The sequence below is a fragment of the Saccostrea echinata genome, unplaced genomic scaffold (genome assembly GCF_033153115.1).
Source record: "Saccostrea echinata isolate AGI-Se365-2 ecotype Australia unplaced genomic scaffold, CSIRO_AGI_Sech_v1 ptg000022l, whole genome shotgun sequence".
NCBI lineage: Eukaryota > Metazoa > Mollusca > Bivalvia > Ostreida > Ostreidae > Saccostrea > Saccostrea echinata.
In genome coordinates, this window is record NW_026889771.1 from 1,908,797 (window position 1) to 1,980,885 (window position 72,089).

The following is a 72,089-nucleotide window of genomic DNA, read 5'->3' on the forward strand; positions in this document are numbered from 1 at the left end:
ACGCTGGTTTTCCTATTGAATAATATTTAAAGTGTAGCATGTCCTTGAGTATAGGCGAAAATGTTATATAAAGTAAAAATTAATCAACAGATTGGATACCTATTGCTGTGATTTTTATGCCCCTGTAATTTAAGATTCGGGATATATAGTTTCTGCTCTGTCCATCCATCTGTCTATCTATCTGTTCGTCTACAAAAACTTTAACCTTGCCTATAACTTTTGATTGGTTGGAACTATAACTTTCATATTTCACAAGTGTATTCTTTGTGACGAGACCTTTCCTTTGGAACCAACATTTTGACCTCTTGAGCTTGACCTCTGAGTTTTACCAATTCTTAAAAAAATTTTAAATTACCAAACTTTAATTTTGAACGGTTGGTGGTATGGCTTAAATACTTCACATGTGCATTCCTTGTGAAAAGTACTTCCTTTGTGTAGTACCAATTATGGCCTTTTGACCTTGACCTTGGAGTATGACTTATTTTTGAAAAAAAGATGTGTTTGTGAAACACTGATGCCCCCGTATGGCAACTCATATTAAAGGTTAAACTTTCTCAAATACAAATCAAATATGTTAGTACCCAAAGTAAGGTCTTATCTCGAGGAATATACCTTTGAAATATGAAAACCCTAGCAGCAAGCATTGAATTGATATGGAAAAGGTTAAAGTTTTTCAAAAGTAAGTCAAACATCAAGGTCAAGTTCAAATGGTCATAATTAATAGGGCTCAAGGAAAGGCCTTCCAACAAGAAATACACATATGAAATATGACAGCCCTAGTACCAACCACTCAAAAGTTATGACCAAAGTTAAAGTCTTTCAAAAGTAGGTCAAACTCCAAGGTGAAAGGGTCAAAGTTGTTGGTATCCAAAGGAAGGTCTTGTCACAACGATTATGTGAAGTATGAAAGCCCTAGCACCAACCGTTCAAAAATTATGGCCAAGGTTAAAATTTTGCAAAAGTAGGTCAAATTCCAAGGTCAAAGTCAAAGGGTCAAAGTTGTTGGTATTCAAAGGAAGATCTTGTCATAACGATTACATATGTGAAGTGAGAAAGCCCTAGCACCAATCGTTCAAAAGTTATGGCCAAGGTTAAAGTCATTCAAAAGTAGGTCAAACTCCAAGATGAAAGGGTCAAAGTTGTTGGTATCCAAAGGAAGGTCTTGTCATTAGGTATACACATGTGAAGTATGAAAGCCCTAGCACCAACCTTTCAAAAGTTATGGCCAAGGTTAAAGTTATTCAAAACAGGGACAAACTTCAAGGTCAAGGTCAAAAGGGTAAAAAATTTGAGGTATTCAAAGGAAGGTCTTGTCACAAGGTATACACATGTGAAGTATGAAAGCCGTAGCACCGACCGTTCAAAAGTTATGGCCAAGGTTAACGTATTTTTTAAAGGTATGTCAAAATCAAATGTCAAGGTAAAAGGGTCAAAGTTGTTGGTATCTGAAGGAAGGTCCTGTCACAAGGTATACATATGTGAAGTTTGAAAGCCCTAGCACCAAAAATTTAAAAGTTATAGCCTAGGTTATAGTATTACTATTAAATATTTCAAAAGTGGGTCAAACTCCAAGGTCAAGGTCAAAAGGTCAAATTTTATGGCACCCAAAGAACGGTCCTGTCACAAGGAATACACGTGTGAAATATGAAAGCCATAGCTCAAACCAATCAAAAGTTATTGGCAAGGTTAAAGTTTTGTGGACAAACAGACAGACAGACAGACGGACGGACAGGGCAAAAACTATATGCCCCCGAATCTTCTTTACGAGGGCATCAAAATCATGGACATAACTTTGGACAGTTGATGATAGAACTTTCATATTTCAAGTGTATATCGAAGGTCTTGTCATAAGAATTATTAAGCCATAGCACCAACCGTTCAAAGTTAAAGTTTGGTAATTTAAAAAAAATTGCGAAAATTGGTCAAACTCAAAAGTCAAGCTCAAGAGGTCAAAATGTTGATTCCGAAGGAAAGGTCTCGTCACAAAGAATACACTTGTGAAATATGAAAGTTATAGTTCCAACCAATCAAAAGCTATAGGAAAGGTTAAAGTTTTTGTAGACGAACAGATAGATAGACAGATGGATGGGCAGAGCAAAAACTATATATCCCGAATCTTCAATTACAGGGGCATATTTTATTTCAAACAAACTTTTGATCGCCTGGAAGAACCGAGGAATCATGAAACCTACTCTGAAATCATTCTGTGTACGATGACAATGGCAATGCTAGGCTACTTGTAGATCCATGGTAAGTTATATAGTCTAATGTAAGAGTGGCTAGACTTTCCTGCATAGTCAAATGAATCTTGCACCAACAAATTCAATACTTGACCTAACGATTTCTATGAAACGATTGGGGTGGGGTGGGGGTGGGGGGTGGGGGTAACATCCGTTATCGCAGTAGCCAGCAAAAAAGACATTTTTTTAAGTAAAACGAGTCTTTTCTTTGTTTTTACAAACATTTTTGCTAATTAGCATTCATTTAATATCGCAAGAACTTTCACAAATAGAAGTTTCGATAAATTTACATTTTGAAGTGAGGGGTTGTGTCAAAATCGGAAATGCTATTGATAAAGCACACCCGTGGATAAAGTATAGGTTTATCTTATGGGTAGTATCCACCACACGTATAACAGTTATCTATATAAATGGTTCATAGGTTATATTCGACTTCATAACTTTAAGTTAGAAATCCTTATACAGTAATACTCGGTTATAGCGAAGTTCTGGGGTTATGCGAATTTACTTCACTATATCCGTATTACGAATTCGTTGAAGTATACATACCGAATTCGCAATATAGATTTTTTTTCCTTTCAGTATGACTACCAAATTATTTAGAGAAGTATAAAATGCTAAATTTACATTTGGGGTTCAAAAGTGTTCCGCCGAATTGAGGTTCAAATATAAATACTTACAAAATTAATGTCAGTTCAAAATTTTGGAATTAAAATCTATGAGAATTCGTAATAAAAGATGTAAATTTTGTTTTTTTTCAAATTCTAGGGGACACAAAATCAGTTCGCTATGACCGTAAATTCGCTATATCCGAGTTCGTTATATCCGTAAAATTTTTACTAAGAATTGTTAAGAATTTTGCTGGGAATTGCAGAAAATATCGCTATATCCGTAAATTCGCTGTATCCGTGTTCGTACTAAACGAGTTTTAGTGTTTAAAATTTTGAAATTTAAACGGATGTGTTCGAAAAAAAACACATCCATTTTGTTGTCATAACTTCTGTTGATTATTGCTGTTATTGTCATTTTGTGTTGTGTCCCGAAAGTTGTATTTTTGAATCTTATACATGTATATATTCTTGCTAGTTGTTCATGGTTTTGCGTGGTCAGGGAATCCCGGTCTAGACGACCCTTGTCCTGTTGGTGAAAATGATCTTCCATTAAGCGGTTGTGGTATTTAGTATTACACAAAGGTAACAAGCATGCTCCACAAAACCGTGCATTATTTTCTTGCTTTGGAATCTTCTTTTAATAATGCATTTAAAAGCATGACATTTCCTTTTTTACGAGTTTTGTTAATATTGTAAGATGTACAAATTTTAAGTTGCTCTGTAGAGATGTGTGAAGTGTGTTAAGTGAATACTCAAAAATGTTTTTTCGTTATGGCAATCCCAAAACCGTTCATAAGTGCTTGTTGCTTACTTTCGAGATACTAGTGGTTACTACTAGTGGTTTTTTTTTTTAATTCAGTCTATATTTTAGTGTTCCAGAATTTTATACTAGTATTTCTTAAAATGAAAATGCTGAAGAAAACGAACAGTTATCAATCTCATGAAATCTGTAAGCAATAATATTCATGAATAAGGGATAAATCAAAATCCCTGGAAACACGAGAGGCGGGATCAGGAACCTAGGAGGAGTAATCATCCCCTGTAGACGGGTCACACCCGCTATAAAACCCTCTGTATTCATCAGGTAAACCGAGTAATCTGTAGTCAAAATTAGTAAAAACAACGACCTGACAGATGTCAGTCAAAATACGACCTAGAGATAGGATTTAATTGCAAACAAGGTCATTACATGTATAACGACCATAAAATTGGCTAAGTACTGACTGTTGAAAGCTCTGTGATAGCAACATATTTTTCAAAAGCTTGCTTTCATTTCGAAGTACGAAGGAGTAATGTGCAACAATATATTCGAGAAGTGATGTAAATCAGATGTGGATACTTAAAAATTCCAAGGAACTTTTGGAAAATTTTAAATCACAAAATTTTACCAAAATCAACAACATAAAAACTTATGACTTTTCAACTTTATATACAACCAATCCACACGATAAATTAAAGTCCAGGCTTTTTAAACAATGCAAATTTTTTAGCAGAGCAAACATGGACCTCTAAAACATCAGAGGTGGGATCGGGTGTCATGAAGGAGTGAGCAATCCCTGCCGGTCACATCCGCCGTGTGCTCCTTGTCATGATCGGGAAATAACGGGAAAATCTGTCGACAATTCAGTGTGTAATTAATGGCCTAACAATTAGTATGAAAAACGTCAATCAGCATTTGACTTAATGATAAATTGTTTTTGCTGACAAGATCATTGTATCGACCATAGAACTTACAAAATGACGACTTTAAACGAGACTATTATCAAGGTACGAGCTCTATTATTGTTAATGTTTACGTTTTACCAGGTGTGTTCAGTTTGTTTAGTCTGCACACATCACTGAGCAATTCACCTACTTTGTTGCACTAAAAAAAGTTTGAAATTTTGATTAAATTGATCCTGATTAAAAAATATTAAAAAAAAACCTTGACTAATTGTTTAAGAAAAATAAATACTCAAAGATAGTATTAATTGTTTTGGTCCAAAAATTAGTTGATTTAACTTTGAATTTTAAAAATATGAATTGCGACAATTTCCACTTTAAAAAAATATAAAAATTTAACATAGGAAGTATGTTTCTAAAATTCAGTGAAGGAGTAATCCCATGTTAGAATAAATTGCATGAAAATAATCGTCAATTTTTTTTGTCGTAAACAAAAACATGAGATCACGTTTCCTTTTTTCAAGTTATAAACATATTATATATATATATATATATATATATATATATATATATATATATATATATATATATATATATATATATATATATATATATATATATATATATATATATATGAGGGTGGGTGTGTGTGGGTGGGTGTGTGGGTGTGTGTGAGAGGGTGTGTGTGTGGGTGTATATATATATATAATAATAATAATAATAATTCAAATAAAGCCTTATGTATTAGAATAAAACATCAAATGGTTTATTTTTAAAACTCTAAAAATTAGGTTTAATCTCTACAATTTGTCTCATATCTGAAAAATCAGTTTCAGTTTTGTAATGTTTAAAAACTATTATAAAATTAAGATCAGCAAATTTTTGTGCATTTCTTATTTGAAATCTTTCCACTCGAACAAAATAGTTCCCATGCAAGAAAACTCCTTTAGAAGCATTTTATTTGCATTTGACTTCCTCTTTTTCAATAACATTATAGTAGGTTGTATACATACAAAATTTAATGAATATTAAGATTAATATTAAATACATATGTAGTACATTATTTTAATTATTACGTAAATACTAGTACATAGAAATATGTTGTATGTGACGGTAGCTTGATTTTTCAATATTGTACAAACAGTCTGCAAACGACATAATCATCAATGAAAGTCTTCGATTAATCAACTAGCTTTCCGAGAGAAATTGATTTCCATAGTAAATACGGAGGTGTACCTTCTAAATTTGATATATGGATGAGATATATAGAATAAGACAACAGTCAACAATCACGAGAAAAGAATAGGCAACAATAGTGGTTTGCGGTTAAAAATAAAGTGCAAATGTGTTCAGTAGTGAAGAACCATCTAACAGAGGCACAGTTGGAAGTTTATGCACAAATTTTCGATTTTCAGATATGAAAAATCTGCTTTTTGTTAGAATAATTTACAATGCTAAAATCTGTCGCAAACTAAATATAGTTACACAATTCAGTGTATGACAAAAACAATATAAATGTACCTACATGCAACCTCTGTTTCAGAAGAAACGATACGTCTGATCTTATCGAACGCATTTTGAGGTAAGCTCTTTCTTTTCTGTGAAAACTTTTCACATTTTCATTTTTTTCTCCTTAAGAACCATTGGGCTAAAATCAACGAAATTGGTCTCAAGGCAACATTTCTTATATATGTACAATATATGTAGTTTGTAAGTACAGATAAATAATCATGCCATTTCAAGAAAAGAGTAGAAGTAAAAAAAGAGTAGTTCTTCTCAAGAACTTTAAGGCCAAAGAAGACAACATTTGAAGAGGAAATAGTATAAAAGCATATTTCTTCAAATCATGACCAATTGGCCTGGGTATTGCGATGGACAAACAATAACATATTTGTTTCAAGAATATATGGGTTGATACTTTAGATCGTCTTCTTTAGAATAGATGAAAAAGAAAAACCCGAAGCATTCGTTTGTAATACAGATCAGATTTGTCCAATCCTGGATCCACAAATAAGGTTAGGCGAAAATATGTTTAAGTTTTACATAGAAATATGTTAGACCATAATCTTCTGGTTGGCTCTCAGAATAAGATTTTGGCTTCAATAATGATGCATTTTCTTTAAGAAGGATATATCATGCGCCCAAAAGAGCACAGAGTGAGGTTACAATGGGAGTCAAAGTATTACAACGGGAAAATATTTAACACTCGCCATTATGGGCAAAATCTTACTAAGGAAAAATTGTTTTGTTTTTTTAAATAACTATACCTTTCTACATTATATGAGGATGGTTGCATGTTATAGTGACTAACTGTGGCCATGATATGCTAGAGCAGAATGATTTTTATTTTTTAATTATTTCCGTGTGTACGAGGGTTGTTAGAAAAGTTCGCGGACACATTGATTTACGGAAAATCTATTGTGTACTGTGTATGACCTATATCTGATTAAATTCCTATCTTTTGTTTATTGGTATGTAAAAAAGCAGGTCCATTTACTAAAACTTTGAAAATTTACAACGATTTTTACTATGCGGTCATAGGATTCACGGAGCAACCACTTGACGTTAAGTGACGAGACAACCAGATTTTCAAACCCGTTAAGCTTTTTATTAGTTCTAAATATCTTTCATTTCTTTAGACTTTTCTTTTCTTTTTTCTACTTAAAAATTAAATATCTATATCAAGACATGTTACTTTTCTTCTATCATGTCTTTTGTGTTGTTTCGGATATTAGTAAGATCTTAAAATAAATGTCGACGCAGTTAAGCGATCAGATATTGAAACAATGCAAAATCCATAGGCGCAACTTCCATGCGTGAGGTATCGCAGGCGTTGATCATTAAAAGTGTTAATCCTTCCATTCTTATAAAGCTACTACCATTTGAATACTTTTGTCCTTTGTACATGTAGGCAATTTCCAGCAGCATCTTGAAGCATTTTAGTCTATTTTTAGATATTTTCCTGTCTGCACACATAAATTTTAGTAGCTCGGTGCTCCATGACGTTCAATGACGTTCCCATTCTTGGCTTTGCTTTTACGCGTTGATTATTTATAAATGGCTATAAAACAGTCATACACCCTCTAATTTAATTCAAAATTTCGCCAAGTGACGTTTCATGAATACTGTAGCGCTAGGTAAAATATTATAATTCTTTTTGCGCTACAACTGTGCAATTTTTAATTTCATTAAAAAGGCTATGTAATGTAAACGTGCGAAAAAGTAGCATGCTCCTTGAAGCATGTTTTATCAAAATAATATAGCTGTATATTTTTTAAGGATCACCGGAAAACACTAAATCTTTGTATATTTATTGGAAAATAAGTAAAGGTTTTAACTGGAGAGTTTAACCGGTTTCATAGAAATAGCGCGCTCACAATAGAACTTGTCCGTGAACTTTTCTAACAACCCTCGTATATGCGGATTTTGAGAAGAGAACTTCATAAAATAAAAATGATTATAGTTAACTTATAGTAAAGTAAATACTTTGATACATATATATACTGTGGAGCTTTACTTTAGACTGTGAAAGATGTATTAAAAGCAAATAGATAATAAGAATTTAATGACTTCTTTTTTACTACCTTGACTATGCGAGAGTGTAAATACATTTTATTTTTTTTTTAAATAGATTTACAATCTCATTTTATTCAAATGGTTTTTAATGATAAGCAAATATACAATATATAGATTTTATAGTTATAGGTTACATTTAACCTTAAAAATTTTAATACATTTTAAATCCATCTGAATATAAGAAAAAAATGATTAAATAATAGTTCATAAATTTTCAAGAATCGTCCTGAATGTGATGAAAATAATGATAAAGAAAGGAAAAGTCAAGAGAAAAATACTCTTAAACGAATAAAAAAAAATCTTAACATTCCCACAATATCTTCAAAAACCTCAAAAAAAGGCTTGAAAAATTTAAATTCTACCTTAGATAAAGATTTATGTAAAATAAAATTCTCAATTGGATTCCAATAAACGTAATAAACGTAGAAGCAAATAATCAAAATGTTAAAGCTTACTGTCTAAATTCAGTGAAGTTGTGCCAATCATAATGTTTTTTTCAAAATGCTTTATATGCTAAAAGAATAAAGATATGAAGACACCTTACTGTCACATAAGCTCTTCTTGTCTCTAACCAGTAGAGCTAAAAACTAAAAATTCCAATATTGTCTATAGAATTCAAAATTTCCAATTTTTTTGGGTGTCATAAGTTATTATATTTGTCTACCTTTAATACAACACATATACGAAATTTAAATCATTCATTTGGAAATGCAATCCTGCCGTTAGTTTTATTTACCCAAAGTCTTTCAAAATGCTGTGATTTTTTAAAGGGCAAAAGAATCATCTGTTTTGTAAATTACTAACAATGATTTATGGTTCATCTGTTCCTTGTTATATTGTGTCTAGGGCCAAATTTTTCTGGAAGCGATTAATAGTTAATAATATATTACATCCAAATATTTTTTCTTTATCAAAAGTTGACTTACAGAAAACTACCGAAAATATTCTCTTTATTAACGGATATGAAATATAGTGGACATTTTTAAAATGACCATTGGCACAACTTAACTGAATTTGGGCGTTACACAGTTTTAAAAAATTATATGTACTGAGACCTTTATTATTCATCACATGTAAGATATTGCTGATTGAAATTTAACATAATTTTCCTCGACAAAACATTGAAACATACAGTACGATCATTTAAATCTGCCTCAAGGCTTTCCTGCTAATGATTACAGATATCACAGCTGTTTCAATTTTAGAGAGGACAAAGATGACATATCTCCCATGTGTTTGCATTTTACTTCTTGTGGCCATGACGACAAAGGTGAAGGCGTCAAGTACTCAGAAATGTATTTTGCAAATATAACTTCACTTTTTGTCGTAGTTAAGTTTTTTAATTTCAAATATTTAACTAATCATCTCAGACCAGTCGTTTGCTTTGTGTGATAGTCAAAAGGGCTTCATACACTGTTCGCGAGGAACCAAGATTCAGATTTTGTCTGCCAACTAAGGACGAACAGATACACAGGTTTGTCCTGGAAATAAATCTGGTACTCATACTTGTCGTTCAAAGACCTCAGAACTCAAGGTGAAATGGAACTGTAATGGATACAGGACCTGTCACCTTCGTGCTGCTGATCAATACTTTGGAGACCCGTGTCCTAAATACACTAAATATCTGGAGGTCAAATACCGGTGTATGAAGAGTCCAAATCCACTAACTAATGGTATGAAATAATATTTATGTGTCAATAGTCCTTAACAATAAAATATAATGAAAATACATTAAATATTTATTTGAAGTAAGAAACGGTAGAAAATGTGAATTCAGAAGGACACAAAGTTTTCGATAATAAAAGGTAAAATTCTTTTACGTCCACATTAACCTATAACTAAGCTAAAAAAACTTAAACAGTTTATTTTGACAGAAAATGAACTTTTGATGTAAAATAGTGCTAGAAAACATTTACAAATATGAAATCAATAATGAAATCAGTCCGAATCCAGAAACAGATGATACGAAATAAATTTTGCACATACAGTGCATGTATATGTATTTCATTTCAATGTATTGCTGAAAAAATAATATCAATTTTGTGTCTATTGTATGTTTCGTTTTCTTTGTTCTTGAGGAACTATTTCTTCTAATTTATTTGTATGTCAAAGAGATAAAGAATTAATCTGAAGAGAACATATAACGCGATATCATAAGCATATCTTGTCAGGAAAATATTGACTGGTGTGAAAATACAATTACATGTATGACAGTAATACAATTTAAAGATATAAGCGAAATAGAACATCTTAATTATATAAAAGATCTTTTCACACGATATCTAAAGCATTCTTTCCATGTAAAATATGAAACTAAACATCATGATAAATCGTATTAAAAATACAGGAATCCACTTCTGAATGTATATAAAGCGGATTATGTTCTGAGAACGTGAATCTCTTTTATTATAATAAATTAGTTTACACCATTTTTTTTAATTTCTTCTCTTATAGCAAAATTTTAAACTTGAAGAAAAGTGTACTTTTACGGAAGCCTATTTAGGACCAATCAAAATATATTTTTGAATTCGATATAATGAATTGTCGAATTTGTTAAAACAAATTGAATTCGTTATAACATTTTTTTGAATTCGTTATAACGAATTAAATCTGTAAACACAGATTTCTTAAATTCGTTATAACAAATTCAAAATATTGCAATAACGAATTAAATACGTTTAGACGGATTCTAAAATTTGTTATAATTCGTTTTAACAATTTTTTTTATTCGTTATAACGAATTAAATTTGTTATAACAAATTTGTTGAATTCGTCATAACGAATTCACAAACACTTTTCTATAGGTCCCAGTTGTCGAATTTGATTAAACGACTATAATTCGCTATAACAAATTTCAGAATTTGTTTAAACGAATTTAATTCGTTATTACAAATTTTTGTTCGTTTAAACGAATTAAGTTTGTTATAACAAATTTTTGAATTCGTTATAACGAATTCATCAAATTTGTTATAACAGATTTAATTCGTTATAATTAAAAAAAATGTTATAACGAATTAAATTCGTTCTAACAAAGCTGGAGACAAAGTGAACATTCGTACGACAACTGCAAATAACTTGCTATAAAACTGGTCTAGTTTTAAAGGATGGGAAGTAAAATAAAGAATGCATGAAAACTCCATCATTGTTTGTTTTTGATTCCAAGTGATTACAATATTTTATAAAAACCTCTTGAGATTAAGAAGTCAGGAAATCAGTGTTCAGTATCTGAATGGAATTGATATCCTGTGTGATATTTAGTTACTATCATTTGATACTGTAATTTCATTCTATTGAAACTCACTATAATAGATATTTTTGTTCTATATTACATAATTCTAGCTTTTTCTTCAGTGAAACATCGCAAAATCAGATAATATTGATAAATTGCTTAGAAAGGAGGCAAATTCCGTGTTGAAAATGCTGTGTTTTCTGGTTTATAAAATTGACGGATTTTTAATCATTTCAAAAATAAAAAAAATTTGAAGGAGGGTATCTAGCTGAGGAGATCGTAATATAACATTTTTGTATTACTATTATGCGGGTCGGGCACCTTGCAAAAGCGGAAACAAATGTGAAGATTACTTTTACAAAATAAGTCATATGTTAAGAGCGGAAAAATTGTGTAGAGTTTTCTAAAATAACCTCGGATAATACGTGACGCCAGGCATAACGTTTGATTCAAAACTCACTATTCTGAAAGCCCTTAGAATCGCATTCAGGATTTTGTAAGCAGAACTAAACTTCCGATTTTGTTCACTGGCATTAATTTAGCTTGATTGCAGAGGAAACAATATGTTTCCTGACCAATTTTTTTTATTGTAACATTATTTTCTCAATTCAGTAATTTCAAATATTACATTCACAGTTTTTCATATTATTCCCTTCAAATAAGAAAACAGATTGCTTTCTGCGAGTGTTGATCCAAAAGTAATGTCACACCGCTATAAAATCTATAATAATCAAAAGTTATCAGCAACATTTGACATACTAATACCCCTATCTATTTTGACTTTTGCCTTAAATTTCATTCAATTATATAAAGTACCTTTTGAAATATTTAGTTAAATTCAACTCTAGGATTAGAATATCGCTGCACGGCAGAAATGTTACCGACGTCGTTATGCCTTTCCTTTTTTTGCACTCATTGTCAGTTCATCCGCTTATTTTTTGAACATCTCACTTGCTACTTCTTACTGCCATTTTCCTACAAACTGTCTTGATTTGAGTTATAGAATTAAAATTATTTGAACTTTGTACAATTGTTATTTCTAACGTCTTTCCTTTTTTGCGTAGATTTTATGCATCATCAGTCTCAAAATGGGTGTCGAAGAGAAACGTCATAAAACATCGGTAAATTGTTGCCGTGCAGCGATAGACGAGATTCAGCATTGTGTTTATTTCAATATTTTTTTTTTAATGTACTGCATATATCTATATAAAATTTTAGGGCAAAGGTCAAAATAGATTAAGGAATTAATAGATAAGGTTTTGTTAAAAACTTTTGACTATTAAAGATTTTATAGAAGTAGTGATATTATACACTTTTGGATCAACCTTCGTATGTTTACATAAGAGTCAATTATATCGGTATCTACAAAAAAGAGTCACGTGCAATGTTGAGTTAATCAAATCTTAAATTTTGTCTAAAATTGTATATCGAGTGGAGGCTCAAATGCTTTTCTGAAAGTTAATTTCAGTGAAAAAAAGTGTGAAACTACACAGGAGTAAAATGCTTTGATGAAAAAATACATGTGAACATCTAAGCTTTAATTTATCTTCAAGCATGTGCATTTTATATAGATTTAAGCTTACATTAAATCATCCCGAAATTGGGAAGAAGAAAAGTTTTCACCTTTCTCTTGGTACCTATCCATTTTATATGATGAGACAGGTGTAAGAAATGTATCTATATTTTGAAATTTTCCCATCAAATCAAATTTTCCCATAAAGTTGTATTAATTACAATTACAATATATAAGAACAGCAGGTTCATGATTAATCGAATTCATGTGCTAAATAACTATCTACAATAGAATAAGTTTTTTTTTTAAATCCGTCCATGCATGCATATGGGAGCACACAATATACAGGTATATCCTTCTTCAAAGCTACTATCTGTAAATTTGACATCGAGTCTCAGTAAAATTTAAGATGGTTGCTGTAGTATAGATTCGTTTTTATACCCCCCCCCCCCGACCTGAAAAGTGGGGATATATAGAGATTTGTTGTCCGTTTGTAGCAACTATTATAATGATGGTACCCATCTTATATCTGCAACTCCTCTTGATATACAACTAAATAAAATTTAATGAGACGTTTACAAAATCTTTATAAGATAGTGTCATTATGTATCTTCTATTTTACATATCAATCAGACAGATGTTTGGGGTTTCTTATAGCAAAATATGGGCACTGCCATTCTTTCTATAATATAAGGGGTACCCAACCCTTATCCACAACTCCTCCTATACCGCCGAATAAAGTTTAATAAGACTTTCACATTATCTTTGTTAATTAGAACTATTATGTTCTGATCAGATCTGACAAATATTTGGACTTTTCCATAGCAGAAAATGGACTTTGCCAATGTACTCATGTGGGAGCTCAGTACTCACAGTACCTCTAATTGTTGATGTACATGTCTCTAACCTAATGACCATAATAAGAGGTTTCATTTATCAACATATTTTACCAAAAATGTGTGCCCAGAGATTTGTTCATGGAAACACAATGAAAGATTCGCTGTTTTTAAATGTTAAATCATTTTATTTATTATAACCATGAAACACAAAATAAAACATTAAAAGAATATCTCTTAAGAACATACAACACTCCCACCCCCAAAACTCCTGTCTTTAAATTTTCATTATTTCTGTGTATTTCATACAACACTATATCTACTTTATGCATGCATATTTTGGACAAAATCTTTCGACTTATATGTATTTGGACAGGAAGTTCCAAAATTTACCACTCGTTGCATTTCACGAGAAGAAATGATTTCTCATTTCTCATAAACTATATATAAAATACTCGATTTTCAAAAAAAAGTCAGATTAGTCAAACTGTCAAATCTCATTGACTCATTCGTTTAACCACACAAATAAAGTAATTTTGAAGAGGTACATATTGACAATTTTTTTTTTTGAAGAACTTTAACAGAACAAGAGCGTTCTAAGGAATGCATGTGCCGCCTACTGAATAGCATCATTAAAGATTTATATAAATCTAAGGGTATTAATCCAACTATATATTCTACAAAAGATATTTCAGTCTATCTTTCACACTTGTCACAATCAGAACAGCACTCGGATTTTTTCGTCAAGTCAAGAGTTTTTTCTCGACAGGACAGAAAAAGTCGAGTGATCACTTGACCTTTCCCTTCTGGTCTCGAGTCTTTTTCTCGACATGACGTCGTCGGAAAAGGCCGAGTGATGTTCCGATTTCAATAATGTCAGTATACAAAGATCCTTTTGGTATACCGATCCCCATTTATTTTCCTAGTATTTAATTTTCTTTTTTTTTTGTGGTTACAGTATAGCAAACAGTTTCAAAGTAAAGAGTCATGAGCTCATATCATATGATATAAATGCCCATAATCAAAACCATGCCTCTCAAATTCAAAAGACGCATGAGAAATAAACTATCCGGAGTATTTTTTGCAAAGTAGGTCATGGGTCAAAGTCAAATGAACTGTAAAGCTGGTATTTTTTACAGTGTTTAATGTGAGAGAGTACTCGTGTTAAATAGCATAGACTCTCCTCTTAAATGTCAAAAATTTGCTGTATATCTGCACAATGGACTTTTTTAAAAGTAGGTCAAAGATCATGTTCAAAGGTCAGTAACCATGGTATATTTCAAAAGCCAAAGTGCAAAATATCAAATGCATACGTCTCATAGTTCTAGAGATATAGAGGTGACAGACAGACAAACGGACGGATAGACAGACGCCGGGTTAAGTGATCCCTGCTCTGCAGCTAGGCGACACAAAACTATGGTTCATCTAAGCTTTGAAAATTGTGTGTTTTTCAATTTAAATATTTTTTTTATGAAAAAATTTATCGTTTCATTTTGGAAAAATACTTTTTCGTGTTCCTGGTTGCCAAAATAATCTTGATATTTTTTTTGTAATTTTTTTAATCGACCCTTTTTGAATTTATAGCGGAAAATAACCCACCCCTTTCTCCCCAAGGCACGTTTCTCACAGCGTCTTTCAGACTTGTGACGAAAATAATTAGGGGGGGTGGCAGATTATTTATTTTCTTGCCCGTCGAAGACAGAATATTTACTTTCAACTTTTTCAAGGACAGATTATTTGTTTTTAAAATCTCCCAGCCCCCCCCCCCTTCCCAAATCAAATGGTCGTCCCTTATTTAGTCGCTTTTACCAATAACTACCTAAACTTAGGGCACAATATCGGCATGTTTCGACATTAGGCCCTATGTAGTCTGATTCATCCAAAATTTTTGCCACAATACTTTCCAGTGCCTTTTGTAAGCAAAAAATTGCACGAATTAGGGAAATGTCAGCATGCATGGGTACAAACAGAACAATTACAATCTCAGAGCTATATACTCTGGACAACCCTAATCCCGTTATCGCATACTATCCATATTTAATTTACGTTTTGCTTAAGTAAGGAGAAAAGTCGTAGTCTGTTTACATTTTCATGCTTTTCTCCTGTAAGACAATATATTGGCATGTTTCGACATTGGGGTGATTCCTGCACGTTTTTGATCGCAAAAGTGCCTTTTGTACGCAAAAATTACATGAATTAGCCCATAGGCAGGAAGTTTTAAGAGTGGGATTATGAAACGGTTCCAATATTACATGTAAAACTACATGTATAATCTCTAAACCTCGTTAATTGTCGAAGTGAGAATACGCATAGGAACATGAGTTTACTCATTAAGGAATACGAATTATAGAAGGAGTGTTCCAAGAATTAGGAACGAAAATGTACTCATAAATAAAGTAAATCGCCTAATTTTTATGTTAAGATAATTGAATATTTCATGCCTATGTAGAAACAAATAAAAAACAAAATAAAAGAGGTAATTAAAAAATGCTAGCTTTATGGTACATGTATATCGTATTTATGTATGTATACCAATTGATCTTTTGGAATATGATAGGCAGCGTCCTGTAGATGTACAATAAGGTTTTGGAATTTTTCAATTTTACCCTGGCTGCAAATCGGGGGTAAAAAAAAAATCACGATTTTTTTTCTTTAAAAAAGAAAAAAAAGCTGGTTCCCAGAATTTCCTCTTGCATTTAATGCAGTACCCAATTAATCTTTTGGAAGATGATTGGAGGTGTCCTATAGATATGCAACAAGGTTTTAGAATTTATTTTCACCCGCGGGGTTAAATGGGGGTTGAAAATGACGTTTTGTATACAAAAAACCCGATTCCCAGAACTCCTGTCCACAACAATACAGTGTCTCACTTGCATGTTTGTGAGGCGTTTTTTCATTGGCATTCAACATACATGTTTTTTACATGTTGTTATGATTGTCCCAGAAATCCAGTGAGATTTTTACAACTTTTCCCGACTTTTTCACAAAAGAGCCCACTAACAACTTTAACTCTTCCCTGTGGAAATATAAAGTATTAGGATTTAACATAATTTTTTTTTTACCTTTTTTGACGTTGACCTTTGGACCTTTAAAAAAAATTGGTTTAAGGTTCCTGCACACCCTTTACATGGGTGAAGTTTGGGCCACGTAGGGTCAAAGGGAGAGAAAATATACACAAGACAACAATTTTATAATCGAGATTTTCAAAGATGGGTGGGGCTGATCCCAACGCTTACGTCGGATACCTATACGGGGAATCTCGTCTTTACCCATCACCCGTCACTTTTAGTAAAGGACGTGATAATCCTTGGGCATCTTTCGATGACGTACATACAACTAAATTGTTTGTGATAAAAATGCGAGAATATATTATGTTTTAATGACCATTTCTAGAATTCTAATTCCATGATACTTTTTTGCAGTTAGAGAGATCTGTCCTTTGATGTGAAAACTGCAGTTCTACAGTGTATGACAATATTTGTTTATCAATTAAAGTACCAGGGTATTTTAAAAAATTAAAAATAGTTGGAAAATTTATTTGAATATATTTTCCCCCATTGATGTAAGAAAAAAAGAAGGTAATTTGTATTAATCAAGATAACCTTCAGGGGTCATGACCTATATTACTCTTTTAATGCGTCATGACACAAACAAGATTGTGATATGGTATTTGTAATTCGTTTTGTGTAAAGCTTTCAACTGTTTTTTTTTTCTTTTCTTTTCTTTTTTTTTTTTTTTTTAGATATTTGTTTGACCACTTCCAGTTTCAGTGGGTGGGAATGACCTCCAGGGGTCATGAGATACCAATATACCATTTTATGTGTCATGACACAAGGATAGGTATCTGATTTAGGGCAAAGCTTTCATTTGAGATACCTATACCTGTGTTCAGTCTCTCTTGCAGAGTTATAGTTCTTTCCTCTCTCAGACATACAGTGAATGTATGACCTGATGGTACAGAGTGACTTTCTATGTCAGCTAGTCTGAAAATCCATTTAAAAATGATACAAGTTCCTGCTTAACATCACAAAATAGATTGTATATGAAATAAAGCATCGTGTTAATAACACAAACACCATGTGCAAATCAAAGAACATGGTAAAACTAGTACTACAGTAACTATTCGGGAAGGGTGATTGTAACTTCTGGGGTCGCAAAAAATATCATCTAGAAATTTTCCAAAGAGGGGGTAGTTGGGGCAAATATGACAGGAAAACAAATGAATTTAAGATGTGTATGTTGGGCGAAGTCAATCAGGGTCACCCTGGTGGGTTTGGACCCCCCCCCCCCCCAAAAAAAATAATCTGATATGGTTTGTTTGTTGTTGTTTTTTTTTTGGCTTTGTTTTGTTTTTGTTTTTGGTTTTGTTTTTCTTTTTTAAAAATATTGTTTTGGCATCTAATTTTCGATTTCAGCAGAATTGCCACACACTAAAAAAAGATCATTTGCTGTTTTGCAACAACATGAGCAGATTCGTCAACTTCCAAAAAATCTTTCTTAAAGAGAATTTCAGACAGGTATTAAATAATTTTACTAGTGAAATACTAACACGAGGCCTATTGGCCACAAACTCACCTGTGCATTTTTAATCCATGAATATATTTTATGTAGATTATGGAATAACTATTGTGGGTTCTTCATCACCAAGGTAGAAGGGAGAGTATATTTATGTGCGGGTATTACTGTCTGATGACAGACTCAGCATCTAGTTTACTTTTGTTTACAAAATTTTCTTTCATCTATGCTTGAATGGAAATTACGTTAATTACACTGAGTAATCAATTTAAAGTTTTATTGTAGATATTATAAGGGAAAAAAATAGTATTTCCGGGAACTAGAAATTTGATTACTTTCTCAGTTATATATTTCAGTTAAGAAAAGATTCATTTCTGTGTTCACATCACTTCATATCATTTCACTTAAAAAGTATCAAAAGTAATGAAAAGCAATTGTACGTACATTTTGTTTATATAGTTCTGAAGCTATATACATAAAGGTTACGATTAAAAAATAATAAATGACTTTAAAGACTATGCAGCCTGTCTTCCAATTTCAATAATGTATAAATACTAATAATAAATACGTGTACTTAAAAAATAAATCGGTATGAATTACATTGTGTAAGCCTACTTCTCTTCAAATTCAAAATAATCTCCTATGTTTAATAATGTTATAAAAACAGAGTAATGTATATACACGCCTTTTCACATTTAAAATGTTCAAAAATTAAGAATGTTTACCTGTAAATCTTAAGTTAAAATTTTGTTTTAAATAATTTGTAAAATTTAATTTTCATCGTTTGAAATTATTTATTGCTGGTAATCAAATAATTAGAAAAACGGAAATAAATCATTCTAATAGTCGTTAATAGCAGAACTCCGACCTAAAAATAAAAATATTTTCCTACAAAATATCGATTACAAAATTCAAATGAAATATATGATAATATTATTGAGATTGCAAATTGTTGTATGAGTGAGAGATTAATTATTATCTGAACATCTACTCGAACTTCGACCTGGAAATTTTCGACGAAATCTGTTCAAATCTCGAGATGTTTCATTTGAAATGCAATCTTTAAGGACTTAGCTGCAGCAGTCTGATGTTAAGGAGGAAGACTGTTTGGAGTATTGGACCTATATCAGTCATGGATTCAAAGTACAAAATTAAAGTTGTGTTTTGGAATAACATACATCTACATTTTATAGTATTAATACGTAAATTAAATTTGGTCTTTAATGAATGATATGTGAAGATACCAAACAGTAATCATCAAAATTCCAATTAAACAATACACATAGATAACATTCCATTCTGATTTTTTTTAAAGGATACTTAATAAATTCTTTTTGGAGTTAAAAAACAATAAGCTACTAGTTTAGTGGGCAACTATTGATTTTTCCGTTTTTCCTGATCATGACAAGGAGCACAAGGCTGGTGTGACCGGTCGGCAGGGGATGCTCACTCCTCCATGATACCTGATCCCACCTCTGATGTTTAGAGCCAGGTCCGTGTTTGCTCTGCTCGACAGCTCCTGGTTTGTGTTGTTTGAATGGACATTTGAGCTTGAATACTGTTCATTATCTCCAAATTTCAATGAAAACACCATAGGTATTTCGTATTCGCTGTACATAACGGTTCGAGGTATGACCAAACGTCGAGGTCAAATGGACAGTAAGGATAATATCTTGAACGTGTTTCGTAAAAAGAGTGCACTTGCCAAACAGCACAAACCTACCTCTCAAAGGTAAAAAAAAATATGTTTATTGTCGCTATAGTACATTTTTAAAAGTGGGTCAAAGGTCAAGTTCAATAGTCACGAGGTCGGTAAGCCTTTGTATTTTACAAAAAGCCATTTCTCCAAGCAAAACATGAGCAAAATCCCATAATCAAATTCCTACTTTCAACAGTTCTTAGGATGTAAGGTGTGGCAGACGGACATACAGATGGATGGACAGCTAGACAGATCTAGACAGACGCAAAGTGATCTCTTACAGTCATTCTATTAGTATTCTGCAGGCGACACAAAAATGAAGCCTTTAATATATCAATAAAAATGTCCTAAAAACATTGGAGATTTTCCCACATTGCAAAAAAAAAATTGCATTACTTGGAAGATGATTCTTTGAAAAATTATTGTTGATACATTTTGTACTTTCTAAATTACACTTACATATCAAATATACTATCTTACAGGAAGAAAAACATAACTCTGTCATTATGATTTGAATATGTTTACAACAGAATGCTTTAACTTACTTAAAATTCCCTAGTCTTGGTAAGCAATTCCTGAATAAAAAATAATGCACCAAAAATAGAATTCTGTTATTGATTAATACTTATTGATGTCTGAAAAATATCAAACATGCACATCAAAGTCTTTCTTGAACTTCACATAATGAAGCCAATTCGATCAAATTATTATGTTAGGTTTTAAGGAACCAATATTGTCAAGGCCTGTCACATTGTTAGAAGATTAGGCAAAATACTAACAACAGATGACAAGAACAACAAGAAATCATAAAAAATAAGATTAACCAATGATATTTATATAGACAAGGGGTTTTATATTTATTACCAATGTCTATATCACATGAATACTTTTCATGACAGAATGTTGATTTCAAACACGAAAGTAACATTTGCTGCACGTATTTTAAAGATATATAAATATACACACAGAGATCTATACGTATTGAATTTTTTTTTCTAATTACGATTATAGTAAATGTTTTAAAAAGAACAGCTGAGGTGAATTTTCCCCCACTATTTCCTTGATGATAAAGTTTTACACATACAGTGCATGGTCGTATACATGTACCAGGTAGTGTGTTCCAAATCTTTCTGTGTCCGATTGTAGAAATTTTTTTTACTTTTATTTTTAGCAAGACAAAGATGACATATTACCCGTGCCTCTGCATTTTACTTATAGTAGCATCGTTAGGAGAGGTGAAGGCGTCAGGTAACTCAGAAATGTGTTTTATAGCTTTAACATCAGTTTTCAAGTAAGTTTTTTTTTCATACATAAACTTGTCAAATTAGATCAGTCATTTGCCTTGTGTGGTGGTCAGAAGGGCTTCATCCGCTGTTGGAGAGGAACCAAGATTCAGATCAAGTCCGCCAACTACGGACGAACAGATAAACAGGTTTGCCCTGGAAGTAAATCTGACATAAATACCTGTCGTTCAAAGACAACAGAACTCAAGGTGAAATGGAACTGTAAAGGATATAGGACCTGTCACCTTCATGCTGCTGATCAGTACTTTGGAGACCCCTGTCCTGATTATTCCAAATATCTGGAAGTTAAATACCGGTGTGTGAAGAGTCCAAATCCCCAAATTAAAGGTATGAAATAAAAATAATATGTCGAAAGCCTTTAAATTATATTATATTAAAAATTAGGTGATAAATTGTACAAAAGAAAGGATAATGGAAATGCAAATTCAAATAGATCCTAAAACGGATTTTGATATGAAAATGTAAAAATAATCATTTGAAATGAAATATGTTTACATTAATCCATAAATATGGACTCTTGTAACAAAATTCTAAAGTCGAAGATAAGTGTAGATATCATTGTGATTCATATGAAGTTATCAGGAAAAAAGAGCTAGAAAGAAATTCTTTGGACAGCTCTTTACGTTTTTGTGATGATTGCTGATTCATGAAAATTCTTGCAAAAGTATATTTACTATGTAATAAATCTACTTCGAGTGAGTTTTTGTATTGTCTATACTAACTTGTAATTAACATTCACCCATTGAATTGAGATTTAGAAATATAACTGTCTTTGTGTTTTATGCAGAGAAATCAATGATTGCCTTCAATGCGTACATAACCAAAAGATTACATCTTCATAGAGACACCCCAGTTAATATTGTATATGATGGTGTTTATTACAACTTTGGAAATGCGTACAATCCTCACAGTGGATTTTTCACAGCGCCATCTAACGGACTCTATGTGTTTACTTGGACAAGTTTCATTGATGTGAAAAAAATTTTGGTGCTCAAATTCTTGTAAATGGAGTCAATAAAGGATACGGAAACTGTAATAATGAACACAGCTCAGGTTACGAAAATTGTGCAAATACTGTACCCTTGGTTCTGAAAGCTGGAGACAAAGTGAACATTAGGACTACAAATGCAAACAATTTGGTAGAAAAATGGTCTAGTTTTAAGGGATGGAAAGTAAAATAAAGAAATGTTTGGAAACTCTATCCTTGTTTTAATGTTCCATGCTGTATAATATTCCATTATATTATAATGTTTAAAAATGACTTCTAGAGATTGAACAAAATGACTTCTAGAGAATGAACAGGCAAGAAATAAATATTCAATGTCTGAGTGGACAAGATGTCCTCTTTATAGGGAAATATCATTTTTCACATTCAGTTATATAACACTATAGTTTTTTTTCATTCATATTTCTTGCATTATAGTAGAAAAAGGATATGTTTGATTTTTTTGGTTCTGTATTACTTATCTACTTTTATGAAAGTGGTCCATTTACACATTTTTACTTTACTGTTCATTGAAGAATTGAATAGCAGATCAAAAACAAACCCAAAAAAAAAGACAATAAACAAAAACAAGCAAGCAAACAAACAAACTAAAAACAAAATAAAAAAAAACCCTGATATTTGTAGATGAGATTAAACAAATACAGTATATAATAAAAAGAAAATGGAATTCTGTTACTGATTGATACTTATTGATGTATGAAAATTATAAAACATGCACATCAAAGTCTTTCTTGAACTTTAGATTATGAAGCCAATTCGATCAAATTATCATGTTTGGTTTTAAGGAACCAATATTGTCAAGACCTGTCACATTGTTAGAAGATTAGGCAAAATACTGACAACAGATGACAAGAACAACAAGAAATCATAAAAAATAAGATTAACCAATGATACATGTATTTATATAGACAAGGAGTATTGTATTTATAACCAATGTCTATATCACATGAATACTTTTCACGACAAAATGTTGATTTCAAACACGAAAGTAACATTTGCTGCATGTATTTTAAAGATATTTAAGGAATGAAGCTTATTTTATCCTAAGTTTATTATCCCCGCGTTTTACTGAAGAAAATGCAGCTTAAACAATCCGTTTTTTCCTTAAACTTCAATATGCCAACAAAGGAATTGACGCGGTTAATATAAGTAATATTCTTAATCACAAAAGTGTCCAGTCTTGTATTCCACCATATTTCAAGTTAAAGACTACACCTTGTATTTCCTACAAATATACATCGACTATTGCTTCCAAACTTTTTAATTACAAGAAAATTTTACAGGGCCTGGATATCGAATATCTGAAACATAATCCTCCATCGTGTTCATGTTCTTCTTCGCCCTATAACTATAGTCCTGCTGGACACGTTATTACTGGTGACGTAAATATAGTTAATAATGAGGACCTTAGATCACTAATTTTAAAAGGTCCTAAATTTAGGGAACCCAGATCCTTCAACTGGCGTAAGAATTTCATAAATATTATGGATTCTGTAGAGGACTACGCCAGGCGATGGGCCAGACATGAAAAAGAAGACCTTGACACTTTGTCAGAATGGATTAAATGTATCAGATGTATGCTAAAATCGCGCATTAAAAGATTGAGAGGCAATATGAAAACCATCTTTCCTTCTGTATTCAATAATCCAGAAGTGAAAAAAGAATTAGATAGATTACATGATCAGTACGTACTGGTCCCTGCTGACAAAGCAGGTAACAACATTGTCTTTGTTTGTAAGACTCATTATATTAAATGTATTTTAGAGGAACTTGGATTTAATTCTACAAGTGGTAATCCAACTTATACTCATAGTTCCCTTTCTAAGGAAGAAATTCTTCAAAATCATATGTCAGTTTTGAATATTTTTAATATTCCAAACAACCAAAATAAATTCGAATTACCATATTTATATTGGATTCCGAAACTTCATAAAAATCCTTACAAACAAAGATACATAGCGGGTTCCAGTAAATGTTCAACCAAGCCTCTATCTTTACTCCTCACTAAGATATTAACAGTGGTGAAGAAGAAACTTCAAGAGTACTGTGCAACAATATATTCGAGAAGTGGTGTAAATCAGATGTGGATACTTAAAAACTCCAAGGAACTTTTGGAAAATTTGAAATCACAAGATTTTACCAAAATCAACAACTTAAAAACTTACGACTTTTCAACTTTATACACAACCATTCCCCACGATAAATTAAAGTCCAGGCTTTTTGATATCATTGACAGCTGCTTTTTCAATAAAAATGGAACTCGTAAATATACTTACCTTGTCATTGGTCATTTGCAAAATTATTTTGTTAAAAAACATTCTGATTGTACACACAAGTACTCTGAAGTTGACATTAAAAAGATGCTTGAGTTTCTGATTGACAATATCTATGTGGTTTTTGGAGACCAGGTCTTCCAACAATCTATTGGAATTCCTATGGGTACCAATTGCGCCCCGTTGTTAGCAGACCTTTTTTGTATTCATATGAAGCAGAATTTGTCCAAAATCTTGTACGTGAAAAGAAGAAAACACTTGCTGTGGCGTTCAACTCGACATTTAGATATATCGACGACGTATTGTCAATTAACAATGGCTATTTTCATTCTTATGTCGATACGATATATCCTGGTGAACTTGAGATAAAAGATACCACAGAGTCTGACACATCTGTTTCATATTTGGATATTTTACTTGAAAAAGACGTTAATGGTAATCTAACAACCAAGCTTTATGATAAACGTGATGACTTTAACTTTTCAATCGTCAACTTCCCTTACTTATGCAGCAATATACCTTCATCATCTGCATACGGGGTATATATCTCTCAGTTGATTCGATACGCAAGAGCATGCTCTACGTATGTGTTTTAAAAAGAACTGCTGAGGTAAGTTTTCCCCCACTATTTCCTTGATAATAAAGTTTTACACATACAGTGCATGGTCGTATACATGTACCAGGTAGTGTGTTCCAAATCTTTCTGTGTCCGATTGTAGAAATTTTTTTTACTTTTATTTTTAGCAAGACAAAGATGACATATTACCCGTGCCTCTGCATTTTACTTATAGTAGCATCGTTAGGAGAGGTGAAGGCGTCAGGTAACTCAGAAATATGTTTTATAGCTTAGACATCAGTTTTCAAGTATCAAGTGTTTTTCTCATACACAAACCTGTCAAATTAGTTCAGTCATTTGACTTGTGTGGTGGTCAGAAGGGCTTTCCGCTGTTGGAGAGGAACCAAGATTCAGATCAAGTCCGCCAACTACGGACGAACAGATAAACAGGTTTGTCCTGGCAGTAAATTTGATATAAATACCTGTCGTTCAAAGACAACAGAACTCAAGGTGAAATGGAACTGTAATGGGTACAAAACATGTCACCTTCATGCTGCTGATCAGTACTTTGGAGACCCCTGTCCTGATTATTCCAAATATCTGGAAGTTAAATACCGGTGTGTGAAGAGTCCAAGTCCACAAATTAAAAGTATGAAATAAAATTAATATGTCGAAAGCCTTTAAATAACATTATATCTAAATAAGGTGAAAAATCGTACAAAAGAAAGGATAATGAAAATGCACATTCAAATAGAACCTAAAACAGATTTTGATATGAAATGAAAAAATTATCATAAATGAAATATGTTTACATTAATCCATATATATGGCCTCCTGTAGCAAAATTCTAAATCCGAAGATAAGTGTAGATATCATTGTGATTCATATAAAGTTAGCAGAAAAAAAAACTGGAAAGAATACTTTTGGGCAACTTTTTACGTTTTAATGATGGTTGCTGATTTATGAAAATTCTTGCAAAAGTATATTTATTATGTATTAAATTTACTTCCAGTGAGTTTTTGTATTGTCTATACTAACTTTTAATTAACGTCCACCCATTGAATTGAGATTTAGAAATATAAATTACAAATTTTGTGTTTTTATTTGCAGAGAAACCAATGATTGCATTCCATGCGTACATAACCAAAAGATTACATCTTCACAGAGACACCCCAGTTAATATTGTATATGATGATGTTTATTACAACTTTGGAAATGCGTACAATCCTCATAGTGGCTTTTTCACAGCGCCATCTGACGGATCCTATGTATTTACTTGGACAAGTCTCGTTTATATGAAAAAGATCTTTGATGCTCATATTCTTGTAAATGGAGTCAATAAAGGGTATGGAAACTGTAACAATGGAATTGGTTTGAGTCTTGCAGATTGTGCAAATACAGTACCTTTGGTTTTGAAAGCTGGAGATAAAGTGAACATTCGTACTACAAACGCAAATGACTTGATGGACAATTGGTCTACTTTTAAGGGATGGAAAGTAAAATTAAGATTGTCTGGAAACTCTATCATTGTTTTGATGATCTATGAGGTATATAATTCCAAATTATTACAATGTTTGATAATAAATACTAGTACTAGAGATTTAACATACAAGAAATCAGTGTTCAATATTTGAAAAGACAAGACATGTGTACATAGTAAAATAAGCCATTTTACATATTTAGTTATTTGGCACTGTAGTTTCATCATTTTTTTATTGAAATCCACTATATTAGAAAAAAAGATACATCTAGTCTTTTTTGTTTCCGTATTATTTAATAGAATTTTAGTTTCCTGTTCAGTGAAACGTGTAAAAAATAAACCAGACAACTTATTGTTAAGTAGCTAAGTAAGTAGCATGTAGACAAATTCAGTGTTGAAAATGTTTTTTTCTTGTGTATAAAATTGGCATTTAAGGCGGGCATAATACTACAAGTTTGTTTTAAATACGTGAAAATTTCTGAAGGGGGATATCTGCTCAAGGAGAAATATAATGTTACTTTTTTGTATTATGCGGGGCGGACATCTTGCAAAGGCAGAAATAAACGTTTATTTTTACAAAACAAAGGGGCCGTGGTAAGGGAAAAAATATGATAGATATTCTGAAATAATGTCGGAGATAATTTGACGGCGGGTATGACGTGATTCAATACTCTATTCTGGCAACCCTAAGATGTACATTTAGAATTTTGTAAATAGAACCAATCTCCCGATTTTGTCCACTGGCGTTGGCGAAAAAGTCCTTCAAGCATCACATGACCGTATATTAAGCATGGCTGCATTGGAAACAATAGTTCCGAACCTTTTTTATTGTAACATTATTTACTTCATTTAGTTATTTCAAATTTTTTCCATATATTCCCTTCAGGATAGGAAAAATCCCTTTCCATGTTTACATAAGAGTAAAATTATACATTTACATACAAAGAGAGACATTCAATGTTGAGTTAATAAAATCTTAAATTTTGTTAAAAAGCGCTGTGAAAATAATGGGCAGACCAATTGACATTATCGTCCTTGACCTGAGACCACCAATACTTGATAATTATACACAAAAACGCAACTGGGGTAACAACAATTTTTTTTTAATTGAAGAGCGTGTAATGCTTTTTTTTTTTTTGAAAATAAAAAAAATCACATTAATAAAGCATTTCATCTAGAACCAAAAGAAGAAGAAGAAAAAAAGAAATTAAAAAGAAAAGAAAGCCCGGAGCTATTGTTAAGAGTATATCAAGTGAATGTTCCAATGCTTTCCTGAAAGTAAATTTCCATTAAAAAAAAGAGTGGAACAAAAACAGGAATAAAATATTTTGCAGGAAAAAATATGCAGAGACAACACATGTATACTTTTTATGAGAAGAAAATCTGAGCTTTAATTTATATTCAATTTTATATACTGTGAAATCACTTATTTTTGTGGGGGTTTAATTTTCGTTGTTTTCAAGGTATGAAGAGACCCACGAATTCATGTCCACCACGAAACGTAAAATGTCATATACATAACTACCTGTACTCAACAATTCTTCATGCACGAAATCAAATCCCTACGAATCCATAATTTTCCCCCAAACCATGAAACTTCGACCCCACGAAAATACGTGATTTTACACTAGATTTAAGTAAATGGTCTAAAGTAGCTGAGTTGTAACGATAATCGATGATATAAGGTTTCATGGTCACTTTCAGATAACTTTCAGTTCTTTTGAAATCTGCATTCTGTGCGCGCAATTTAAAATAAAATTGTTACAGAAGTTAATTGATTTTCAGCGACATACTAATTTCGTATGAAAGAAGAATCATGCATTTTTTGCGAGAAGTGGTTTGTTTTCTTTTTATATAGAAAAAAAACTTTTTAAAACATTCGTTGCAACCTATTCGAAGCGCTTGTACGGCTGAAAATTTCATCTTGAAATTTGTAAATTAATGAAGCAACATTAAGATTTGCAGTGGAATACTTTTTTCAACATTATATTGTGTTCATATCAAAACTTTATATATTTTCTACTATACTTACTAAGAAATTGATTATAATGCCATTTTTGTGTATACTCACAATAAACAAATATAAATGGAGAAACTCGCGATGACTTGACCTAACAATGAGGATACAGAGACGTCAATAAAAATATGACGATATAGGGCAGAAATTCAAACACTGAGTGTATTTTTGCTGCGTTTAAACATGTAAAATGTAAATATACGGAATGCTTTTCAAGCAAGTTTGTGTGATTTACACACTAATAACTCACACACAACTGAAAAAAATTCCTTTATATATATATATATATATATATATATATATATATATATATATATATATATATATATATATATATATATATATATATATATATATATATATATATATATATATATATATATATATATATATATATATATCCCGGTAAATATTTACAAAACCATGTTTGTATGTTAAGTTTTAGAGCTGAAATCGATCTTTAAAATTATAGCTGTGATATTACAATGGTAAATTTGTAAGCGACATTAAAAATTCTTAATTAGGCATGTTTTTGTAGAATGACTGTATTTCTTGACTATCCATTTTATATGATGAAGAGGGTCTAAAAAAATTATCTGAAATTTTCCCGACAAATTTGTAAAGTTATATTAAACACAGTTACACCTTAAAGTGAAAAGTGATTCAATAGGTGAGTCCATAGGCGTGGGGCCCGTTTTACAAAAAGAACTTACGACTAAGACTAAAATGTAATTTTGCAAATAACTTTCTTTTTTACAAAAATTAGAAAATGGTTTTAGTCTTTTGAAAAAGAATTTAGAAAGACGTATTTATGCGGACAGTTTGTAATAAAATCATTAATTGTGTAAGATTTTACAATCACCTAAAGTTTTTGATCTTAGTTGTAAGTTCTTTTGTAAAACGGATCCTGGTCAGTTTCAAAGTATGGCACTCACAATGAAAGAGGCATAGTTTTAAATGTTAATTCATTTCATGTATTATAATCACGAAACAAAAACCTTTGTTTCATCCCTCCTTTTTTTATGTTTTGTTAACCACATACACAGTACATTTATAGCTAGATAAATGTCTTCTCTTAAAAAAAAATAATAATTAGTGTTGGATAATTGGATGTTTCTTAGCCGAAAAATCAATTTAATGTATCTATTGTTGAATAGAGTAGGGAGAATGATTTTTAAAAAGAATAAGTTAATAATTCTAATGACAATGAGTTTACTTTTTCTACATATTTTCTTACAAAAAATACTAGATGTTGTAGTGACCCTATTTTACATTACTGTGTTGAACTCCTGACATCGGATATGTATTTTATTTAACATTATTTAAATATTATAACACATAATAACCATTCTTAGTTTGTAAATCAGTTCGTCGTTTTTTTTTACCATTTACGGCAAGTTTTTCATATTTTCAAGACTTCAATACATGATTATTTGCAATGTGTAAAATATGTACATTGTATTAAAAAAAATGTGTTAAGTGATGAAAACTATTCTTTAAATTGACTGTAAAATGATTGTTATTTGTTTAATAGACATAATTTTTTGAACATATCAAATAGTATCAAACATCTTTTTTTTTCAATTTAGTTTTTAGTAAAGATAGATAAAGTTCATTGATAATTATAAAACAGTTTTGTTGCACTCCTGACTGAAGTAAAATTAAAAAATAAATCCATAGAAAACGAAAATTTAAAGTATTGGCAATCTCAAGTGGTAACGAAATTGTGTAATATTTAAAGTTCAATACTTCATAATTAAAACAGGTGAAAGTATTTAAACTTGGCTCTGTATCTTGAATTATTCTCTATTGATAGAGAGACTAGCTAAAAAAATATTTAGAAGACAAAATATATTCTATTGTATATTTTTCTTCACAGAAAAACACTATAAGCAACTTTGTTTGTTTGTTTGTATGTTGTTTAACGCCCCTCTCGAGAATTTTTCACTCATATGGAGACGCCACCACTTGCCGGTGGAGAGCTGCAAATTTTGTCCTATACTCGGCACTTACGGCCATTGAGCAGTGAGGGATCTTTTTCATGACAGCACCTACTGCGACTAGGGACCTCGGTTTATACGGTCTCATCCGAAGGACCGGTCTCCACGTCCCACAGTGGGATTCGAACCAGCGATGTAAGGATCAACTCCTTACGCCGCGACTCTAGAGCAGACGCTCTAACCACTGCGCCACGCGGGCGACCTATAAGCAACTTAGGTCAACTATATTTATTTTCATCTATATTTATTCATATTTGATCAGCAATAATTCTAACATATTTGTTGCACTCCTGACTAAGAGCATGGGAGTCTTTAAAGTAGAATTGTGAAGTGAAATTACATCAGAACTTGTTCTGTTGTTTCACTGAAACTGAGGTAAAATTACTTGAATTTTATAATTATTTTTCAGTGTGTTTATTTTTTACTTTCATTAAAAAAAATCAAAGAAAAGATCAAAACACATCTGAAAATGAGAAAATTGAAAAAGAGAAGGAATTTAATAATAAAACTGTCGATAATTTAGTAATTAATTATTCAAATAGATCATTATTAATTAGAGAATATTTCTTAGCATAAATAGATAATAAACCATTATTTATTTATTTATTTCACAGATCTTCAAAAAATATTGAATTTTCAAAATGTCACAAAAAAGGTGTTGCGCTCCTGACATTTTTAGCATTATTTTTGTCCATAACTTTTTTGTGAGTTGAGATATCAACGAGATATTTGGGAGGTATTTAGACACTATCTAAAGACATATGCTGAGACAAAGAAATTTATTCCCATTTCCTGTGTTTTAGTGCAGGTTGATAAATATGTGTTTGGTCATTTTTTTTGGAATTCACCCAACTGCGAAATATTACTGTGATGGAAATATTTTTCTTTTAAAGCAGGAATTTTGTATAGTAAATGAAATGCAGGTGAAAGTAATTGAAACTACAAGGTATTTTACAGTGAAATTAATTAATTACAATTACAAGCAATGGAAAAAAAATGCTCAGTTACAAATTACTTCCAGTTTACTTTGAAAAATGTAATTAATTACACTAAATTACAATTACTCTTTTTCAGTTACCCTATTCTTGACGCGTCTTGTCTAAAAAAATTTAGGAAGGGGGGGGGTCATAGAAAATAGGAATGAATTATAGAAATCTCCGTGAGAACAAAAAGGTATGAAATAGTCAAATATTTTTTATCTTATTTAACATATAGTAATTTATAAAGAATTCATAGTAACATTTGTGGATAAATAGTCAACTGTACATGTTAATATAACTGAATTCGTGTGTAATGTAAATATTATATGACTACTTATAATCTATAGATAAAATCTTTAATAGACAATCATATTTGAAAAGGAAATTAAAATAAATGAAATAAACTTGCTAAATTTTAGAAAAAAAAATTGCTAATTTCAAATTTGAACCGATCCCGATGAAAATCGTTACAAAGTTATAGATTACTAAACGGAAGTTTTTGACATGCATTTGCCACCGATAAATTCAACTTGTTAAAATAGCAATACTTCAGTCAAAATTCTTGGAAAAAAATATTCAGGAATGTAAATTTCAAATGTCAATCCGACTTTTTTTTTTTTACATGTTTATTAGAATTTTAAATGTGAATTTATTAAATACCAATTTTCAACTCTAAAGCATCTTATTTACAAATGTAAAACATTTTAAAAATATTTTTCTTAAAATAAAGAGAATCAAATAATTTATAGAGGAGCTAATATCAGACTTTCAAACCATATTTCATAAACTATGTCTTAAAGATTTGTTAAATAAATTTGTTTAGCACTCCTCTTTAAAGATGGTGTTTATTTGTGGAAATTATCTTCGTTGAAAAATGATTCAATTAGCTTTTTGATGAAAAAAATATTGATTCCTAGATCCTAGCAAATCAGAATAATTTCACTGTAGACTAAACCAAAGAATTCACATACTAATTACAAACAAAAAGTTAAACGCATTTTTAAGAGATAAGAAAGCATTGTTGAATATTATATTAATACACATCCATATTTTACAGCAGTTTGTTTCTTAATACAAAAAATAAGCCTATTCTGGAACATTGTTCTCTTTATATTTTCCCTGCGATATTTGATTCAATGACGTCATAGGCGTCTTTGGATCAATAATGTAAGAGGCCTTTTTCTGGTTACGTTTCTTTTCAAATTTCTGTCTTTGTTTTTTGTTCCAGAAACAGAAAATTCGTTTGATATGGTACCGGGGCTCGCTGAATCTCCAGACATAGAAAAGAGGGTTACAGGCGCTGTTGAAAAGTATCGTCGTCAGGGATGTGGTGTAAATCTGTACGACGATTTTCGATTCAAAATTAAAAGGAAATGTATAAATGACCATAAAAGGAATAAATGCTGTCAGAAACACACCAGTGATGATGGATATTTTTCTGGCAATCCTTGCTTGCTCTCGCGCGAACACGATAGACTGAGCAGAATCTTTCGCGTCTGTGGATCGACCCAGTTTTAGACGAATTTGACAAACCATGTAAATAAACATGATGAGATTGAAAGCAACAATTGTTAAAAGGATACATCTGAAAAATAAGGACACCGCATTTCTCTTCACGTAGGCCATTACTTGGCATGAGATACCATATTTGTTCTTAAAATCAAAGAACAGGCCATAAATCATGATTAATCCTAATACCCATGATGCAACAGAAATTTTTAACATCAGTTTCCTTGTTATGAAAGAGTAGTATCGCATTGCTAAAATAAAAACACAGCAACGATCCAGATTCATCATGGTGATAATAAACAGTGATACAGTGGTGAAGAGAAAACCCAGGTACTTCTTGATGTCGCACTGGTAGTTCTCATAAAGCATAGCATTTGGTATGCTAATGAAAATTCCCGTCAGCAAATCAGACAAAGCCAAGTTTAGAGACATGATCCGGATTTGAAAACTGAGGCGGGAACTGATATACAACAATCCGATAGATATAATATTTTCTACCATCATCAAAATCCCAGCAGGAATAAGTATGTAATCCGACATTGGTGGCTCCGGTAAATTAAAATTTGGTGAAGTATCATTTTCTACATATGATTCTGAATGATTTCCAAAAATGTCCGACCAATTCATAATGTTCTTTATGTTAGATATATTCCGATATTTTTTTATTTGTTATGAAATAATTGAATCAGTCTTAGGTGGAATGTTGAAAAGTAAACGGATGTAGTGGAGTAGATTGTATATAAGGAACATTCGGAAATCAATACCTCTTTGACAATCACCTCCAATATTATTCAAAATTATTGAGTATCATAAGAGTAATTACTTCGTATTCATAAATGATAATGAAGGAATCATGAAATATAAGAAGATAACGAAGAGTATTCAAGCTCAAAAGTCCATTGAACATTACAAATTTTAGAGCAGAGCAAACACGGACCTCTAAAACATCAGAGGTGGGATCAGGTGCCATGGAGGAGTGAGCATCCCCTGCCGACAGGTCACACCCGTTGTGTGCTCCTTGTCATGATCGGTAAATAACGAAAAAATCCGTCGACAATTCAGTGTGTAAATAATGGCCTAACAATTAGTATGAAAAACGTCAGTCAGCATTTGACTTAATGATAAATTGTATTTGCTGACAGGGTCATTGAATCCACCATAGAACTTACGAAATGACGACTTTAAACGAGACAGCTGATATTCTTGTTTCATCAACTTGTTTGTCAATAACTTACCTCGTTTAAGAAACTGTTCATACGTAGAGCATGTTCTCGTGTATCGAATCAACTGAGAGATATAAACCTCATATGCAGGTGATGAAGGCATATTGCTGCATAAGTAAGGGAAGTTGAAGGTTGAAAAGTTAAAGTCATCACGTTTATCATAAAGTTTGGTTGTTAGATTACCATTAACGTCTTTTTCTAGTAAAATATCCAAATATGAAAAAAAAATCAGACTCTTTGGTATCTTTTATTTCAAGCTCACAGAGATATATCGTATCGACATAAGAATGGAAATAACCATATGATTGTTGATTGACAATACCTCGTCGATAAATCTAAATGTCGAGTTAAAGGCCACAGCAAGTGTTTTCTTCTTTTCACAAATAATATTCTGAACAAATTTTGCTTCATATGAATACAAAAATAGGCCTCCTAATAACGGGGGTCAATTGGTACCCATGGGAATTCCAATAGATTGTTGGAAGACCTGGTCTCCTAAAACCACATAGATATTGTCAATCAGAAACTCAAGCATCTTTTTAACATCAACTTCAGAGTACTTGTGTGTACAATCAGAATGTGGTTTTTTTTTTAAAATAATTTTGCAAATGACCAATGACAAGGTAAGTAAATTTACGAGTTCCATTTTTATTGAAAAAGTAACTGTCAATGATACCAAAAAGCCTGGACTTTAATTTATCGTGGGGAATGATTGTATATAAAATTGAAAAGTTTTTATGTTGTTGATTTCGGTAACATTTTGTGATTTCAAATTTTACAAAAGTATCTTGGAATTATTAAGTATTCACATCTGATTAATACCACTTCTCGAATATATTGTTGCACAGGATTCCTGAAGTTTCTCCTTCACTTATTATTTTAGTGAGGAGTTAAGGAAGAGGCTTGGTAGAACATTTACTTGAACCCGCTACGTATCTTTGTTTGTAAGGATTTTTATGAAGTTTCGGAATCCAATATAGATATGGTAATTCAAATTCATGTTGGTTGTTGGAAATATTAAAATATACAAATCTGACATATGATTTTGAAGAATATCCTATTTAGAAAGGGAGCTATGGGTATAAGTTGGATTACCACTTGTAGAATTAAATCCAAGTTCCTCTAAAATACATTTAATATAATGAGCCTTACAAACAAAGACAATGTTGTTACCTACTTTGTCAGCAGGGACAGTACATACTGATCGTGTAATCTATTTAATTCTTTTTCATTTGTGAATTATTGAACACAGAAGGATTGTTTTTCATTTTGCCCCTCAATCTCTTAATGAGAGATACATCCGATACATTTAATCCATTCCGACAACGTGTCAATGTCTGGCCCATCGCCAGGTGTAATCTTCAACAGAATCCATAATATTTATGAAATTATGACGCCAGTTAAAAGGTCAGGGTTCCCTAAATCTGGTCCTTTTTAAATTAATGATCTAAGGTCCTCATTATTAACAATAATCACGTCACCAGTAATAACGTGTCCAGCAGGACTATAGTTGTAGCGTGAAGAAGGATATGAAAAGGAAGGAGGATTATGTTTCAGATATTCGATATTTAGGCTCTGTAAAGTTTCCTTGTAATTAAAAAGTTTGGAAGCAATAGTCGATGAATATTTTTAGAAAATACAAGGTGTAGTCTTCAATTTGAAATATGGTGGAATACAAGACCCTTTTGTTATTAGGAATATTACTTATATTAACTGCGTAAATTCCTTTGTTGGCATATTGGAGTTTAAGGAAAAAACCGGTACCTCGAATTACCGAAATGCCCCTGATTTACCGAAATGCCCAAGAAATTACCGAAATGCCCCTTGAAACTACCGAAATGCCCCTTCAAAACTGTAATACTTTGTTTAATATGAAAGGTAGTGAGTTTAGTATATATATTTTATTCTTTGATATTAAAAAATATATTTACAACTGTCGTTTTTTCAAATAGTTTAATAGTTTGTGTTCATCCAAGAAAGATAACTCTTGTTATCTGTAATTGATCTTTCTTTGTGTAATATTTCTCCAAAATTATACATTATTGTATCAAATGTTATATTACTATCGAAGATTTATTACTTAATTTTTTTAAATCAACAATCTTTTATATCACTTTTTAATTCGTTGTCAATGTTTTCAATTATGTTCAGAGAAAGAAGATCGGTAGGCTATATACTGATGCTAAGTATTTTCATAGATTCAAAAATATATTTATATATATATATATATATATATATGTAAACTGTAAAACTATTTTATCAAAGTGAGACTCGTACGTGCACAATAAGCTACCGATATTTTAATCCGATCCAAGGAAAATCGTACATTTATATATATTTTTTATATACATGTATAAATATATATTTTTTTAAATGACAGTAACGTAATTTTGTTTTCATGTTAACAAAATTATTTTCTGAATGATGTCAATTTACAGGCCTAATTATTTTAAACTTTAAAGTTTAATATGCTATAAGCAAATCGTAACTTCATTTATTTGCTGTATTAAATTTTATAACTCTGAAAACTCCAGGGGTTTGGTCTCCCCTGCTGCATCCACTACTGTTAACTATAATTATCTGTACCATTATACATTCAAAAATTTGGCGTCATGTCTATTGTCATGTACGTGTCATCCTCGTTAATTGGCCATTTGTGTAGTTCTGTATTCATCCAGGTGTGTGTCGCATTTTATATAAACCTAATGTAAGTTACGCTGAAAAAATATTAATTACGTCAAAAGATTAAAATAATGAATCCAAATAAAAATATGTCACATTAAAAAAAAAGAAATTAATTTCTACAAAATAGAGCTACATGGTTATGCTTTTTTAATGTAATTTAATTTACACCGGGTAGTAGTATTTCGCTCTCAGAAACCGGAATATATTTCGAACCTACTGACACATGTCATACATGTGTATTCTGTTTATTGGTCATTTCGGGTCGCTTCACTAGTATATATATGAATATTTTCAGTGTCTTGGCAAAATATAAATTGAGTTATGAATTCCGATGACGTTTGAAATTTCAGTTTTGAGTTAGAAAAAAATCAAATCGCTTTCTGTACTCAACATGGCTGGTTGCTACCCTTGTGTTCAGTGTAAAAAACGCTGCCGAAATAACACTATACAATGTTGTAATTGTAACAGATGGGTACACGTACATTGTGTACCAATGAGTTCATCTCAACTTAAAATGTGGTCGCAGCCCCTTCTCAGCTTCCTTTGCCGAGACTGCTGTTTTACAGACAACGAGTACGACTTTTCAAAAGCACTGGAAAGGTAAGTTTTTATTTCTTTTGGTGAGCCCTTTTTATTTAAAAAACATTCGTATAATATGTCTTTTTTCGAATAATTCAAAGAATTATTTTTAACAGTTTAATTTACATTACGTGTAACTGTTCTTGATCCGCATCTGGTGCTTCTCAAAAAGCGATAGTTAAAGGACGAAATGGTGGTTTATTCGTTTTATTTGTAATCAACATTTGGCTTAAAAGATAAGTACATAATTTAAATCATTATTAAAATGTCAACAGAACATCTTGATTATCATCACAAAAGTGTCTAAGCAAATCTTGTTGCCAAAACTGTTCTTCTCATGCAGTAAAAAAGTTTTCTTTGCCCACTTTCGTTAAGGTGCACTAAGTCGTCGCTATAATCCCGATCGTACTTGATCGTTTTTGTTGATATTATGGATGCAGATGTCAGACACTTCAATTTCTTGTTAATTTTCTTAAGTTGGGCTTGGTATCGACTCCTGGTCAGGTCCTTGGAATATTTGAATCTTCCTCTCGGCAGAACTTCACAAACATAAATGAAGCGCACATCTTCCTTAAACGCATCAACAAGATTTGCTATGTGTCCAAATACTTCACTAGGAGACGAATCGTCACTTATGTCATTACCACCCACTAAAATAATTACAATGTCTGGTTTAAATTGTATGACTTCGTCAATCTTTGTACGTGGAACATTGTTCGCACGCAATCCAGGAACTCCAAAAAAATTTGAGACACCGGGAATTTTCAAATCACCTTTACAAAATTTTTCAAGTCTGGTGATGTAACTGGAACCCAACAATGCTACCTTAGCCATGACTATGCGTGGAACTATAAAACCGAGCTGAAAATTTTCTTATATTTGTATGCATTAAAGCTTGGGGATAATTACACATTAAACCCCATTTACTGTGTATGACCACTACTCGGATGCGCCGTAATTATTTTAATTTAATATCTTTTAACTACAACTCTGCTCACTTAATATGAAATACTGCTTGGGATAATTAATATAATTATGATGATGAACACGTCTGTAAATTAAATGCGAAGTCGGTAAATAAATCGGTTATTGTTTTATATATCTAATATCTTTGAAACGTGATTGATTTAAACTGTGTAATTTACAGGAAATTCCTATCTTTATATAAAGTAATAAATCAAATAGAAAGATCTTTTTAATTTTAGTTATGCCATATATGACTTTCAGGATTTCCAGTGCTCTTCACTCCGACCCCAAGGACTTAAAGATGACAGTTTCATCAGAATCCCTCCTGCTAGAGACGTACGGCGTGAAAATCCCGAAGCAGACTAACCCATCCGATCAAACTGTAGATGAGGTTTCCAGAGACATACTTAAACAGTTTCACCCAGCAATTCTGTCCGCAGTATTCCCGGCTAAAACTGTTGGTGATGGCAACTGTATGTACCGTGCTGTATCTCGGGCTATGACGGGATCAGAATCACATCATGTCCACTTTCGATTGTTGACTGCGATCGAGATCCTGCAAAATAAGTATTATTATGATCCTGATCATAGAAAATTTGTTGATCTAGTAAATGACAATAGAATTGTTTGTTCACCATATTCAGAATCGTTACAAGACGCTGTTTCACTATATGCATTTTCTTCTATGACTCACATTTTTGCCCTGAGTGCTGCTTTACGTCAGCCAATAAGATCATACTATCCACCCCAACTGTCCGCTGAATTTGTTTCAGAACCTCACTCAAGGAAAGTTATAGGTAGGGGTGTTAAAATGTCTGAGTCACCTACTATTACAATTATGTGGACTCAAATGCGTTCTTTATCACACAAAGTATCATTTTCACCCAATCATTTCGTACCACTTATCAATGTGCATGCGGCCAGTGAGCAAGATGTTGTTAACTGTGATGTGAGCATGTTGAGCGAAATTACGAGTGATTGTGAAGTTGAAGTTAGCAAGATTCAATGTGAGAGTGTTAGTGATACTTCAAGTGCCAAAAACACTCCAATTACGCATGTAGAAGAGCGCAAGATTGACTATAATCAGAGTAAATGTGACATTTTAAGTGAGACTGTGAGTGAATCTGACAACAACATTTCTGTGGTTCAAGAATCTTGTGAAATGGACATAAATAGCGAGTCTGGGGCGAGTGAAACTATTCATGCACCGTTTATTGCGAATGAATCTGTACATGACTTAGCAAACGGTTGTCTTGATAGAGCATTCCTAGACGTCAATGACCTAGTGACTTTGTTACAATCGTTTTCCTTTACTGAATCGCACGCGTCAATTCCGACTGGATTAAAAAATGATGTATATTTTGTAGTACAAAACTCGCACAATCTTGGCAAACGGACAAAAGGCCAAAGAAGTTCCTTTTCCGATGACTGTGGAGTTTGGAACTCCTCCTCAGGCAGCACTCCAAAGACGTGTTTTATACGAACGGAAAGTGGTGATCTAAAAAATGTATTTTTAAAGAATGGGGCGTATTGTACACAGAAAAAGGAAAAAGGGAAGCGCGTGTATGTTCCCCTTGAGCCCCAACCAGAAAACTCAGTGATCGAGTTATATCGTCATTACACAACCCTTAAGCAAGATTCTTCATACAAAAAACGTGTTTCGTGGCTGGCAAGTGACAATGAGGAACAAATCGCGCTCGTGGAATATTTAGGCCATTTTCCGGGACTTGCCTCACACGGAAATTCTAAACAAAAAACCGAGTACATGCGAACGCCTGCCACTGTAATGCAGGAAATGTCTAACCTCTTGAGTAGTAAAAGACCTGGGGACGTGTACAATGTACTGACAGCAAAATATGACGAACTACAAGGACCAACTAGTAAAAAACAGATCTATGACAAAAATCGTAATGACAAAAAGAAAGTACGTAGCGATCAAGGACATTTCTTACGTAGGGGTAATATCGCGGATCACGTATCCGAAATTGATAAATTGGTCGCGAAGGGTGGTTCGATTGTTCAGTCGATCATCAGGGATCAGGGGAAGGCACCGTGCCTTATTCTGTATAACGAAGACCAAATGACAGACATTAAAAACTTGTGCTGCACGGGACAATCACCTTTAGGCATTGACAAGACATTCAACCTTTGCGACATGCATGTGACAGCGACCTGCTACAGACAAAGTAGTGTTGTAATGGAAAGTACTGGGGAACCTCCAATTTTTTTAGGTCCCCTTTACATTCATGACAACAGCGACTTTGAAACTTACAGCAATTTTTTTAACCATATGAGGACAAAATTATCCGACAGTGACACAACTAAACTTGTTTTTGGTTCGGACGAAGAAAAAGCTCTTGTCAATGCTATTACGACAGCATTCCCAAATTCACAACACATGTTATGTAAAAGACATCTTTACCAAAACACGAAACAAAAGCTTGTCGATGATTGCGTTGACAAATCGGACAGACGAGAAATCTTGGACTTAATTTACGGGGATGACGGACTAATTACAGCAGATGATACCATTTGTTTCGAGGCAAAATGTGAGCATATTGAAGATGTCTCGCGAGAGCTGTCGGGGAAATTTTTAAAATATTTCCAAAACAAACTGAAATCTAATCTGAAAGAAAAAGTGAACAAGCCGATGGCATCTGGATTTGTTGATAGTCCATGGACTAACAACAATTCAGAATCTTTAAATCATATTTTGAAACAAGCAATCAACTGGAAATCACAACCTCTTTTGGATTTGACTATAACCCTGACAGGTCTCATAGACACCCAATTTAAGGATCTAAAAAAGGCTTTAGTAGGGACGGGACAGTACAGACTAGCGGACACCCACAGACATTTTGAGGTTTCAAAGTCTGTGTGGGTGTCTAAAACAACAGATGAACGGAACAGACATTATAAGAAATTTCGAAATTTCAAAGCAACGGAAAAGACGACGGTTACTTCGACAGACGGGAAGATGACGATTGTTAAACCCAAGTCGCTAGGGAAGAAATTAGGACAGAGGAAGAGAAAAATCAATGAGAGGACTACCACTATAAAAAAAGGGAAAATGTAATTAAATTAAATGGATGGTGCGTACGCCGTATCTCATTGTCGAGATGCCCCCTTTTGGGGTAGGATTCGACCATCTAAATTTGATTATATTTCCTGACAATTTATCCTTCAGATTAGTAATCCTCTTCCTGGAACATTCGGGTCCCTATGTCGCCTTGTCGCGACATTGCTTGATGCATGGGGATGTACATGTACATAACAGTTGTTGTATATAATATTAGATATCAGACAAATGTTGTATATAATATTAGTTTAATCGTTTAATCATGTAATTAATGTGTAAATTCTTGCATTTCAGGTCCTCCTTAATTCGAAAGATCGTATATGCACAGAAAGTTTATTTTCACAATATTTGTATAAATGACAATTAGTTTTCTTGAACCAGTTGACAATTAGTGTTTTCCTAAGTTGGGGATTTATTTCATTAACCATGTCTTCCTTTCTGGATTATTCCTTTTTTAAAAACGATTTTTAAGTTGAGGATTTGTTTCTTTAACCATGTCTTCCTTTCAGGATTTTTCCTTTTTTAAAAATTATTTTTTATCGATTCATTATTCAATTTTGGGTTTAATTATTTATCATTTCAAGAATGATTTTTTTTTTCACTATTCATCTTTGGGTTTATTTATTATTATTTCAAGTTTCGTCTTTGGGTTGAATAATTATTATTTCAAGTTTGATCATTGGATTAAATTATTATTATAATTTCGATTACAAAACTTTTCATTACAAAACTGAATAAAATTAAAAATAAAAACAGATTTCCGTTATAATTCGTCTTCTTCCTTCGCTTACTCGAGACTTTGTTCAGCAATTAAGTTTGCCATTCCCTGTATACGATGGCTGACCTTGTGTACTGCATTTGATTTATATTCAGCTTTTGATTACCCAGAAGTCCCTTTTAAAACTCTTTTTTTAAACCTTATATGTTATATTATACTTATATGAGATGTAAATAAAAACAGTATACTTACTTGTACTTCTGTCATGTTTTCTTCTTCTTCTTCCTTTTTAAAAAAAATATTTAACAAGACATACGGTATAAAAAATTTTTGTCATCAAAATAATAATAAAAAAAAAAAAAAAAGAGGGATCATTAAATCATAAAATAATAAAATTACAACAACGGACAATGCATGTAACGTGCTTCCCGCTGAGACAATGTTGCAAGAGTTATCGTTCTTAGATGTCACGATAATCGAGCGAATTAAACACAATTTTTTACATTTGTGTTCAAAATACAAAGTTTTATTAATAAAATTTATCATAAATTATCATAAAATGCCTATTTCGATATAATTAAAGGGGCATTTCGGTAGTTTTAAGGGGCATTTCGGTAATTTCCAGGGGCATTTCGGTAAATCAGGGGCATTTCGGTAATTCGGGTTACCCGGAAAAAACGGGTTGTTTTAGCTGCATTCTCTTCTGTAAAAAGTGTCGGTTTAAAAAGCCGATGATTTTCAATATCCATAACCACAAATCCGAGCCTGTATTCTGGTGTCGAGGAATAAAAAAAGGGGACTTTCCTTGACCTTTTCAAGTAGACTTTTAAAAGTTTCAAAGGGACAGAGTAAAGTTTGGTGCGAATGTGCTGAAGACCTAACTGTTGATTTACATAAGGTAGTAATGAATCAAAGGAGACATCGTGTATAAAAGGTTTATTATAAGACCGATGCCCATGACTACGTTTACGTCTCTGTGTATGGTTCAAAAGTCCCATCACATTACACTGTGGACTGGAAAGATTCCCAACACTATCGACATTGTCATTGCATCCATAAGGAAAGACTGTGCCTAGTTTTCTAATCCAATATTCTTCTTGTTGTCTACGGAGAGGTGTACTCATTGATGGACTGTTTTTATGATGGTAAATCTTTTCTAGAATTCTAACTTTCATTGACAAAATAGAATGATCAGGTAAATTAAAATGTTTGTATAGAAGCTGCTGGCCCCATCATCTGAGAAAATGATGAAGTTCCCTTTATTGACAGTTATGTTTAAATAATTAATATTACTATATAATCACATCTGTAATTGTTTGATAAGGATGGTCTATTTTCGCAATAGTAATTTTACAGCATCGAAAATAATGGAGTGCTGATTTAATGTCAAGTAAATCGAAATTTTTTTTTTTTTTTTTGTAAATTCAGCATGACTGTTTTGTTTTGTTCTTTTTCTAAAAGTAGAAATGGTTTACCAAGTTTACAAAGGTTAATGCCACTTTTAATCCTCTTTTATAGAATATAGTGAGTAGAGAGGGTTATCCCATTGTTGCAAACCACGATTTTGAGTCCACAAGCTCCCTCAAACCCGGGTGACAATGAAAACGACAACTTTATTCTCATAAAACTGGTAACAGTTGTAGAGAACAATAAATACCGGATATTACAACATATACAAATGACAATGCGCATTCCGTGGCAGAATGAACCAGGAGAGCGACCTCTTGAGATAATCATTTGAATACATTTACATAGCTTTACCAACTGTTTCTTTTTGTAAATTGAAACAGATTCTCAAATATGAATGTATTCGGGTTCATATGGAATCCGGATAGGGCCATGCAGTTCACTATCGCATCATCGCACCATCGAAGTTTGAGTCGATAGTGCGATGACGCGATAATGCGATGACGATGAAGCGATGGTGCGATAACGATGAAGCGATGGTGCGATAGCGCGATGACGATGATGCGATGACACGACAATGCGATGACGATTATGCGATGGTACGATGAAGCGATGGCACGATAGCGATGATGCCATGGTGCGATAGCGATGATGCCATGGCGCGATAGTGAAGACGCGATGCTATATCGTGTCATCGTTATTGCTTTATCGCACTATCGTCATCGTGTCATCGCACCGTCGCTCTATCGACTGGTACTTTCTATAACCGGATAACATTCCCAGCAGTCATTGCACAACATGGCGTTTGTTGACGAAAAGATTCAAGAAAATTTCTTTAAGGATACGATAATAAAGAAATCATATTCCTTCTTTTGAGTAATTATGGTGTAAAAATAATAAGGTAGGTATTATTAATTGTCATAAATTATGATAATATAAGTACCTGTATAGGCTAATATTTTCTCTAAGAGTAATAAAGTTACTATACATTAAATTTATAGTCTCATTCAAAGATTGTTTATAGGCGTGTTCTACTTGTATGTATATATCTGTTATTTAAGAAATAGTAATTGAAGTTAAAATCTCCCATTTAAAGATATATTTTATGCATTATTTTTTAAAATAATTAAGCTGTAGACATTTGAAAAGGCGCATGACCAGAATTAATTTAAGAAGACGGAGATCATACAATGTATGACAATAAGGGCTATTCAGGTAATATTGCTTGTGTTTTATTTCATCTTTCTTTTTTGATAGATTGATCAAATCTAGAAAAATCGTCAGTAACATCTACATTTTGATGATAGCTCATTATTTTTAGTTAACTCATACAAATGTTAAAAATTTCATATGATTTACATATATTCTACTCCAAGAAAGAAATGATGTTCAGTGGACAGACCTCTTGGGTGTCGTTCGATGAAACGAAGACTTCTTCAGAAACATGGCATCTTTATAGGAAGGTATATTATCTTATTATGATTAATAAACAGAATTCAGGTTTCTTGTTCAAAGTATTAATTTTATTCCTTTAATTCAGCAGAATGCCAATTATACAGAATATTTGCTGACATTACTTTTATGAGCTTAAGGACAAACACAACAATTATACAGAATATTTGCTGACATTACTTTTATGAGCTTAAGGACATACACAACGTAGTGTTGGAATTTTATTTTCTTATTCCCTTGTTGATTTAATTAAGAGTTCAATAATTGAAAAACCTTTGTACAATTTAATGATGCCTGTAAATGCCGTTACCTCCTCTGAAGCAAATGTTGAGGAAATACCAGCTAAAACTATATTTTTGTTTTTTTTTTTCTTTGAGAAAATACAATGATTTTCATCATTTGACATCTTTTGAAAACTCCTGGTAATGTATGCTTTTTTTTTTTTTTTTTTTTTTTTTTTTTTTTTTTGTCTTAAAACACCTGATGAGATTCTATAATTTTAAATTAGGAATATCCTGGAAAATAGTTGGTAAGGTACATGTAAATGCAAGTTGCATATGACCTTAAGAGGCAATAATGCTTTTCTTAGTCACAATTTGCAACTTCTATACTACTTGTCATGTATTTCTAACTCATCCCTTCATTTTCCTTTTCTTTCAGAAGGTACATCTGAAATTAATCTAAACATGCTCTTGGCGTTTTGGACTGGAGCTGACACAATCCCTCCACTAGGATTTCACAAAAAGCTTGAAATTAAATTTGTGGAAGACCCTGCCTGTTTGCCAGTTGCACATACCTGCGATCTTTTGTTGAAAATATCTAGGGGAATTTCACAGAAAAATGTAGTTGGCATTCACTTGGGGGGGGGGGGGGGGATACCATCTTGCTTAAGAAAATAACTTTATGTATTCAATGCTATATCTATGTTTTGAAAGTTTTCATTCAATTAATTTTTAAACTCAATAATGGCAGTGATAGTCATATTAAGGAATAAGAGTATTTCTTAAGGGAAAGATAATACTAAAGGACATTGATAATCATATGAGGAGCATTTCTTCAGGGAAAGATAATGCAAAAAGACATTGATTTTTGTATGGGAATATTAATTGTTATTTGGTGTATTTGTGGTAGTAAGCATGCTTTTGAATTTTAAATTCTAGATTGTTGCATCTGTATGCCAAAAAAGTTTTTCTCAGAGCAGTTTGCTTTCCTTATTTTATATCCTCATTTTAAAATTTTCATTAATAGTTGTTCTAATGAATATGGCATGTATGGCGACCCAATAAACATAGTAATAATTTCTGTTTGTGACTTTTAATTCATACACTTAGATGATTATTGTACAACATTTTTCATGAAAATTGAAAAAAGTCAAGTGAAACATCAGGTGATGATTTATTCTCTAATCTTAATTTGGATTTTACACCTTTTCAACCAAGTACTTCAAAGCCTCCATGGCCTTCTCAGTAGTGTTTGGAACAGTTCTCCCACCCTCCAAAAGCAAATGATCAAAGTATGCTGCATTGTCCTCACAACATCCTGTCGAGCTTGGACTAGGAAATAATCTTTGAAACTCTAGCACGTCATGAATATCCACTGGAAATTTATAATCTACTGCACCTGTACATAAAAAAAATGAAGTCATAATGTGTTGAAATTGTTTTAAATTTGAGCACTGAAAAACAACCAAGGTATCTAAGGAGAAAGGTAAACACAGAAAAATATTCAAATTAAAGTTAGTGATTAAACAAATCTTTGCTAGGAAATATACCAAAATTTTAGGGTGGAAAAACATCATTTCTGGTTTTCCTGGGAGACTTCCATCATCATAGCGTCTTTGTGCTCTGATGTAATGGTTATTCCATTCTGTTTTTATTTGATCAAGGGTATAGAGAGGAGTATGGGAGGGTTATCTCTCCCCTAGGTCAGAAAATTTATAATAAAAATGCATACAAGTGTGTTGCATTCTGGAGGTCATTTTTTTCAAATATGAAATAAACAAATAAATAGCAAAACTTTAAACAAAAGATTGGTGTTTTCATGGGTTGCAATAGCATCCAGCCCCCCCCCCCCCTTGATGGCTCTGGAGTATAACTAAAACTATAAAAAGAACTGTGTCACCTTGAACTCTTTTAAATGAAACTGATGCAAATAATGAAAGTATGAAGTTTGCAAAATTTATTATTTTTAAAATTATCTGTGGTATCAGATTACACAATGACGCCCATGAAGATAATAATATGAAGAATTTTTTTTTGGTCTTTGAAAAGTAATAGTGAAAATAATCAGTTGATCTATTTCCTTTTAATAAACATATATAAGATAACAATTTTCCCTCAGGAAAATGTTCAGAAAAGTAGAGAGTTTGAAAAGAAACTTAAATGAGGATTACAAATACAAATTTTTAAAGTATTCAATTACTTCAGTTATTTGATCTTAGATTAAGTTGGGACTAACTGAATTGACTGTGTAGTAGACCATTCAGATTTGATCAAGCCCCCCCCCCCCCCCCCCCCCGATTTTCAAATCAAAGGGCAAATTACTCTAACTTCTACTGCAGGAGTGTTAACTGGAATAGGAACTCAATCCTAGGTGTGCAGATTTTAGAAGGTTATTAAACTCATCTGATTTGTTTATACAACATAAGTTACTGAATCATATTGTTATTTAACAAATAAAAACTTCATATTCATACCTGGTTAGACATTGATCTTCCTTTGATTACACTTTTTTCTCCACACATGTCATCATTATCGTACCAACGGAAGGATTTTTGAATGTCCTCAATGTATATATTCTCAGTTCCAGCATCAAGTCTCACACACCTTGGAGCACCTATGTATTGGAAAACTCATACTACCATGAACTAAGACAAATATGGTTTCTTTGTTCAAGTAAATATATTTTACAAAATAATGCATTTTATGTGTATTTATTCTGTATCAATACAAAATAATGTATTTAGAATGTTACTTAGTAGAAAATTAACTTGTGAAAATTAAACTGCATTTACAGTTTCAGGAATATATTTATCAATGATTTGTAAAAATTATATACTCAACTATTTATTTCCTCCAGGTATTTCAAGAAATATGATGCTACAACAAAAGAGTCATTGTTTGTTCTTGCAACTTTAAGCCATAGTATTCGTCTTGAAAATCTGAAAGAATAGGAATTTGATCATTTAGATTAATAGTTAATATTGTTTTCTGATATGTAGCTACAACAGTATATAACAATCATAAATTCTATAACTTCACAATTTTTTTTAATCTTACATGACTCAAATGAACACTAAAAGCTGATGCACATTAACTTACCCACACATTGCACCATGTATAGCGAAGCCAAATGGCTTCAACTTGTCGTACCCATCAACATATGCAAGATAATTTGGTCCATTGTTTACATGTAGATACATTCTTCTTGTCAAGCAGTGACTTGCTCTTAGATCAACTCCATCAGGATCGATTATTCTCAATAAACACAACATGTTATCCCTGGAACAGTATATATATATAATTAATCATCAACGATTTTTAAATCTAACCATTACATGTACATTTTAACAAAAAAAAAAAATGATTTCAATGAAATTATTATAAATATCTTATTTACATGTATATAAAACTCAGAAATGCAATGGGCACATCGTTTGAATTCTGTTTATTAATCATAATAAGATAATATACCTTCCTATAAAGATGCCATGTTTCTGAAGAAGTCTTCGTTTCATCGAAAGACACCCAAGAGTCTGTCCACTGAACATCATTTCTTTCTTGGAGTAGAATATATGTAAATCATATGAAATTTTTAACATTTGTATGAGTTAACTAAAAATAATGAGCTATCATCAAAATGTAGATGTTACTGACGATTTTTCTAGATTTGATCAATCTATCAAAAAAGAAAGATGAAATAAAACACAAGCAATATTACCTGAATAGCCCTTATTGTCATACATTGTATGATCTCCGTCTTCTTAAATTAAGTCTGGTCATGCGCCTTTTCAAATGTCTACAGCTTAATTATTTTAAAAAATTAATGCATAAAATATATCTTAAAATGGGAGATTTTAACTTCAATCACTATTTCTTAAATAACAGATATATACATACAAGTAGAACACGTCTATAAACAATCTTTGAATGAGACTATAAATTTAATGTATAGTAACTTTATTACTCTTAGAGAAAATATTAGCCTATACAGGTACTTATATTATCATAACTTAAGACAGTTAATAATACCTTCCTTATTTTCACACCATAATTACTCCAAAGAAAGAATATGATTTCTTCATTATAGTATCCGTGAAAGAAATATTCTTGAATCTTTTCGTCAACAAACGCCATGTTGTGCAATGACTGCTGGGAATGTTATCCGGTTATAGAAAGTACTAGTCGATAGAGCGACGGTGCGATGACACGATGACGATAGTGCGATAAAGCAATAACGATGACACGATATAGCATCGCGTCATCACTATCGCGCCATGGCATCATCGCTATCGTGCCATCGCTTCATCGTACCATCGCATCATCGTCATCGCATTGTCGTGTCATTGCATCATCGTCATCGCATTATCGCGTCATCGCACTATCGACTCAAACCTCGATGGTGCGATGATGCGATAGTGAACTGCATGGCCCTATCCGGATTCCATAGGTTCACGATGTAATAATAAGATAAATAAAAGGACCTTGCTTGGTTTATTATTGCATCAATACAACTGAATAAATAATGCAACTCATCACAAATTTCTTTACAGTTACTTTCCGGTAAAACATTTTTGTGACGTCGTCTTTTGTTAAACCTGGTTCAGTAAATTTCTCATTGTCCTACACTCCGTCCAATAAGTTACCTGTAGGTGTCCAATAAGATTCAACTTATTGGACAGCTACAGGTAACATCGAAATTATAAAAACAAAGGGCGATGCAGATAAAAAAAAAACAGCACTGGAGCGGCGTTGATAAATCGAACAATTTAATATGAACTATGTAGGAAACCTATTAATATTATTTATTAATGATTAATCCACGATGAACTGAATGTCTCACAGGAAATATTTAAGAAAAATTCGTGGCACTGATCTTAAATTTCATACCGTTCATTACTTTTCATTTCACAACGACTGACACACGGAACATTCACAGAATCATGAGGACACAAAAGAAGAATCATCAGGTTTTTTTTGGGGGGGGGGAGGGGGTTACACACAATCTTAGGCTTTTTTTTTCTTTTGCTTATATAGTTGAACATTCATTTTTCTGCCCTTAACAATTCCGCTCAGCAAATTTCGACTGATTCTTTAATGTAAACCTGTATTTTCGTTAGATTATTTGTGACCATTTGCCAATCCAATCCCGTGATGTTTGAGCGTGTGTCTTCCGTTGCTTTATAATTAAAGAGTGGCTTGAGTAAAATCCTTCAAAACCTGCACATAACGGAGAGACTGTTGCAAATTATATATATATATATATATATATATATACATATACATATACATATATATATATATATATATTTACATTTGCAAATGTTTTCCCTTATATAACATTACTCTGAGCAATACGTATCTATAACTGTATAAATACCTATACGGGGTCAACAGAGGTCATGGATGTGCGTATGAATATTTATGAAAACTAGGTTAACGGCACTATTTTTACTAAGGCAATACACATTTATCGATCGCTTCCGCTTATTGCAGAAGTCTAAAAATAGATATAACCAACATCACAAATTGTATTTATCGTTTTATTTGTATTCCAAGCAGTGGACTCAATCAATAATAAAACATTTCTGCAAAACAATGTCTTATTCATGTATGTCTAAATTTTCGTCTGCTACACTGACCCCAGGTCATTCTAATGTAAACAATGGCTGAATTTGGCAACTTTGATATGGGTGACGCAGAAATGTACCTTCTGCTAGACGATGACATATTTGCATCACTAGATCTTTCCTTTATGGCACCTCTGAGTGTTGAGGAAACTAATGAAATGGAGAAAGAGCTGAAAGTATCAGATATGGAGGGTCTGCCATGTCCTGGTGTGCCTGTTCATACACCCCCACCAGCAAAGAGATTCAAATCTATCTCCGAAAATGAAATGCAGAACTTTCAGGATGCAAGGCAATCTGTATCTACAAAAAGAAACACAAAATGGGGAATCAAGTTGTTTCAAGGTACATTTCACAAGTCAAATCATATTATTGTCAATATTTTAGCTGGTTTGCTGTTTATTTGATCACATTGAGCACAAAATCATGAGTAAAATATGAAATATAATAGTTAAACCAATAACCATTTAGTAAAAGTTTACAACAAAGAAAAGTTGATCCATGATGATTATGATATGTCCGTGTAAGAGAGGCAAGTACATGTTCTATTGTATATTATCTATATGTACAATGAACAGACACACTCACCACCAACAAAGACACACGTGTAAAAACTAAAATACTATACCTAGAGTAGACCAATATGCACAACAAGTGCACAACAAATAACTTGTATGAAATACATGTATCCAATAACAATGCAAACTGCATTAAAAATTTCTCAAAATATTAATAAAATTTGAATCAAATGACATGCAAAAACTTGAGGAAAATTGTTAAGAAAGTAAATAAATAAAACACTGATAAAATAAAAAATTCAAACACTGCAAGAAATATTTCCAATTAATTTTTAGATTGGCACTTGGAAGCCTTTGGTGAACATCTTGACTTCTTGACAGTCACTGCAGAATTGCTAGCTAACAGATTAAGAAAGTTTTATTGTGAGGCAAAGCCCAAAGAATCGAAAAAACGGTCTGTAGAACTTACTGAAATACAAGCAGAAACTTACCACAAAAACTCCTTGAAAAGTCTCAGATCTGCAGTAAACAGGCACCTGCAGGATTTGAGTAGGTCGATTGATGTCGTAAGAGACAAAGAATTTAAAGCTGCCAATCACACCCTTGATGGGATGTTAAAATGTATGACAAAAACGGGGGCTTCAAGGGCCACAAACCACAAAGAAGTAATCCATACAGAGGATTTACAGAGAATCTCCTCCTATTTCAAATGTGCACCATCTTCTCCTATTGTTCTGCGACAATGTGTATGGTACAACCTTTCCATTCATTTCATTTCCCGTGGTTTAGAATTTCACCATCAGTTACGCAGGGACTCATTTATGTTCCAAAAGGATGAAAATGGCCTACAATATGCCACACTTAGACATGAAACGCAACAAAAAAATTTCCAGGGTGGCATTGGATGTCATGAAGCCCCTTCGGACAAAAGAATTTATGAGATACCAGGGAATGATTTGTGTCCAATAAAGATGCTTCAGCTTCTGATGAGCAAAACAGATAAAAATGCTACTCACCTCTTTAATTCATGCTTTAAGGATGCTCTCTCTCTTCCAGGTCTGCAAGAAGTGTGGTACACTGATAAACCTTTAGCAAAAAGGTCATTCACAGGATTCATGGCCGATATATGTAAATCGTCAAAATGCATGAGGACCTACACACCACACTGCCTCCGTGCCACAGCCATCACAGCCATGAGCAGTCTAGACGAACTCCAAAAACAGCGTTTCCGGAAGTAAGAAATTGAGACTGAAAAAGACTCCGAAAAAAGAGTCCGCGCATGCGCACACACACAAAAAATGGCGATATTTCGGCAAAAATGATGGGTCTACAAAAACTGTCCGTGCAAAGTTTTGGAAAGTATGGCAATTATACCAGCACTCAGAAATGCTAAATAAAAGACTTCGGAAGAGATCGTATTTGTCAGATTTTTAATTTTATTTGCAAAAAAGGAGATATTTACTTTCAAAGTTAACGTTTCAAGTCAGATCAATTACAGAGAAAATAGTACGTTTTGAGAAGTAAATATGCATAAAAAGGGATATATCTGCAAAATGGGACAATATATATTGTAACTGTTAAAAACTTGACTGAATTTTACACATAAATTAGCATTCAGGTTTTTTATTTGTGTACGACATCTGAATTGGACGCGTAAGTTTTTACCATCGTTATTTACCGATTTTTTTTTTATCATATACGAACATATATTATTATGAACACATTTTTAAAACTAGTATCTATCAATATGAAGACTTTAAAACCCACTCTTCTAGATATTAGGGGCACAACATGTCTTCTAAAAATGAACCTGTTAATACCTCTGCTCCGTGGTGAAAAATGCACATTTTCTGATTAAAATAAATACAAGTTGGGTGTCTTCAAAAACAATTAAAAGCACCTTAAGTGTAGGAACGACATAAAATTTAAATCAAGGAGACAATAAGTTAATAAGAAAATATTTCTTACCGGCAGTATTGAATTTGATGTCGTATATCCAGTTCACTATTATGCAAGAGTTTGAAGCGATAAATAAGTCAATATTCACAAAATAATTTAATAAATGCAATTATCCATTGAACAAAAAATAAAATGAAGTAATATTGCACTAAATACAGCCATTATGCAGCCGTATATTTGGAGAAAGCGAACGATAATCCATCGTTTGTTTACATCGGACGCCATTTTGACGCAATGCATGATGGAGCCAAAGACTTCGTTTTCGGAGTTCACGCTGTTTTTGGAGTTCGTCTAGACTGATGAGTGATGCCGGTTTCCAAGCACGCCAAATCATGTTTATGTCGGGACATCGAAGCGAGGCGTCCTTGAAAACATATAACAGAAATCTATCGAATCAACAGAAGCGTTTGGTGAGCTCATGTTTGTCAACAATCACAAATCCCAGTGACAATTGTCCCTTACCCACCTGTACTTCCACTTCTACATCCTCTGCGATGTCAGTTCTTTCAGGAGATTCATCTGCGTCTTGTGTTCTATCAATGAATGAATTGCCTACACCTGTCGACTGCAGCCCTGTTCTTCAAGTTCCTCCACCTCAGTCTTCTGTTAACTCAGTAATGTCCACGGAATATCTTTCAAAGTCAGTCTTCAACAACTGCGTCTTCAATTTTCAAAAGTGAAAGGGCGCATAACAACTGTAACACTGCGCACCCCATTCGCAATACGTTTTCAACAGTTTTTCAAAAAACTACCGATTGAGACATAAAAATGATTTTTTTAGTTATAAACTCTTAATTTATTTATATTTCTTTGTTGATACCTTTGCCCTCGAGCTTTATTATAATTAAACAGTTTTACATTTGATGGAACTTTGTTTTGTGTTTACGTCATTTTGAACGAAGCGTTATGTAGGTCAATGTGAAATGTATGGAAACGTGTTGCAAACAGAATTCAGCAATAGTTATCGATCACAAATGTAAATATAAGTAATAAGGTATCATTTTTAAACATCTATCGGGCTATAAATACGGGTTGGTACGAGATCAAATTTACCATAAAGCCCTTCGGGCTTTATGGAATTTGATCTCGTGACCAACCCGTATTTATATCCCGATAGATGTTTAAAAATGATACCTTATTTCTTAATATATATATATATATATATATATATATATATATATATATATATATATATATATATATATATATATATATATATATATATGGGGTATACGCATGCGTAGTTATACGTGTATTAAAATTTTACTGTTGAAAATGCAGTAAATGATTTCATTTTGGCGTCACAAACGTTGAACGCCATTCAAGTGCAACATCATTAGCGAATATCAGCTACTTCAGTTTAGCTGTACAAGTGCATTTATGTGTGTGTCATATTAAAAGACATGATATACTAGTATTTAATTAAACGATAATTTATCAATCTACCATGCATGAAATCTAAATATGTGAATAAATGGAATAGAAGATAAAGTATATGTAATATAAATTACTATAACGATTACTATTTACAACTTAAAGTTAATTTGTAAATCGTTTAAGTGAATTGGAACATAAAATCAGCGAACTATTAATATTTCTTTAATAAAAAAAAAAAGAAAAAAAGAAAAAGAAAAAAAAATCGTACATTGATTTGATTTTTTTCAGTTTCATTGGTGGTTTATTAAACAGTAGATAGTCACAAAAATGTTACGATGTATAACAAGGTGAGCAAAATGAATAAATAGCAAATACATCTAGAAAATGTTAATTTAAATCTGAAAATCTGTAGAATTGCACATTCTACAGGTTTGACAGAAATATTTTACAAAGTTCCTTTATATTTTGTACGTTCAGAAATTAAAGTAATTTCCAAAAACTGGGTTTCTTGTAGTTATTTCAATGTACATGTCATTTTGTTCCTATCTCCATCTACCATCACATGCATGCGCGGATTTACGGAGTGGGTGGGTGATCATTGGGTTCGGTCCCCAGGGATTTTTGGAGTTATTAAAAGTATTAAGTATTTGGTAAACTAGACCCCTAGAAAACATGGACTCCTGAAAAAATGGCAAGGAAAATCATATACATGAACATCTATACTTATAAATTAATAAATTTTGCAAATAAACGCCGAAACGGGTGCTCCAGAGTTCTTACTTACTCCTCTAACAATATACACTAGACACAAGATGATGTCCGTAAACTATATTCAGATTTCACTCGCATAGCAAGTATCGTACATTAAATTAAAAGTCTACTTTCATTTTCTATAAACAGCCATGAAATAGCATAAACGTGAGTGCGGTGGCGGTTCCGGTTGGCGGATCTAAGTAACTGGCAATTTTTAATGAAACTGACAACAAGCAATCGTTTATTTATTTCATAAAACATCATCACGGAATTATTCGATCAAAACTTGATTTAAATGATATAAAAGAAATAAGTTGTGATAACCGATTAAAAAGGGAAATGTGCAAATTATTTTTGTCATTCGCCGATCTTAATATTTATGGAAACTTCTAGAACATCATATAGCATCGTGCCAGATGTTAAAAAGAAAAGATGCATGAACATTAAAAAAAGCTTTGTGCGAATGGTCTTTGAAATAATGGTAAATCATTTATAACACTGTAAGTTGTGAATATATTTATAAATCGGAAGACTATTAGTAGGTTTTCCTAATAAATTTATCGGTAAAATTTGTATATTCCTCCCTGAGAGCATAGTGGCAACGAACCCGAAGTACAATTTGTACTTCGTAATAAATTTGCTCACACAAAAAGAGAAAATTAATGAATAAGGTATTGTTCAAATACAATTAAAGCTGTTAAAATTTTGTGCTTTAATCAATACATTTCAGTTTTTTTTTTTTCCTGTATACAGTCTTTTGTATCAAATCCTATTTATAGGGCGTTAAATGCTGATGTTTTCATAAAAAAATGAATAAAATAAAAATCAGTTTATCATTAAAATGTGCATATTCGCTGCTTTTGTCCTTGAAGGAAATGAAATAAGAGCACCTGAAGTACAGTATCCATAACATAGTATAACAGGTTTCACAATAAGCGTCAATTAATGAAATTGTTATTTTCAAGTTTTTACAAAAGGGGGGGGGGCGTACATCTACTTCTGCTCCAATGCTAAATGCGGGATTTTGAACAAAGTATTTCTTCCTGCTTTAAGCCTGTAGGCTGTCAGTGGAAACTACAATATATATTACTGGAATTTTTCTGTCGGTAGTGGTATAAATTTAATTCCCTGCGCTTGCGCGGGATTTCATCTAGTGTTTTGTATATATTTGTAAAGACAAGCGACTTATAACCCCCATTTGCACACACACCCTCCCTCACTAACACACACACACACAAGAAAAGGATTATCAGGTTTGGAGAATTTGTATTTTTTTCCTTGAGTGTCAAAAAAAAAAAATCTGCATGAGAATGTTTTTGAGTGGGGGACAATTAACAACCCCCCCCCCCCCGTAGAAAGAAATGCATGGATCCGCATGTGGTATATATTAGTAAGTGTCCCACATTTAATCTGTAATTGCGCTATTTCATCGATTTCCATTCATTTATAAATTTGTAGCAGTTAAGTCCATTCTTATCCCAATTTCATGTATTCAGCTGCTAATATATATAACAGATACATGTCTACAATCTAGCTAGCAAGAAATAAACAAATTAAACAAACGATACTTTATATTTTGGTGTATTCATAGAAATTTGTATTACTGGATAAGTAATTTAGAAAAAAAAACTTTTGAAGGCGGAATACCAGTTTGCAACACCACTATTTCGACATATTCCCTTAAAATCAAAAGCCTAAAACAATATATTTATCATACTGCGACGTTTTTACGGGCACCTGTCTATGGTAAGTGGTTAAACAGTATCTCCTCGCCCCTGCGTCACAAAATATTGTGGATCCTGTGTTTAAGTTAGGAAATATAGATCCTTATAGATCTAATACAGACACAACACCAGAGTCTGTTTTAACGAGTGTATTAACAAATATATCCTTCAACAGTTTACAATTCAAGTACAATCTATATCTAGTATACAAAGTGATCTCTTTATATACCCTGTCTAACACCTAATGTCGTTAGGGCACCTGTTAGGGAATTGGGCTCCATAGTTAGGGCACGTTAGGGCATTTAGGCTCCATAGTTAGGGCACCTGTTAGGGCATTAGGTTCCATAGCAAGGGCACCTGTTAGGGCATTAGACTCCATAGTTAGGGCACCTGTTAGGGCATTAGGCTCCGAGTATTAGGGTCTGCTGCACCATCATTAGGTGTCAAGACACCTAATACATTTAGGGCATCCATTAGGATACATAATGTATTAGGTACAAATTAGGCTCCAGGATCAAGGCACTAATCAGGCTCCATGGTTAGGGTCTTTAAAACTACAGAATTCTTTTATTCATAGTAATTTTTTATTCATAGCAATAAAATATTTACATATGAAAAAACCCCACTACATTACTTATATAGAGACCGATAAATATTGATAATTAGATAGATTTTTTAACCATCATTTCTTGTCGTTGTTTGTCCCCTTAGATCAACAGGAATCTCTCTCTCTCTCTCTCTCTCTCTCTCTCTTGGAAACGGGGGGGATAGTGCCCTCACAGGCCCGTAGCAACGGTTTCAAAAGTGGGGGGGGGGGGCTTCCCAAAAAAATGTGACAAGAAAAAAAAACCTTATTAACAGTCCAAATAATAGCCGGAAATAATAGGAAATAACCAGTGCTCAGCCTTACTGCAATAAAAAGCGGAGGGGAGGGGGGGGGGCAACCAGCTTATAAAGGAAAATTTACTATAGCAAAATAAAATACTATATTCAGAAAAAGTGAGGGTCGGGCCCCCTGCCCCCCCCCCCCCCCCGCGTTCTACGGGCATGCCGCATTTATCTGAGTATTGATTTTGTTTAAATATTTCCTATGGTGTGTTTTCTATGTCATTAACAACGGCTGTGTCTACAACATATGTGACAGGTTGGTACAATGCACATTACACATGTATTAAATGCAAAACTTGAAGATAAAACTACGGACAAAGTGATGATTTTCCTATTGTTGCATTTTTCACCGATAAAAAAAACATCAAAGGAAATGCTTTATTTTTTAGAGAATGGGTCAGTAAATTCAGAGAGAGAGAGATGGGGTATACACCCTCTCATCAAATAAAGAGAACAGATTAAAAACTGGTGTATATATATATATATATATATATATATATATATATATATATATATATATATATATATATATATATATATATATATATATATATATAAAACATATATTATAATATATATATATATATATATATATATATATATATATATATATATATATATATATATATATATATATATATATATATATATATATATATATATATATAGCCATTTCAAAAGAGTTTAAAACTACTTCAGAACGTTTTAACCTGCTACATGATTACTACATCAATTAAGGTACTCCGATCCTCAGGTTCTGAAAATCAGCTTTTAAGTAATGGAAAATGCTCACAAAAATGTCTCTGATTTCACAGAGTAACGTGAATTTATCCATCGTATTTCTTCAAAGTTCATCATTAAAGTTAATCATATTATATAAGGAAAATTATCAATTCTCAAATATATTTTCAGGAAATGCGAATAAAAACATCAGCTATGCATTTTCTAATTGAAAATTGATCAACAAATATATTTTAGGATAAAAAAAATATAGGTATCCAGACATTTGGAGAAAATTGCATCTTTTTTATGCTTATACAGTATTTTAGTTCTTCTAATTACTTCAGTTGTTATGTAATACATGGTCGAGGCTATCTGGTACCGCTTGCAGGGTGGCGGGCAGGAGTTACTTGCCCCTATACGTATAGTTATTTGCCCCTGTTTGTCTTTCAAGAGTTGTACCTGGAATAGTCACGACATTGTAATACATAGTGTAAAATGCTTGTGTTATCATTGCTAGACATCACAGATCATGTCTAATTTCATATCATGCTAATAAGCATTGGGATCTAATGATAGATTAAAGGAAATCCGATTTCTCTAAAAATTAATTTTTTTTCTTTCATGGGGTGCAATTGTCAACTTTTTAAAAGACCATTTCTAAGACTTCAGAGAACCTTGAATCATATTGAGATGCATAAAATGAAAATTGTTGCACGAAAAGATCTTTTTAAATAAAATAATAAATTTAAGAGTTATCCTTCCTGGCTGAGGATCGGATATCCTTAATGAATGGATTTTCATTTATAACTTTCTCCATTTCCATTTATTCAGGTACATACATATACTTACATATACATATATACAGTGACACCACACAATGTTAAGTAGTGCTGATTTAATTAATAAAAGAAACTAATATTTTACAAAAATTATTGGATTAAATTACATAAACAATGAGCACTCAATAATTCCTAGTTGTTTTCTAGGCACTAACGCGTCTTAAATCACCTAGAATATGTCTTAGGATAACTTCGTCTTAAAGTTAGAACTAAGATTAGGAAGTCTTCTAAGACAGAATAGCTTCGTTGGCCTCACTTAAGACTAAGAAATGTCTTAGTCCTAAGATAGCTTGATAAGCATGCCTGCAGGTATTTGGATAACACACTTCGAGCATTGTTACAGATAATAGCAAACATCATATAGCTTTACATTAACAGAAATCTTTTTTTTTTTTTTTTTTTGAAATATTATGTATAAATGATTGTCAAAATATAGCCAAAGTTCAACCTATTAAGTTCCTCTTGTATGTCTTGGTCCATATCGTTATTACTTTTCAGTCTTTTTTTCCCATTCAGTTCATTGATTTCAATGGAATATTTTGTGTGTCCTTTATTAAATTAAAAAAAAAAAAATCAATTTTATAGACTCCCTCATACACATATATTACTAGTCGAAAATAAAGTAGATTATATTACATGCCTTTTTTTAACAGGAAGTTACCTTGATTAATTTTACCAAAAATAATAATAAATAAATAAATAATTTACAATAAATGAATAAATAAATAAACAAACAAAGAATAACTTGTCTTTTTTCCTACATCAGGAGCTGTATATGATATACCCCAAACCCATACAAATAGAAAACCTACACAAAATGTTCAGAAGTTAAATCAGTTTAACATGTAGATAATTAAAGATTAAAAAATCTCGTAAAGCTAAATCAAATTCATCTTGATTTATATTGTAATATTAATGCTTTATATTAATTAGTAATCACTTTATTTATTTATTTATATAATAAGTAAAACAAATTTAAACTCAAATTATAATATACTTGGTGTTAGATTGTGATATAACCATGGGGGGCATTGTTTATGGTTTACGAGCGACACGTTTTCTTTTCCCCTTCTATCTGACACGACGGGTGTGAACTCTGTGTACCCCCTAGGTACCCGCTGTGCGCCTTTGTCTGACAAGATCAGAATTTCCTGTTTTATCGAAACTGGAAACCATAAAACGCCTAAAGTAAGCAATTCAAGGGAGTTCTTTCTATAAATGTCTAATACCTATAAATACTTAAGATTATTTAATATAGAAGATACAGAATCAATATATACAATATTGTTAAAACTGAAGTATAATTTTTTGGACTCTATATAACATTTGTTTATTTTGATATTTCAGATAAGTAAGTACATGCAGAGACATAAATATTTATATGTCTTTTGTACATGTAAGTAAGTTATGATATAATGGTAAAGGAAAACTTTACGTTACAATTAATTATTATAATATTTATTGTGCAATAGAATCTAATTGTAGCATGAAGTAATTGAAAAGGCAGGTATAACCCCCCCCCCCCCCCCTTCTCCAAATTTATTCTGGTGTCATAGTAAAAGTTATTTCCCTTTGTATGAAAAACGCTCATGTGTATACATGACACGAAGAAATTGTCATATGAGTAAAACTCATAGAAAATTATCGACGATCGAATTTTAATTGGTATTCATGAATCGCTCAAAGTTGTCGTGAGAAATAACTCCTTTGTTTTCATTTGCAGTTTACCCATTGGCTTATTTTATCACGTGACCTTGAACTGGCATATACTTTGGTGGCCTTCGTTAGCGTCGGTTTGAGATTGATTTCATCAGGCAGCAAAGATGGTAAGAAATCTTCAAATATCAGCACAAATTTAAACCATCGAGTAAATATCTATGCAAAATTGTATATAATACGAGTTGTGGCATAAGTGTTGAGTTTTTCTGGTGGAAATATATTCAGTGTAATGTTTATTTTTAGGCAGGAGGTAAAGCAGGTAAAGATTCCGGAAAAGCGAAGGCCAAGGCAGTTTCTCGTTCGGCTAGGGCAGGATTGCAGGTCAGTACATATACTATCATATTTTATTAAGATTGTATTTAATCCAGCGTTTGAGTTGCATTTTATTTTCATAACTTATTATCATTAGTTTTGCATATTTTTTGCAGTTCCCCGTAGGACGTATTCATAGACATTTGAAAAACAGAACTACAAGTCATGGACGTGTTGGAGCCACAGCTGCAGTTTACAGTGCCGCTATCCTCGAGTATCTTACAGCTGAGGTACGTCCAGTGCACGCAAATAATGTCTTCGTACCAATTTTGTTATCTGTTTTTTCCATGCAAAATTTTGGTTTGGGGTACCCCACTTTCAAAAGGTTGTAGCATCTTAAGCAAACGCCTGATTGTGCTAGGACCTAGTGCAGAATGTGCATTTAATGTATTTTTATTAGGTTTGCTCACAAAGAGCAGCTGTTTCATTCAATTATTTCAAGAAATTCGAGTTTTATGTCTTTGTTTACACTTTCTGTTTTCGCGGTTAAAATCCAATATGGCGGATGCACTATTATTGTTATGCATTGAGCGCCAAGTTATTCAAGCTGAAAGTTCTGATAAACAGATTTGAAATTTAAGTAATATTTGTTTTCGAAAGGATTACTCCCTCTTGCACAAGACATTTATTGTTGATGAAATTTTAATTCAGTATAGACTGGCAAACGTTCAAGTTATCTTGCAAACTCGAAAGTACAAGCTAAGATTTCCTGAAGTTATCGAGTATTGTTTCAAAAGAAATTATTATATTGCAATCTTTGTGTTATTCTTATAGTTTTAAAAAAATTTAAAGAATGGAAGTTTTTACAACATTTGGCTAGTACAGTTATTCAGTACAAATTTCAGGATAGATTTTTCAGTATAATGATGTACTTGATCGTTGTTTTTGGTGAAAAAAAGAGGAATCACGAATGCATATAATGACAACATATGAGAAACACTTTTGAAAATGGATAAATATATAAGGAATTAAGATTTGCATATTGAGTGTGTAATTGTTACATTTTTACTGGATAAGATGAGAGGAGAGATCCATAATCAGGGCTCGACATTAACGCTTGTCCGGTACCAGTGGGAAAAAAAAATGGACAAGTGAATATTGCTGGGCACTTGTCCAATTGGACAAGTGCATTTTTATGTTAATAAGTCTCTTAATATTTAAAAGAACGACTGTTGAAAGTTTACAGGTACTTTAAGATGGAAACCACAGGGACTTGAGACAATCTTAGCAAAATCGGGTATATAGTAGAGCCTTATTATACTATATACCCGATTTTGCTAAGATTGTCTCAAGTCCCTATGAAGGAAACAGTACATAAAGACCGAACTTCGATCCTGATGTAGATTGCTATGTAATTGAGTACACTCGATCGGGGTCGTAGTTCAATAATTGCATACTACTGGAAAGGCATGGAACTGACGAAGTTTGGATTCTGTTTTATCTCTAGTTTTTATGTGTTTGTTGTATTTATAAATAACATCATGCACATGTAATGGACTTTATTTTTAGTTTTTCAGTTAACAGTATTAGATCTTTATTGAAAATTTTTCGGACAAGTGAAGTTGAAGTTCGGACAAGTAAATGTCTTGGTCACTTGTCCGAATGGACAAGTAGGAAAAAAAAGTAATGTCGAGCCCTTACAATTGAAAATTATTGAAAAACAAGAAGTATTTTTGATGATGGACATCAGTTTACCTGTATCTGCGGTATAATTTATGGTGACTGACAGCATCTTGTTTGCTTCAATACTTGAACGTTTCCCTCATTTGTATTCAGTTTACAATGAATCCTAGATTCCATGAATGTATAACATGTTAAATATTGAAGGATAAACTACCAAAATGTTTGCATCTACAACTTATTGTTTGAATTTTGACAGGTGTTGGAGTTGGCAGGTAATGCTAGTAAGGATCTGAAGGTAAAGCGTATCACACCCCGTCACTTGCAGCTTGCCATCAGAGGGGATGAAGAATTGGACTCCTTAATTAAAGCTACTATTGCTGGTGGTGGTAAGTATATTTCCAGTCTTTCTCTTGAGTTTAAATGTTGTGTCAGCTATGTAAAGGTTGTACTTGTACTTGGGCCAATTCTTCTTGATAAAGACAAAAGTATTAGCTAACCATCTTAAATCAATGAAAAATACATTAACTGTAGTAAATACTACTTAAATTTTAATTGATACTTTATATGATTACTTTTAATGTTTGATTCTATTTCTTTAGGTGTCATTCCACATATTCACAAGTCACTCATTGGAAAGGGGAAGCAGAAAGCAGCGCAATAATGTGTTCATGTGAAAGATTAAGGGAGCTGAACAAAAGACTCTAGCTGAATGTTGTTTAAAAGTTTATATATATAGAGACTATGACTGTCATATAACTTAGCAGACATTTTTATCCTCATCACTCATCTCATGGACTCTCATTTCCTTGGTTTTTAGATTATAGTACCAGTGTTTGTGTCAGTTTTATTATTATTATTCATGTCCATTTATCATAAATAAATTTTAAAACCAACTATCTCTTTTAAAATAAAGTGACCAAGAGGATTGCTGTTTGATTGTAGTTGTATAGTTTGAAACGTGAGTTCAAGAATAAATTTGAATTACCAAATGTTAACAATGGCACACTTTTGTATACCATGGTGTAGAAGTTGCATGAAATTTTTTACAAGTGGAAAAGAAATGACTGGTGTTCTAGAAGTATAGATTTTAAAATTTATGGACTTTGTGGAAACCGAGAGATTTTCTGGAAGGTTGCAAAGAACAGGGGTGTACGAAGGGAGGACAGTCCCCCTCTCTGAGACAATGTTTCTCAAATTTTTGAAGATCATGGAAAAGTTTTATTTTTCAACAATTATGTTCTCAGTGATAACACAATTGATTCATTCTTTTTATTGAATAACATTGAGGGATAGTTTGTATTTCAGGTTGATTTTTAAAGGATCTTTAGTGGATGACATTGGATGCATTGCACTTTCTCCCTCATCTCTGCAGTTGATGATGAATATTTTTAAAGGATCTTTAGTAGAAAATGGGTCTATGGGAATTTAAGATATTTTGAAAATGAATGGGTCAACTCTTCATTCTACATAAATGTTAAAGGAGATGGGCGAACAAGGCGCGCAGAATGCCCATAGCTTCAGATGTATAAAAATCATAATCAGTTCGTGAATTTAGTATTGAGAGTAAAGTTCTCATTCTTGAAATTTGTGAAATTATGATTAACAAAACTTACCAGAGGAAAATTTTCTTGGCAAAAAATATTCTGTTAATAAAAATATAGTGTGGTATTCGTGGGGTTCGAACCCTAGCAATAAAAATCTTGAATATCATTTTCCTTTGAGGCTAACCGCTACGCTACACAGCTCTTTATGAATTGTGGCATTTAAATCATGTTTGTGATATGACCCTTGACTAAATGGACTTCCAAGTATTTTTAAGAAAGATGAAAATGTTGTGTCATTAAAGTGTAGTTTTAAGGTATAGTGGGTCTTTGCTCCATGTATTTGTTGACCAAAAAATACTTTTTCAGAAACTTTGAGGATAAACTGAGAAAAATATGGAGCAAAGACCCACTCAAATCGAAAAATTGTGTTTTAGTATGAGAAAATGATCCTTTTTTGCCCTCTCTAGTGTGTGTATGCTATTTCATTGGAAAATAATTTCAATCTTAGTGAGATTTTTATGAATTGTGGAGATTTTACATAAAGTACACTTTAATTTTAGATGAAATACAGAAAATTTTGAAATAATCGAGATTTAATTTTTCACCTTCATGTTTGTTGCACTATATAGGCATTGCGCTCGCCTTGTTCGCCCATCTTCTTATGGAAAAATGAATGTAAAATCTATTTAATATGTTTCAAAAATAGAGTCTGAACCCATTCTATATGAAAATTTTTTTTCTGGAAAAAAATTGTATACTTCTACAAACCTATTTATTTAGATCACACCGATTCACTCAAGATACAATAAAGTGGCATAGTGATTAAGATGTTTAATATTATGCTCTTGGAGTGAGTTTGAATCGTGAATGAGGCAATTTTTTTGTTCTATCGTGTAATGAGAGAATCAAATGTGTAAAGAATATGAAACGCAATTCTGAAAAAATATAAATCTTCTATGAACTTTTAGAACTGAGAAACATCTCGTCTCAGATCAGGGGATTGTCCTCGCCCTGGACACCTCCATTCTTTACAATGCAACAAAATTTGGATAAAAAGGAGTGAAAAAACCCTTGTACCATATTGACTTTGGAAGGATGGCAAAATTTTTGGAGTGATAAAACTTAATGAGTTGGTGCATCTTGGGATGTTCATTGCATTAGATTTATATGTCCAATGGATGAATGACCAGGTTCAAGTAGTTTAATAGCCGGCAATTTTTTGCTTTGCTGGTCAGAGACCAGAAGAGCCATAGTAAGGTGTCTGTCTAGCTGTCTGTTCATCTGTAAACAAGTTTTCAAAATTCTATTTGTACAGTTTTGGTCCGATTTCAAAATAACTTGGCACACAAGTAGACCTCAATAAGATGTATACAGAAAATATTTGCCTGAAAAGTTACCTACCAAGCTCCATGTTTTTGATGACTTGTTTCCCAAAATATGTAGGATATATTTAACACAACAGATATTTTCAGACGTAATATTTTATCAAGTAGATTAGTTCTACCAGTGCACGGCGTACAGACACAATGATCAAAAGTTGTCTCTTTTGTACTCTACTGGTCCTTCGGTTAAGGAGGTAACTCAGTGAGGACAGCAATTCAACAGAGCCTGGGCAACTTCTTTTGAGAGCAAAGAAACCACTAAACAAAAAAGAGATTATAATAGCCCTTGATTTTTCCTCATCCTTGCTCCCTTGCTTTGTCCCCCCCCCCCCCCCACTAAGTTTCTTTTTCTCGGTTTCAACCTTAGACTGCCTCAGATTAAATGACTTAATATTTACATTTTCAAATATTTTTCCTTATGATCCTTTGCAAATTGGAAAAAGTTCATGTTCTCATGAACTACCTTCGAATGAGTAAGAATATTTCCATTGTGATGTGATTGAAGTAAAAATATAGTGCCTTTTTTTTCTTCAAAAATGATCGTTGTATGACAAAGATATGTGGCAAGTCATCAGAAAAATAATGTAAATATATGAATTTATTTTTGAGAATTCATGAGGTACGTGAACTACACGCTTCACGAAATATGCCGGCGTAAAGCGTCGAAGTTCATGTCCTCATGAATTCTCAAAAATTAAATTCATCTCTTAAGAAAATCACAGTTTCTCTTTTGATAATGCTTGGCAAGATTACTTGGAAATCAAGGAAATCAATCATTCTAAGAAAGACAATTAAATGTATACATGTTTTAGAAATAGCTTAATTCATCTTGTTATTAATCTCCAATATTAAAGGATTTAGACATTTACTGAGAGAAAGAAAAGAATACATAATTTATTCAGCATATTCTAGATATTGATGATATTGCATAATAATTGGAATGTAATTATAAAGGATAAGTAATGTTTTGTCTTCAATTGAATAATTTACATTCATCTTATCTAGAGACATATACACTGTATATACCTTATAAGAAGAATTCTTAGCAAGGATTAAATTTTGGCATTATTAGTGAGGGTGTTCAGATTGCTAAAATTGAATATCGCTAATATTTAAATGCATACTGGTTGTAATAGCTTCTTTTGTTGGCATTATAAAATTAAAAAATAAAATTACTTCTCGCTAAAAATATATACCAATTTTTAAGGATAAATCGCTAAATTTGTGTCCCACTAAAAATTCCACTTATACAGTATGTTAATATACAGTAATAAAAATTTGTTCTAAACAGAAAGTCAGTATCACTTTGGTGAACACTGTGGTATCAAAAACACTGAGAAATTAAGTTGTGTATGTAGAATATTAATGCTAAGTATACAATAATAATAAAGAAAGAGAATAGTATACATTTACTTTTCCAATATTGCCCATACTGTCTGCTTTTCCTAACACTCTATTAGCAAAGGGAAATTTAATGGATTTTTAATTACCATATTAACTACATTATTTAAATCATGCAATTACAAAATAGTACCTTAATTACAATAACACAACACTAGAGGCTTAAAAAATATAAGCATTTGCAAATATTATATCACATTACAATTCTTATTCATTATCCAAATTGGTTTTGTTTTCACACTAAAGTTACACATAATACTGTCTACATTTTTTGTGATGATGCGCGCTGTTTGATGCTTTTTTTTTTTTAATTTTCAACTGAGTTTGGTGCCCCTTACAAGTACGTGTATAAATATAACATATCTGTATAAATACATTATTATATCACTTGTTAAAAAAATCACAGGACTCATTGATATAAACATTTTTTTTCAATCACAGAAAACATACACTATGTACATATAACTGATGAACTTTATGACTAATGAACTTTGTGATGTCACTGTTATAGATTTTTTTTAAATTGTACCTTGAATAAATCATGTACCTTGGATAAATCATTGAACAGAGTTACATAAAAGGAACAAAACTGAACAGGCAACATAACATACACTGAACTTTTAAAAAAAAGGTTTCAATGTATTAAAGTTCATATCAATTACCGTATAACAGGAAGTGACACGAAATCATGAGGATAATTTCTGAAAACTACTTCCTCTCAAAATAATGCAAGTCTGTATCTTTGTGAAAAGAAAATTGACTGAAAAATACAATTCATAGTATAAATATACAGAAAGAAAACATAATATACATGTAAATAAAATCAATATTTATGTCTAATATATATGTACCTTTCTCATAATACCTGTTTTTTTTTCAAGTGAGATTGTCTTTATCATAAATAACTGACATAACAATTTACTTTTCTACCAATATGCTAAATAAATCACAGTGGAGAATAATAAGAATGTTAATCTACAATGAGAAGTAACTTTCAAAGTCAACCTTGTGCAGGTTTTACAAGGCACTATAATAAAGAGAATCTAAAATAGAACCACTTCAATTTTTGAGTCCTATCAGTTTAAACACCCAAGCATCCTGACTTGGAATTTTGTCAAAAGGTATAACCGGTATCTGAATGACCAATCCACTACCAGTATTGGGTTTCCAGCTGAAATTGCCTTGGTAACCAAGCATGGAAACCACGGTTGTTGTAGATGTAACAGGTGCCCCAAGCAATAGCTGGTTTGCTTTGGGCCAACTCAAGACTATGGCATATACAGCAATACCCTGTGATGTTTTCTTTGATGTGTACCTGTTTATAAATCATAATACAATATGACTGTACATTTAAGGTTAATTAAGCACACTTATGAAGGACACTATACCCTTTACATTTAAAATTGGACTTTTCTTAAGAAACCAAGGAAGAAAATCATAAAAGTGAGTTATTTAATTTAAGTGTTGCTTATATATCTTTCATTAAATCATGTTTTTCCTATATATGAAATACCACCTTGCATTCTAGATCTAAAAATTTTGATGCCCTGCCCAGCGTTCATTGGTATTGCAACATGAAAAAAAATGTACTTTCTAAATGAGGAATAGTGAAATCCTGCAAGGTCACAGGGAAAGTTAAGGTCAGAAAATTATGACACATTTAAATAGCTCTCCCCAGTCTGTAATATTGTATGAAATTCGATAAAAATATCTTGAATAATTTCTTTAAAACCGAGTTTTAAACACAATAAATGGTAAGGTCAACGGGAAGGTCAATGTAAAAAATTTGGACACAATTGAATAGTTCTCACCAATATGTATCAGTATATGTGTTAAGATAAAAATATCTAATATATAGCTAAATGCATAATAAAATAAGATCAAGGCCATAGGAAAGGTAAGGGTAAAAAAATTTGAAGCAGTTGAATAGTCTTCCAATACATATAAGCATATAAAGTTTGATAAATATATCTTCAATAACTTCTTTGAAACTGAGCTAATGTCAATGTTAAAGGGAAGGTCAAGGTAAAAAATTATGATGCATTTGAATGGCACTTATCAATATGTGTCAGCATATATATTGTTTCATAAACATATCTGGTCAAATGGAAGGTTAAGATTAGAAAATTTGATGCAATTGAATAGCTCTCACCAATATGTATAAGCATATGAAGTTTGATATAAAATATCTTGAATATATTTCTTTGAAACTGAATTAAACACACAAAGTGTTACTGATGGACAGGTGGAAGGATGGAAGACAGACATGACAAACACTATATTCCCTGGCCATATTCATGGTGGAGCATAAAAAAGCTTTGCCCTGTAATAACAATGCTATCCTCGGAACAATACCCAGATGTATATGTACATGTATCAATGACACTGTACAAGCTAGTATATTGCTGTGGAGTGTGTACTGTGTTTTAGTTTCCAAACCATAAAATCAGTTGTTTCTATGAATAACTTAATAAATTTTTAACAAGAAATCTATTTTAATACAGCTGAAAATGCCTCCCACCAGCTCATGGTGCCCTTATGGATTGTATATGTCAATCATATTCCAAGTATGAGTAACAGAAATTCTCCATCAAACATTTGTTTAATTATTGTGATCCGTACCACACATCCGGAGTGACAGTATCATTCTGGTGACTCCAGGGCACAGATTCATAGATGGCCTCTCCATTCACTCCCAGCCACTGACCCATTTGTTTTAGGCGTTCCTCAAATACAGGTGCAATCCGCCCGTCATGTGTTGGTCCTATGTTGATGAGCACATTTCCTCCACAACTGATAAAAAACAATATAAGAGGTTTATTGAACGGACACCATACTTTATTACTGCTTCAGGATTCACTATTTTGAACATATGTCATTATTTTGAACATTCATCTCCCAAAATTTTAGGCCCTAGCACTCACTCAATCTGCTACTACTTTACTTTTGAGATCACATGATCACTTGCTCATGACTTTTGTTATAAAAAGATAACCCTATCAGTAGTAGATAAGAGAATGTATAACTCATAACTCTTCAACTGATCTATGGGTGAAAGCTAATCAAATGGAGCCTTGTCAGTTATACCAACTGCCAAGTTTTACAACTGATTTTAATAGCATCTACATGCATAGTTGTTTAAAGGGCATAAACTCTATAGTTGATCTCATGAAAACACATTTACCAGAAATTAAAAAAAAGATAAAATTATATGATTGACTTAAAAGAAACAAGGGTATCGCAAAGCGGAGCATCTCCTCATAGCTGTAGCTATGCAAAGGTAGCTATGCAAAGAGAGCTAACTCTGTAAGTGACCTAACATTTGTAGCTATGTAAAGGGAAGTACCCTCTGTATAAACGATGCAATATAAAGGGAGCTAACTCTGTAACTGACCTAACAATTGTAGCTATTCAAAGGGAGCTAAATCTGTAACTGACTTAAGTTGTAGCTATGTAAAGGGAGCTAACCTCTTGAACTGTCCTAACAATTATAGCTATGTAAAGGGAGCTAACTCTGTAACTGACTTAACAGTTGTACTTAGGTAAAGGGATCTAACTCTATAACTACTCTTTGACTGACCTTACAGTTGTAGCTATGACTTTTGCTATGTCTTTCATTGTGAGGTAATCAGTAATGATTGCCCTTCTGCGGTATCCCCAGGAAAACTTGTCAATGGTCATTGCATTCTCCCACTTCCTCGTCTGCAATTTTCCTAAACAAACAAATAAATAAGAAGAAATAAATTTTTGAAACACAAAAATACACTTGTCTTTTTTTCCCAGCTTTAATCCACACCTTTATTAAACCATTTGTAAACATATGTCCTCAACAGTTCCTATAGATGGTCATTTCTACTGATGTCTACTGAAGTCAAAGTATAAACTTGGGTTGGGTTCTTTACATTTTATTCATTTAATTAACAGGCACATTTACCTAGTTACACATACCTGGATTGAATCTGTCATCACAATTCAAAAACCCTCCATGTTTACACCTGATGTTATTTCCCCATCGATCATTTACAGCCACTGTGTCTTTCACTGGACTAAAACATGGTTTTAAAAAGTGTATTCATCCCAAAGAAATCTTATTACAGTCAGTCAATGAATGATACTTCCTAAGACTATTCAAAATAAGGAATAAACAAATCGTATGGAAAAAAATTATTGGCCTACTGAATATGAATAAAAAGTAATCAGTGATCTGCATTTATAAATGGATTGACATGTCTAAAGATACCAAATTCATTATGTTCATTTCAAGAAATAGTAAAACTTCAAAGAGTGATAAACCTCGAAGAAAAGTCCTTCTTTTCATTACATAACCATGCCAGAAATTGTGTAGCATTCCTACCTTTCATTATACA

General features: G+C 32.3%; 4 protein-coding genes, 1 long non-coding RNA gene and 1 pseudogene across 5 annotated transcripts in view; 4 read left to right on the forward strand and 2 right to left on the reverse strand.

Moving 5' to 3' along the window:
* Nucleotides 1-9,347: 9,347 nt before the first annotated feature.
* Nucleotides 9,348-11,209, forward strand: LOC133190625 (L-rhamnose-binding lectin ELEL-1-like; annotated as a pseudogene).
* A 9,853-nt stretch (nucleotides 11,210-21,062) lies between these two features.
* Nucleotides 21,063-27,524, forward strand: LOC133190626 (rhamnose-binding lectin-like). The gene is given in 9 exon segments (XM_061326317.1): nucleotides 21,063-21,129; nucleotides 21,210-21,512; nucleotides 21,973-22,155; nucleotides 22,158-22,365; nucleotides 25,209-25,285; nucleotides 25,369-25,405; nucleotides 25,407-25,669; nucleotides 26,131-26,567; nucleotides 27,495-27,524. Coding segments are annotated over 9 exon segments (1,605 nt in total).
* Nucleotides 27,525-37,222: 9,698 nt separating this feature from the next.
* LOC133190777 (uncharacterized) lies at nucleotides 37,223-42,092 on the forward strand. Its single transcript, XM_061326465.1, has 3 exons — nucleotides 37,223-37,514; nucleotides 38,721-39,026; nucleotides 41,833-42,092. Exons 1-3 carry the CDS (start codon nucleotides 37,306-37,308, stop codon nucleotides 41,903-41,905), a joined length of 588 nt encoding a protein of 195 aa, XP_061182449.1. The 5' UTR covers nucleotides 37,223-37,305; the 3' UTR covers nucleotides 41,906-42,092.
* A 5,734-nt stretch (nucleotides 42,093-47,826) lies between these two features.
* On the reverse strand, nucleotides 47,827-48,496 carry LOC133190778 (uncharacterized). Its single transcript, XR_009721613.1, has 3 exons — nucleotides 48,436-48,496; nucleotides 48,178-48,275; nucleotides 47,827-47,950 (listed from the first exon to the last, which is right to left on the reverse strand). It is a non-coding gene; the product is annotated as an uncharacterized LOC133190778 (long non-coding RNA).
* Nucleotides 48,497-61,448: 12,952 nt separating this feature from the next.
* LOC133190207 (histone H2A.V) lies at nucleotides 61,449-64,393 on the forward strand. Its single transcript, XM_061325704.1, has 5 exons — nucleotides 61,449-61,567; nucleotides 61,704-61,781; nucleotides 61,889-62,002; nucleotides 63,652-63,781; nucleotides 63,995-64,393. The coding sequence occupies exons 1-5, from the start codon at nucleotides 61,565-61,567 to the stop codon at nucleotides 64,054-64,056; spliced, it is 387 nt and encodes a 128-aa protein (XP_061181688.1). The 5' UTR covers nucleotides 61,449-61,564; the 3' UTR covers nucleotides 64,057-64,393.
* A 2,792-nt stretch (nucleotides 64,394-67,185) lies between these two features.
* LOC133190208 (alpha-L-fucosidase-like) overlaps nucleotides 67,186-72,089 on the reverse strand; it is an 8,209-nt gene continuing 3,305 nt past the window's right edge. Inside the window, exons 4-8 of the mRNA XM_061325705.1 lie at nucleotides 72,077-72,089; nucleotides 71,671-71,768; nucleotides 71,303-71,435; nucleotides 70,345-70,515; nucleotides 67,186-69,037 (exon numbers count right to left, since the gene is read on the reverse strand). The exon at nucleotides 72,077-72,089 is cut by the window's right edge and continues 121 nt beyond it. Of these exons, the coding sequence (XP_061181689.1) occupies nucleotides 68,782-69,037; nucleotides 70,345-70,515; nucleotides 71,303-71,435; nucleotides 71,671-71,768; nucleotides 72,077-72,089 (671 nt within the window). The 3' untranslated portion in view covers nucleotides 67,186-68,781. The remainder of the gene's footprint in view (nucleotides 69,038-70,344; nucleotides 70,516-71,302; nucleotides 71,436-71,670; nucleotides 71,769-72,076) is intronic.

What these genes read in the sequence shown, in the direction of transcription:
- LOC133190207 (XM_061325704.1), top strand. An exon ending in CGGCTAGGGCAGGATTGCAG is followed by an intron (nt 61,782 to 61,888) that starts GTCAGTACATAT and finishes TATTTTTTGCAG; the next exon opens with TTCCCCGTAGGACGTATTCA. An exon ending in TCGAGTATCTTACAGCTGAG is followed by an intron (nt 62,003 to 63,651) that starts GTACGTCCAGTG and finishes GAATTTTGACAG; the next exon opens with GTGTTGGAGTTGGCAGGTAA.
- LOC133190777 (XM_061326465.1), top strand. Translation starts at nt 37,306, where the DNA reads ATGGCTGGTTGCTACCCTTGTGTTCAGTGTAAAAAACGCTGCCGAAAT. An exon ending in TTTTCAAAAGCACTGGAAAG is followed by an intron (nt 37,515 to 38,720) that starts GTAAGTTTTTAT and finishes TATGACTTTCAG; the next exon opens with GATTTCCAGTGCTCTTCACT. An exon ending in ATCGAGATCCTGCAAAATAA is followed by an intron (nt 39,027 to 41,832) that starts GTATTATTATGA and finishes CTTGCATTTCAG; the next exon opens with GTCCTCCTTAATTCGAAAGA.